Source organism: Arvicola amphibius, unplaced genomic scaffold (assembly GCF_903992535.2).
Source record: "Arvicola amphibius unplaced genomic scaffold, mArvAmp1.2, whole genome shotgun sequence".
NCBI classification, from domain to species: Eukaryota; Metazoa; Chordata; class Mammalia; order Rodentia; family Cricetidae; genus Arvicola; species Arvicola amphibius.
In genome coordinates, this window is record NW_024582315.1 from 1 (window position 1) to 51601 (window position 51601).

Below are 51601 nucleotides of genomic sequence, written 5' to 3' on the forward strand. Positions count from 1 at the left end.
GGAGCATTAGTTTGTCATGCCACAGCAGCAAGAGCTTATCTCCTCCATTTTCCTGCAAAGGATCAAGGGCAGAAGAGAGAGGAAATCCTAGCAGAGACCCAAAGCACATTCCGAGCTAATGGAAGGAGCACAATAGATCAGATCTTCACTTTGAGGTAACTGGCAGAAAGATATGAAGAATTTGGAAAAGACTTAATGTTGGTTACATTGACTTCAGGAAGGCATTCAATAGCATTTGGAGGGAAGGACTTTGGGAAATAATGAGGTTCTAGAGGTACCCAAGAAAATCACAAGAATACTAGTGCGTTCATAAGGTATCAAAATATGACAGCTAAAATTGTACGTATGAAGTTCTATCTTCATACCTTTTAAAGGATAAAGGATTATTATATAAGACAAACTATGAAAATCAGTTCTTACATGCAGTGTGATAGTTAGTCTTTAGTGGCTTTATCATATAGTGATAGCCCCAACATTCTGTCCCTGATGTCTGGCAAAAAGAGTGTGGGACCGTGTTTAGAGGTGTAGAGGTTGGAAATGTTAATATGTGTCCTAAGGGCATACATTTCAAGGGCAGGCCTCAGCATCAATTCTACTGCTGCTCTCTCCTTTAGCCATATCATTGATTGACAACCATTCCATGACTGCAACCACACCAAGAATCTTGGTGAAACTAAAACAAAAAGTCATGAATGCGTAGTTCAGTGGCACAAAATATTAATCGCTGATGTGCAGTTTCTAGGTCATTTCCATTCTATGTAAACTGTATCAGAGAGACAATAGGAAGCACAGTTATTTTCAACTAATATAGATTTTGAAAAGAGATACACTATGACGGAAATGACTGGAACCTGTATGACATAAAAATAATACCATAATAACACCTCCACAGACAAGGATAAGAGGACACACTCAGTGACATACATGACATACATGTTATGCAGACCCCTTAATCTATATTTCCATTTTCTCATCTGTGGTACAGAAATGACAGCGTTGAAATAATGTTTGATATAATTGTTGTTGGTTCAAATGATCTAGGAGATTATATCATTAAAAGGAGTGTTCAGAAAGAGAGAGCTAACTGGGAATGGTATGGGCTTTGATACTTCAAAGCTGATCCCAGCTGAACACCTCCTGCGACAAGGCTACACCTCCTAATTCCTTCCCAACTACAGACTTTGTATTCAAATACATGAGCCTGTGGGGACCACTATCAAGTCAAACCACCACACAGGACCACTGGGGTTAGCCCTGAAGTCTTGGAGCTAATCCTGCTTTCTGTTTATGCTCTGCTTCCTGACTATAGATACAATGTGAATAGCTACCGCTTACTTTTTTTGCCATGCTTACTTTTATCCCAGTATAAGTAGCTGTGTCCTTTCAAACTGTGAACTCATTTAAACCCTTCCATAACTACTTCTTCTCAGCCATTGTTCATAGCCATGAGAAATGTAACACATAACCAGAAAAGATGGAGAAACTGAATCTTATGATAATATACCTTTAAATACATATTTGCTTGCTTCCAGATTTAAGTTAAATTCTGTAGAAGGATGTGCTGAGGATGCTTGCAATTTCCTAGAGTTGAAAGAGGAAAAGAAAAGGCCTCCCAAAGCTGATAAGGAAGCTCATGTCATGGCTAACAGACTTCGAAAAGTTAAAAAATCTTTGGGAGAACAACAAAAGATAGGGTAAGTATTTCACTAATCAAATACCACATTAAGGTTGTAGAACCCAAATGTCCTAGTAGGAACATTCATTGAAGCTGTTCTATAATGAAGTTCAAATTCCTGCTTGGATTGGTTTCTGTTTTTTAAATTTCAGAAGGATAATTGTTTGAAGATAGGTGACTTGCATCACATATTCCTTACTTGCATAGATCAGTTTAATTTATGTTTGTTCAAAGCGGGTCTAGATTCTAGTAGTCTGGGTGTATTATAGAAATTGATATGATCATCCCACATTGTCCATGCAACTCTGCCTCCACTCGTGGCCCATTACCACCGTGTGAGCCATAGAGTGAGTTTTAGATTGGATTACCACACCATTTTCACCCTTGGAATTTCATTGCTTTCACTGTGTAGTTAAACGTGTCCTTCCTCGGGTCCTCTCCACTTTCAGTGACGATGTTGTTTGCAAACTCCTATTTTCATATTTCCTCCTTATGATCACAGAGGTCTGTATTGGACTTAAGACTCTCCAGGTTCACTACTCTCCAACTTAGCTACCTGTGCTGAATAAACTTTTAAAATTGGTTAAAATTCCCCATGTTTGGTTTCTTTTTTCCTGTCATCTATCTGATGGGTCTAACTTTTGCTGCGGACTGTTCAATCAATTTTGGCTTATGTTTTTACTATTTTACATGTGTTTCCTGCCACTTACCTTTTAGGATATTTAGGATATTCTGTTCACTTCATTATTCTTATATTTATTCTTTCTTTTCTATGGACACAGCTATCTGCCTCTTCAGTACCTCACCGTTATTGTTTGCATCATCTGATCTCATAAATTTGTATCTGTTCTTTGAATCTTGTACTCATTCCTGACTTGAACTTATACTTTTTTAATATTCTATTTTCTTTAGTAGGAGATAGATTATTCTGTATTTTAAAAATATATACATTGACCATTGGGAAACAATGGGGGGAAAACTCTACAGACAAAAATGTCACATTCATAATAGCTTCATCTTGAGGGATCGTAGGCCCCAGGGGCTGATAAACAAATACAATGGGAGAGAGGACTGAGTTATGATAATATAAATGCATGAAGCAAGTGCTTCTGAGATTCCTGTACAGATTAGCTGCAAATACTGATTTCTTGTAATATTATTCTTGTAAAGAGGCGAAAAGAGCCAAAAGCCTTCCAGAAGATTGGATCAAAAACATCATGAGTGAAGCTGAACGTGATTACCTCCTGAGGAGTCTGGAGAAGAATATGGAGATTCCGCAGGACTGCACATATGCTGATCAGAAAGCAATAGATGATGAGGTCAGCACCCAGAAGAGACCAGTGCTCTCAGAGTGTAGGCTTCTACCGTGTAGGCAGTGTTGGCCATACTGCAGGCAATGCTAGCTACCATAAGGGAGGTCTCTATGAGCTAGAGATGTAGCAGACAGGAACTTTTGCTGCATACAACATTCAAGGGCCTTCCAATCTACCCTTAGGATAGGATTAGAATTTGTAGACTAATTTTGTCTCATCAAATCACCTAAGTGTCCTGTTTTTGCATGGTGTCTTCTATAAAATCTGTATAAAGTCAGAATTTTAACCTATACAGACTAATATATTCAAATTTTTATCATTTCTTAAAATTAGGGCCCATCTATATTCCAGCTAAAAAAATTTACCAAAGTCATTGGGATATCTATAATTGGTTTAGCCCATTATCGTTAAACTATTACTATTTATAGACAACATATTAACAATGCAAACCAGTTTCAATACAAGCAATAACATCACAACACACCACCCACACACATTCACATATCCATTTGCATATTTTCATTGTGTCATGAATCTTATTTTGCCAGCTTCATAAACTGTCTAGTATGTACATCATTATTTTAACTGATCCTTGATATTCCTTTTTATAGATAACTGTACAATCAAAATTGCTAGGAAATATCCTTTTATGTTTCGAGACTTAAACTTGTCTCTTCTCTCCAAATGTTGATATTTTTATATATTATAACACTGGGCACAACTGGATTTCCTCCTTGCTACTTAGAGACCCTTAGGTAATCACTCTGTATTCTCCAGGACCCTTGAATGCACCCGTCTTTGCAATCAATCGCTTGTCATGTACACTGACTTTACATTCATATCTTAACTACACAAATAAGATATTTCTGAACATAGGAAGACAAGGGCACTTGCATTCTATCATGTAGTGGTATGTATTACACATCCAACCAGACACAATGGTGGATAAAGGCATTACTTTACCCTAGAGTATAAAAGTTTTGCTCTACTTTCTGGGAAGAACTTTAGAAAAGTTTTCACCGTCACTTGATCTTGTTCCAGTGGGACTGGGCCACAGTCTTGTATTTCCCTTGGGGTTATCTACTACACTGGTAGAGTATTCTATTCCAGAGCTGAAGTGAAAATGCCAAGAATTGAGAAAAAATTTTCTTGTAGTGACTGTTGTTGCCATAAAACGTGCTTTTGGTTGTTGTTATTGCTAATGATGATGGTTGATGATGTGTGGATGTAGAGCAAAAGGCCAAACAGTGATATCATTTGGCCAAATTATTATGTAATACATATATTATTTTCATTGAACACATTTGAATGAACATTAGATAAGTAATACTTTAAATCTCTTGTTTTGCAGTCATTGCAGATGGTGTTTAGTCGGGTGAAAAACCAAAGAAAAGGTGACACACTGAAGCAATTGGCAAGAAGGGGCATTGGCTTTCATCACAGCTCTATGAGCGCCAAAGAAAAGCAGTTAGTGGAAATCCTTTTTAGGAAAGGATTCATTAGGGTGGGTCAATTTTTCTTTGTAAAATTTGAAAATGTAAATAGATGAAGCAGAATGTTCATGAAATGAAGAAATATAGCCACCCTTTACTCCCTTCCCTCATATACCTATGTTATTTGGGCTGTAGACTTTATTTACTGACTGTGGTACCTTTGTATATGCTCTATGTCATTTAACTTGGGAAGGAGGTTTGACTGGTGCCACTCACTGCATATATTTGCCCACAAAAACAAAGCATCTCTATGTTGACCTCGGTGCATAACTTACTCTTATGTTTTTATATGTAGGGTTTGTTGATGTGGTTTTGCTACAAACATTCTCTACATGAATTTAAAGAGTATTTATATTTTAGTTTGGTGAAGATATTTTTTTAATGTGGCAGTTGAAATCATAGCACAGATATCTGCTTCCACAGGGCTTCAAATTATCTCAACAGAGCTTATAAATATGTTGTACTGAAGGTCATTTCTACTGTTACTGATGGGAGACAAGAGGACGATTGTCATAAATGACTTTTGGGGCACATTCTTACTGTGTTTTCTTTAGTACAATCCTGGTTAGGCTCATTGCAATAATTCAGGCAAGTATACAGAGGACCCTTAGATTGCTGCCAAGTAAATATGAATCTTGAGCAATATTTAAAAACTGACTCTGACTACTAAAAGTTATCAACCTTACATTTTGTAAGGCATAGGCAAAAAGAAAGAGTAGACAGAATGAAGAGAAAGAAAAAAGGGAAAGAGATATGGTTAAAATAGTATCTGACAGCAATGTCTTATTCACTAATAAAGTGAGAATAACTCAACTGATATAGAATAGCTACTGTAATGGCTTCATCAGAGAAGACATTTTAGGAAGGTATTTGTTCTTTTTGTTTTCTAAATGTAAAGCTCCTACACTCTCAATGCTTGTGCTTGTGAAAAAGATTTGAATAAAAATAATTTAATATAATTTAGTAAGTATCATTTTTCATTTTGACAGAGGCATAAGCCTCAGTTACAAAACAATTAGAAAACATAACTTCACTACCCTCAAACCATCTTCACAAATCAGAAGCACAAGCAGCATTGATCTAAAGAGTCAGTGAAGAAGGGATTTTCTTAAGGCTGCCACATGAAAAAAATAATACAGAGACATATTCGTAATTATGAAAGCTAAGCCTACAGATTAGGGTTATACCAAGTAGCTCTGATAACAAATCAACCCATTTATATTAATCTATGTTCTGTTGCATGATGCTGTTACCTTGCTTCCATCTTGCACCTCCCATTTTCTCTTCTTATCTGGCTGGCAACTTCTCCTTTCTTTTTCCCAACATCTTCTCTGTCCCTAGAAGTCCTGTCTAATTAGTTATTGGCCATTTAGCTCTTTATTAAACCAATCTGAAGGTGCCTTGGCAAAGACACATCTTCTGAGAGTACAAAAAGACAATTCCACAACAAGATAGGACAAGTCAAGACATACTAGCTACAACAGGAAAAAAAATGAACTAGAAGTTAGATTATGAAAATAAACTTTACATTCTGTTTATGATTAGTGATCATGCAAATTCATGACAGAAAGATAAAATGTATTTTGTTCTTATGCCATTTCTCAATGAACTTTAGTAAATCAAATAGTTACCAGGAAGTAGGCTTGTAAAAATTTTACTGCCTTCTCACATAGAAATTCCTATCCTAATATTTTATTTATGATGTTTAATGTAATACTTATTCCATGTCAGATGTGTTACTTGGTTCTTGAGATACAACAGTGAATGATTCTTAGACTTTAGTATTTTAATAGTATACAAAATAACAGTGATATTGTGGGACATTAAAGGAATAACACAAAGAACAGAGAGATTGATGGTGATGAGAGAATATAATTATTTTAGATACGACCTCTAAGTTCCTCTGTGACATTTGTACTATACAATTAAGATTAAAGTATATATTTCTTGTAAAGAAACAGGTATAACAGATTCCATTAGAGAATGTGCTGTCTATGTTTGCAAAGTAAGAAGAAACATTATGTGTCTCGTTCCCTTAGTTTGTCCACTGCAGTTTTATTGGGATTTAAATACAGTTCTTAGCAATTTCATGGAAATACTTGTATTCAACCAAAATGCCAGTGTGTGAAATCACTGTTTTATTCCATTTTAGGTGGTGACAGCTACAGGAACACTCGCTTTAGGAGTCAACATGCCTTGTAAATCTGTGGTTTTTGCTCAAACTCAGTCTATCTGGATGCTTTAAATTTCAGACAGGTAAATAAATATACATTAACTTAATATAATATATTCATACTATGTAGCCATGAAATAGTAAAAAAAAATTACGTTAACTACTAAATTACTAATAAATTCTCCAGTTCATGGCAGAAGACTGTAGGCGCCTGTCTGGTATTGAGTAAGCATGGGACTATGAGATTATTTTGACCACTGCTAATCATGTGTATGGTCTTTGATAAGGCATTCAAACTCCTCTCTTGTCTGCAGAATCTGGGTGATTATTACTTCATTTTATGCACACAAGCTAAATAAAGCAATTTACAGGAAAGGATCCATATCACAGATTACTGGGAAACATTTACGTTCTAATTTACTGAGCAACTGAGCATGGGTTTCTATTCTGGAGCCATTTTTAATACTTTTCTTGACTCTAGACACACAGTCTGTTTCCAGACCAATGTCTGTACTCTCCTGTGGTATTATTTGGTTGTTTCCCTACAATCTGTGAATGAAGTATTTCCATGTTCTGCCCAGCTCCAGAGACTGACCTAACTGACCTAACCAGCTAATGAGAAAAGCACAGATGCACAGACACACAGAAAAGCTGGGAGCATGTGGCTTTGACTCCCAACGGAGAAACTATATCACTAGGAAGCTCAGTGTGTTTCTTATATAAAGTTGAACATAAAAGTGGGGTTATTGAATTTCTTTCTCATGTTCTCTCTCCTTCTGCTCCTCATCAGGACCTTGGGAGCTCAGTCCGGTGCTGCAATGTGGGGCTCTGTCATTTTCTTCATCTACCGCCAGGTGGAGGTTCTATGGTGATATGCAAGAAATTCATCAGTATGGCTATAGGAACTGGCCTTTTCAGGCTCCCTCTCCTCAGCTGCCAACATGAGAAAGAAATTCAGGACTGTGAGGGAACCTCCACCTGGCGATAGATGAAGAAAATGACTGAGCCCCGCATTGGAGCACTGGACTGAGCTCCCAAGGTCCTGATGAGGAGCAGAAGGAGAGAGAACATGAGAAAGAAAGTCAGGAACGTGAGGGGTGCGTTCACTCATGGAGACAGTGGGACAGAACTAATGGGAGATCACCAACTCCAGTTGGAATGGGACTGATGGATCATGCGACCAAACCCGTCTCTCTGAATGTGGCCAACAGTGGGGGCTGACTGAGAAGCAAAGGACAATGGCTCTGGGCTCTGATTGTTCTTCATGGACGGGCTCTGTGGGAGCCTTCTCAGCTTGGTCGATCACCTTCCTGGACCTGGGGGGAGTTGGGAGGACCTTGGTCTTAACATAGAGTAGGGAACCCTGATGGCTCCTTGGCCTGGAGAGGGAGGGAGGGGAGGTATGAGTGGAGGGGAGGGGAGGGAAGGGGGAGGAGGAGGGGAGGATATGGAAATTTTTAAATATAAAAAAAAAAAACATGAAAAAAAAGTTCAAAGAAAACCAAAAAAAAAAGTTTTCCCCCTCAAATAAATAACCTTTTTTATTATCCTTAAAAAAAAGTGGGGTTATTTCATACAGTTGAACAAGGAGACAGGTTGGCTAATTTTAGGGGCAGACCCTGAGGGGAGAAGTCTTTAGGCAAAAATATGTGGGAGGAGAAAGCTGCAATGGACAGTTTCTGCATACACTATATTACCATCGAAATGTGGATAAGAAGAATGATTTTTAATCCCTGTGGGGAAAGAAAGGAGATTTTGACATTCCCATGGGTCTGAGGCACTAGGTCCTTGACAAACCCATTCCTATGTCAATGATGTATGTCAGTGATATACATTCATATAGAACTTCATTCATTTCACCCAGGGTTTCCTCAGTTCCCCAAACAGTTGCCTTTCACCACAAAGTCTTGACCTTGTATATTAAAGCATTTTCCTTGCTTTTGATTCTCTTTGTTCCATTATGTTCTGCAGACAGCAGAGTTTGTCTTTATAGAGTTACCTTCTCAGAAATGTTTGGTCAATATTTCTGCTGGCAGCATCAAATGTAGCTATATACAGTAAAATTCCAATCATAGTGAACATGTATAATTAATATTAATAATACATTATCATATAGTGTCATTATATATGTTATATCATATGCTATGTAATGTTATATACATAATATATATAATCATAGAATATTTAATCTCATAAATTATTGTCAGGAAGTGGTAATTATATATTATAAAACACATTGTATATTTATAGCATTAGATATATAATTTTATAGATAGATTAATTTCTGTACAACATTATACAAATACTTAGTATGATTAATGATACATGGGAATGACAGATACATTATTTAAAATAGCTCTACTTTAGATATGATGAACTTTTTAGATTTGAAATTGAAGGCTATTCATTTTAGTTAACTACTAGGCATAGTATACGTGCCCCAAAACAATATAAAAGGAATAGTTCTTTACATTCTTTTAGGAAAAACACTCAGATGGTTCTCACAGCATGATTCTGCTCTGTTTCCAGATGTCTGGTCGGGCTGGAAGACGAGGGCAAGACCTGTTGGGTGATGTCTACTTCTTTGATATTCCACTGCCCAAGACAGAAAAACTCATAAAATCCAAAGTGCCTGAGCTGAGAGGCCAGTTTCCTCTCAGTATCTCACTCATTCTGAGACTCATGCTGCTGGCCTCCAAGGCAGATGACCCAGAGGATGGCAAGGCAAAGGTGCTGTGTCCCCCAGCCTGGGCCTCTACCAATGGTCTGGCTGGCCTGTGCTCTACTGTGCTGTTATCAGGCTTAGCATGCTTCTCCATGTTCTCTAGAGAGCGGTGGAGAACTCTAGGGAAAACGCTAAGGAGAACAATGATGAGCTGTGCTTGTTTTCATTGTCAGACAGAATTGGTGACTGGGTGGGCACTAAGGTGTTCCCATGGTCACTGTCTTCTAGCATAATAGACAGTATTGTCTTGTACCGAGAGTGCCAGCTATTATCTGTTTATACCATTCAGAAACAAAAAGAATTTATTTTTATAAATGTAAAGTAACAGTTTACTTTTTATAAGACAAAGTGTAAGTTAATTATAAATGTTTAGAAAATGTAGAAAGTTGGAAAACAAGCACACCTAAACCAAAAAAAAAGTTCTCATGCCTAGTTCTACCAAAATGATCACATTATTATTAATATTTCTTTTGAACTTTCAAGACAGGGTTTCTCTGTGGTTTTCACTGTAGTTTCTGGTGCCTGTCCTGGAATTAGCTCTTGTAGACCAGGCTGGCCTCGAACTCACAGAGAGTCACCTGCCCCTGCCTCCTGAGTGCTGGGATTAAAGGTGTGTGCCACCACCGCCCGGCCACATTATTATTTTGTTTTTGTTTTTCAGACATTTTTTTCAAGGTATGATTGCACACTTTATAAGGTTGTAAGCAAGTGGACATCAAAACACACCCATTACATTGTCTTGATGTTTTAGGGTCTGATAAAAGGTGTATGAGACCGTGAATTTGAAACTCACAATTAAATGATTTAATTTCTATTTTTGTGACAACACACTGTTAGACGAACTTGTGTTCATTTTCTGTTGGCCATAACAGAATGCCACAGGTGGGGTGAATTATCAAGAAGAGAGGTTTGTTTTGGCTCATGATGACAGAGGTTCAATGCTGCAGGGTGACATTTAGTGAAAGACTTTCTTAAAGTGTCCCAATGACAGGACATCGTTTGGTAAACAGGAAATGTCCCGGCCTATCTGACGTTTCCTTTTCCTTCCTCGTGTATAATCACAGAGGATTCTACTCTTAAGACTTACTCTGCTTCTAATCACTTCCCTAAGTCCCAGCCCTCAATAAGATCACCAGCATGGAGATTAGATTTCAGCATGTTCTTGGGACCACATTCGGACTACAGCAGGACCTATTCTACTATGTGCAATATTCTACTAATATATATTTTATTTCTGGAAGTATCTGTGGAGGCTTCCCTAGAGAATAATTAGCCTGCAGGACAGCAATGTACTCAAATGAAGGTGGCCTTGTTCATGCTGGGGTCCTTGATAGAAGGAGAGTGGAAGTCTATTTGTGCAGACTTTCTGTGAGGTGAGCCGCTTCAGTACAATGGAGCCAGGCAAGTTATGGATTGGAAACTACTTTTAAAATTATGTGTCCCAAATAAATTGCTCCTCATTTAAGTTGCTCTTCTCAGGTCATAGCAGTGAAAATACTAATATATCATGCTAGTATGCCTTTAGTTATAAGCTCTGTACCTCCAGCACAGAGTGAACCACTATTAGTTCCTTTCCCCCCACATCCCCTCACCACTTTGCTGTTTTCCAAATGCTGCCTCCTCTGATTCCTATATGCAAGGAAAAGGGGTGTCAGTAAAGGATCCTTTTGGTTTCCTTCATAACCCACTGTAAAGGAGATGGGGAGTTCACCCCTTTTATTTTCCCCCCTGTCCTACCATTAAGCATATAGGACTTAAATGCAGTAGCAGCTAGAAATATGGCTCTGATGTTAAGAACACGTAAGGTTGTTGCAGAGGACCCGAGTTCAGTTCCCAGTGCTCATACTGGGTGTTTCACACCACCCTGTAACTCCAAGAGGTCTGATGGCCTCTTCTGAATTCCATGAGTACTTGCATATACTGCCCCCATGTATACACATAATAAAAAACAAAATAATTCTTTCTTTTTTGTTGTTATTTTTTAAAGGACATCAGATATTTTTCTTGCATTCTGTATTCTCTTCAACCTAAGTGTAGACAGGTTGTCATTTGAGTGGTGCTAAGAAAGTTTGCTTTTATTGTGAGTTCATAGATATTTTAGACAAAAGTTGAATACTGCACATCACATAAAAGAGTGTTGTTTGGCACTGGAGATGAAGGAACAATTTCACCCCTTTGGCTTCAGCCAAATTCCTTCTAATAATTTTGCAGTAATGCCATAAATACTGAATAGTATATCTAAACCCCTTCTCATGCAACTCATATGTTGCATGCTCTGAAACTTACAATATGTTTTCTGCTCAGACTGTTTGGAGACATTTATTTTTTTGGTTTGGTTTTCTGTGCTTATCTTATTCACTTTTATGCTAATGTGATAAGACCATGACCAAGAGAACTTGGTCATGGCAGGAGCAGGGCAGCTGGAAGGGAGGCAGGGCACTGGAGTAGTGGGTGAGGCTTCCCAGCTTGAGACAGTACCACAATGTAGGGACAGAGAGCTAACAGGGAATGGCATTGGTTTTTGAAGCCCCAAAGCCTACACTTGATAATCCGTCCCTAACAGTTTCATAAACCAGTTAGCAAGAATCCAAACACATGAACCTATAAGGCCATGTCATTCAAACTTCCACAGTGCTCTTTAGTGTGCTAAAGGACATACATGCTCTGTTAGGTGATGTGCTATATGATGAAGGAAAATGTGTTGTATTAAATCTAATTGAAGTTTGTGTATTGTTGCTGTGTTCTGTAATACTTTTTGTATCCTATACAGTGGGTGATCAAGAGCACCAAAAAGAACATTTTTAAGCATACCCCTTTTTCCTTGTGTGCTGTAGTAGAGACAGCCTTTGGAAAAGAATAAAGTAGTAAAGGAGGGAACCCACAGTGACACACTTTGCTTTAGGGGTATAGATCTTGTAATCCACATTATATATGCATAGGATATGTGACATATATATGTATGCGTGTGCTATATTAATTTATCTGGTGTTGTCTCTTGCAAAGACATTTCACTTAATGTAACTAAATCAAAATGCTTTTCTTTGCAGGCGCTGTCAGTGCTGAGGCACTCATTGTTATCCTTCAAACGTCCCCGAGTCACAGACATGTTAAAGCTTTACTTCTTATATTCTTTGCAGTTCCTGGTGAAAGAGGTAGGAATCAACTTCTCTCTCTCTCTCTCTCTCTCTCTCTCTCTCTCTCTCTCTCTCTCTCTCTCTCTCTCTCTCTCTCTCTCTCTCTCTTTTTCCTCTGCCTATATGTAATAAATTTCCTACTATATAGATAGAATTTTTAAGTAGAAGACTTGATTTTTTTAACATTTAAAAAATATTTATTTTTATTTTTTAAGAAAGAAAATAAACTATCTTTTTCCATTTTACATACTAGTCCCAGGTCCCACTCCTTCCCCTCCTCCCATTCCCTCCACCTCCCATTCCACTCCAGCCCCCATCCACTCCTCAGAGAGTGTAAGGCACATTGCTTGAGAAAGGTCCAAGGCCCTCCCTATTATATCTAGGCTGAACAAGGTATCCATCCAAAGAGAATGGGTTTCTAAAAATCCAGTACAAGCAGGAGGTAAAATTTTTAAGTCTTCTACTTAAAATTCTATCTATATAGTAGGAAATTTATTACATATAGGCAGAGGAAAAAGAGAGAGAGAGAGAGAGAGAGAGAGAGAGAGAGATAGAGAGAGAGAGAGAGGGAGGGAGGGAGGGAGGAGTGAGGAGGGAGGGAGGGAGGGAGAGAGAGAGAGAGAGAGAGAGAGAGAGAGAGAGAGAGAGAGAGAGAGAGAGAGAGAGAGAGAGAGAAAGTTGATTCCTACCTCTTTCACCAGGAACTGCAGTGGCCCTGCAGTCTTCCCCAGTCATACAATTGTTACCCATATTCAGTGGTTCAGTGGGACTAGTTTGGTCCTATGCAGGTTCCTTCCCTGTCCACCTGGAGTTGATGGTCTTGACCCCTTTGTTCGTATTCTCACTCCTCCCACTTTTCAACTGGACTTTGGGAGCTTAGCCCAGTGCTCTGCTGCAGGTCTCTGCTTCTGTTTCCACCAGTTGCTGGATGGAGGCTCAATGATGACATTTAAGATAGTCATCAATCTGACTACAGGGCAAGTTCAGTTCGGGCACCCTCTCCTCTATTGCTTAGGGTCTTATCTGGGGTCATTCTTGTAGATTCCCAGGAATTTCTCTAGTGCCAGTTTTTTTTTTTTTTTTTGCCTCATAATGACTCCCTCAATCAAAATATCTCTTTCCTTGCTCTCATGTCTGTCCTGCCTCCATCTCTAATATCCTGTTCCCCCAAGATTTCCTCTCCTCATCTTCCCCTTCTGCTCTCCCTTCTCCCCCAACTCATGCTCCCAACTTTGTCAGGAGATCTTGTCTATTGCTCCTTTCCAGGTGGATTTATATATGTTTTCCTTAGGGTTCACCTGGTTATTTAGTTTCTCTGTGGTCATGGACCACAGGTTTTTTATGCTTTACTTTACAGCTAGTATACACTTATGAGTGAGTACATAGCATGTTCATCTTTCTGGGCTTGGATTACCTCACTCAGGTTGGTTTTATCTAGTTCCATCTATTTGCATGCAAATTTCAAAATGACATATTTTTTTACCACTGAGTAGTACTCCATTGTATAAATGTACAATATTTTCTTTATCCATTCTTCAGTTGAGAGCCATCTAGGTTGTTTCCAATTTTGGCTAATACAAATAATGCTGTGATGAAAATAGCTGAACAAATGTCCTCGTAGTATGATTGAGCATCCTTTGGGTATATGACCAAGAGTGGTATTGCTAAGTCCTATTGGTAGGTTGATTCCCAATTTTCTAAGAAACTGGCATACTTATGTCCAGAATGGTTGTACAAGTTTGTAAAACATTTTATTTACATACATGTATGTGTGAATAGATGTAATATATGTGTAGGTGCCCGTAGAGACAAGAAGATGGCATGAGGGTGCATGAAACTGGAGTTGTAGCTGACTGTGAGGCACTCACTCAGTGTGGATTCTGGAAAACTGAGCTCAGGTTGTCTGGACGAGCAGCAAGTGTTGCTGACTGCTGAGCCATCTCTCCAGCCCTAGATTTTTGTTTAATCATATTGCATTATTGTATACCTTAGAGGACAATACCCAATAAGTACTGCTACTTGTAATTCATGTAATTATTAAAGTTGGGCTAGTTAGTAGTTATAGTCCTATTGGCATGTAGTATTTTAAACTGATAATTGATAATCCACTTGTTACTAATTCTGTGAGTTGAGTCAAACTAACAAATTATTTCTGTTCTCTAGGGTTATATAGATCAAGAAGGTAACCCTACAGGGTTTGCTGGCCTTGTGTCACATTTACATTACCATGAACCGTCTAATCTTGTTTTTGTCAGTTTTCTTGTAAGAGGTCTTTTCCATAATCTTTGTCAGCCAACTCATGAAGGTAAGTTTGAGGGTTATGTTGTCTGTGTGTGTGTATGTGTGTTTGTCATCAACATTATATCAAATCATACAGTATACAAATAATATATAAGTATATGGTTATATATCAAATAATATTTGATATATGTTATATATGTATAAAACTATATATGTGTGTGTATAAATTCTTCCCATGGTGGGAAAAACCTGATAGATTTATAGAAAACTAGAATTTCAGGAATATATTTATTTACTTATCACTTGAGAGAGCATCAGTTAAGCATAAAAACATATATATATATATATGTATAATCTTATTATTTTTATTTTAAGTAAAAAGGAGAATGATAATTATATAGGTAAATTATAGGTTTTCAATTAAGATAAAGTGAAATCAGTTGTAATAGATGTCCTATTCTGTGACAATGATTTTAAACTATTCACTACTGCAAGTTGTGACTTGAAAACTGTGTTTCCTCCAGGATTCTCAGCATACTGCATAATATACAATATTTATAAACCCTTTCCTTATAATTAACTATATGACCAACTTTGAAGAACAACACAGGAAGATGTTAAAGTATGAAACTCAAAATTCCACCCTCAGATAATAACTAGTATTATCTGTGAATATTGTCTGTAATACTATTTTCTTTGAATATAATTGTACATTGTACATCAACAACTGATATTTCATGGATTATGTGTCTGAGGTCAATTATACATATAAAATTTGCTGATATTAGGGAAAATTGTATTAAAAAGTCCCATACAGCTTTTATGGAAAAACTTTGAGTTCAACATTTCAAAATAAATTCTTCCCACAATATCTCTGATGTAAATATTGCCTTCTCATAATATTTGTGATTAATGTTGTGATATTTTCCGGTGCATGGTGGCTTCAATGCCTCCTGCTTTTTTTTCTGTCACTAGCTGATGGAAATACCAGAGACCTCTCTGTCCCCAGAAATCTCACATCCTGCCTAGCTAATTGCTGTTCAGCTTTTTATTACACCAATTATAGCAAATATATCTTTAAACAATGTACAAATATCTCACAACAGAAATGTGTCATTTGGGGTGAGTTTTGAGGTTTCAGAAGCATATCAAGTACAGAGTCTCCCCCCCTTCGCTGCCTGTGGATTCAGATGTAGAACTCTCAGCTACTTCTCCAGTATCATGTCTCTTTGTGTGCCTTTCAAAATGATAATGTGCTAAACCTCTGAAACTGTAATCAAGTGCCAACTAAATGCTTTTTAAAATAAAAGTTATCATGATCATAATGTCTTGTCACAGCAATAGAACACTAACCAAGACAGAATTTGGTACCAGAAGCTCGGTATTGCTGTGACAGGCTTGCTACACTGCTTGTGGACAGAAGGTGGACTTTGGATTAGGAAAGCAGTTAAAGATTTTAAGTGAGGCTTGGTGGGTCATACTAGTAGGAGCACAGAAGACAGTAGCACTGAGAGTGATAGAGATTATAATGGTTCAGCTTAAGAGATTTCAGAAGAGAAAAATATTAGTACGTGGCCTAGAGACTCTTGTGATGTTTTGGTGAATTTTCTACTCTTATCCAAAGATATGCCAGATGCTAAATTGAAGAGTTCTGGATTAATGACCCTGGCAGAGATTTCTAGGCAGCCTAGTACTGACTGTGTCCTGTGATTGTTAGTAATCATTCTTATTCAGATCACTGACAAAAAGGAGCAAGCGGGACAAAGAGAAGTTCAAAATGTACACAGTTTCAGGAGAAAAGGAACATGAGGAAGACTAATGGAGCTAATCCTGCACTCAAGGAGATTAAAAGTTTAAATAAAAGTCTGACATTAAATGGGATAAAGGGAGTGGTGACCTTAGAACAAGACTCCACCCGTCTAAGCTCCCAACTTGTAAAAAGGAGTAAAGAAAACCTTAAGCAGTGAAAGAAATCATGAACAGCAGAAAGCTGATGCAGATGTAATTAAAAGACAGGACCAAGTTCTAGCTCCAGCAAGCAGTAGAACTTGGCAAATTTAGCCACATAGTTCTAGAACTTTAGAGACAGAACTGTGAAAGTGAAGCCTGGATTGTGTTACAGACTTCAATATATGGGGATGCCAGAACAGTGGGATACCTGTCAAGGAGAGCTGCAGACCAGGTGTGGAAATAGAGCAAGAGAGAGAAGTGTGTTACAGTAGCAAAAACTAAAAGGAGTTGGAGATCTGAAGAGTATCTTGACATCAGACATAGAGATGCAAAATGTGGAGTTTTCCCAACTGGTTTTCAGTCTTGTTTTGATCCAACAGTCTCTCAATAAGTTCACATTCCTCCCTCCTGGGATTATAGTGTTTATCCTGTGCCTTTGTATTGTAATTTAAAGCATGTAACAAAAAGGAGCAAGCCATTGGAAACATATGACCTGCCTTTATAGTTTGAATTTATAGGGAGTTATAGTAAAGAGATTGCCCTAGTTTCATAAAGGACATTGAACTTTGGAAATTTAGTGTTGAGACTGTGATCAAGTATGGGGAGTTTTGAACTTAGACAAAATGCATTTTACATTATAATATGACTACAGACCTGGGGGGGGGCAAGAAGTGGTCTGTGATGGTTTGAGTGGACATAGACTGCATAGACTCTTAGATTTGCATACTTGATCAGCAGGAAGTGGCACTGTCTGAAAGCATAGGAAATGTGGTCATTTACAGGAACTGAGTCACTATGGAGTGGGCATTGAGGTTTCAAAAACCCCTGCAAAGTCCAGAAAATCACTAATAAATTGAATCATAAGAAATATATTGGCACAGGGAATAAGAAAAAAGAAAGGAGAATGTTCCAAATAGAGGTGAGAGGAATTATGGTTCTTCATTTTCCATTTCCATATTACCTACTCAGGTTCTCCTGATTATCAAGGAAGGACTTTTAAATTACAAGAAATTATTGAACACATGATAGGGATACTATCATTTTGATCTATTGATCTTTTCATCTTTTTTTAGCTTAATGCTTGATGTAAATCCAATAAGAAATCAGGCATATTTATACAGTAAAATAAATGAAAAAAGTGATCAAAAAAGAAAGGTTCAAAAACACTTGTATCAGAGAATGTATTTAAAATTCATTTCCTGAACTTTGAAAATTATTTAAAACATTGCATATTTTGATTAAATTTTGAATAAATTTAGAAGTCAGTGTGAAGTTCTCTTTACTATAACAGTGGTAAGGATTTTAAATTATTACTGAGGAACTATAGGAATTTTACTTACCTGTATTCATAAGAGTAAGGGGAAAGACATTCCAGTGATGCACAGGTAGTGATGCTGCAGATGGATCTGATGCAGCTCCTCACTAATTTGGTAGCTGGCAGTTACAGTAGCAGGATCTCTGTGGTGGTTTACATAGGACTATTTCCCACAGCCTCATATGTTTGAATGAGTGGCCATTTGGAAATGGCACTACTTGAGGGGGGATATGGCCTTCTTGGAGTAGATGTGGCCCAATTGGATGAACTGGGGGTTTATTGGGGAATGGGCTTTGGGGTTTTGAAAGCTCAAGCAAGCCCAGTGGCTCTCACTTTCTTCTTGCTGCTTCATGATTCAGATGCAGAACTTTCAGCTGCTTCTCTAGAACCATGTATGCCTGTGTGCCAACAAGCTCCCTGCCATGATGATAATGCACAAAACACCTGAAACTGTAAACAAGCCCCCCAATTACATGCTTTCTTTGTAAGAGTTGCCATGGTCATTGTGTCTCCTTACAGCCATAGAACATTGACAAAAACAGAGACATTATCATAAATTTGGTCAAAGTAAGCAAGGTCCAGTAGTAGGAAGGATAAAGATGATAATGAAGGTAAATGCAGGAACAAAAAAGCTCAAGAGAGAAGCATCTGCAGATGAAGTTATTTATTAAAGTTGTTATGAAATGAACATAGCATTTATTTTATGAATGAAAAAATTTGATGTAACCATTTTTCAAATATATGACATGGAACTTTTGTTTTTTACAGGTTCAAAACATTTTTCTGAAGATGTAATGGAAAAGCTGGTTTTAGTATTGGCAAATCTCTTTGGAAGAAAATATATTCCAGCCAAGTTCCAAGATGCTAATATAAAGTTTTATCAATCAAAAGTAAAATCTTCTGATAAAATTAATTAATAATAGTACATAAATTCTGCCATAATTAATTCAGCAGCAATAGGATTTAATGAATCTAGAGTAGTTAATGCATTTTATATACTAATTTGTTCCTTTTGGAAATAGTGTGATGTTTTTCAATAACTCAAAAGTCCCTCTGTGAATGTGTTCAATGGTTATATACATTGTGGATAAATAGGAAGGAAGTACATTCATGATTTTAATTGATTCCATTCAAATGCAGTATTAATGAAAGGGGCTGGGAAGTTAACTTGATACAGTGCTTGCCATGCACTCATGAGGATCTGAGTGTGCATTCCTAGCACCTATGTGAAGAGATGGACATTGTGATATGTCTTGTAATCCCAAAACTGCAAAGTCAGAGAAATGTGGATCCCTGGAGCTGCCTGGGGCGGGATAGCCTAATGGAGAACTCTCAGTATGGTGAAAGACCTTGCTTCAAAATATAAGGTGGAGCACCCGCACAGATATTCATGTTCACACACACATGAAATGCAGATAATTATACATTTAAGCCCCAAAGTCACCCTCATTGTTAAATTGTGTCTGGAGATGTGACTATGTCACAGTGTCATCTCTGAGAAAGCATTACAGAGTTGTCTGGGAAACCATCCCTTGACTTCTGGAGTCTAAATCTTAGAAACAGCTCTCCAATTTTAATATTTTCATCTTGCTTGGTCATTTTTGAAAATGTGCATTTGTCTATTTAATTAAACAGTTGCATTTATTTCCATGAGGTTGTTCATAGCACTCCTTCTGCTCTTCTTGGTGCTTTGCGTTGATTTTCTTAGCGCCATCCATGTAACTTCCTGCTGTAGCAGTGATGGCATGGATGAGAAACGTGCAGTTCCTGTCTTCGCAGTTCTTCAGGTCTAGTCTAGAAGTCTTAAGTGAAGATGATTTGTGGGGGCATACTTTATATGTTGTAGTTTACAAACACAAACCTACAAAAAATTAGAGATACAGAGCTTTCATGTGTACAGGTTAAAAACTGATCAACAGTGTTAGCCCAACGAAGACAGTGAGAGTTTCAAAACCTCTTAACCAGGTGCAGTTGATTCTGAGCCTGAAAAGATGCTCTATATTCTTTGCTCTACAAATGCGTCCCTAGATCCTTTGAAATTACTCATGAGTCCAGTAGCTGTTGAGTACGTGCTTCTGTTCTACAAGAGCTGTTTTCATCAGGGAGCATCAGAGCAAGTGTTATGAGTAGAGCATTTGCTCTTTCAAGTGCAAGTAAGAACAAAAAATTTAACCTCATTTCAATCAAAAAAAAAAAAAAAGAAAAAGTAGCTTTATTGCAAACAATAAAGTTATACTGTGTGGTCTTTTACCTTCATTGCTTGAAATTCTCAGGTTTTAAAGAAGGTGATCTCTGCTCTCTGAAAAACCTTTGGCATTTAGGTGTTCCTTGATGACCTCCCTGAGGACTTCAGTGAGGCCCTGCTTGAGTACAACACTCAAGTGACAGAGGACTTTACTACTTTTCTGCGAATTGTGTCTCGATTCGCTGATATGAAACAGGAATATCAACTCCCCTTCTCAAAAATTGGTAAGTGTGTTTCAGTTCCCTGTGGCTCAGTTTAGTAATAATCCTGCCCAAGGACATGTAATATGGATGCTAGGGATGCAGGCCGTTGGCAGTGCTCCAAGTCTCCAACTCTACCGTTTTTTGTCTCAGAAGGCTGGCACTTCAGAAAAGTCAGCTTGCCTTAGAATAATTGTTTTTTTCTGCTATGAAAAAAAATGTTAAACAAAAGAAAGTTGGGAAGGTTGGGACTGACAGTTAAAAGGGTAGTGGAGAATGAAACTAAAACCAATTTGAATCATTTTTAAATGGTTTTGATTTTTAAACTGACTTTGGGTCAGTCCTAGAAAATGGAGCAAGGATGTCTCTGAGACAAGAGAAACCAGAGGAATTCTTTCTTTTATTATTTTTATTTTTAAAACAATCTTGTTTTACATACTAAGACCAGTTCCCTCTCCCTCTCCTGCTCTCCCTACCTTCTGCCTCCCCCATCCACTCCTCAGAGAGGGTGAGGCCTCCCATAGGGTGTCAACAAAGTCTGTCACATCACTTGAGGCAGGACCAAAGCCCTCCACCCTGTATCTGGGCTGATCAAGGTGTCCCACCATAGGGAATGGGCTCCAATGAGCCAGTTTATGCAGTAGGAAATAAACACTGGTCCTTCTGTCCCTCACAAACTGTCCAAACCACAGCTGTCACCTGCTTCAGAGGGTCTAGTTCAGTCTTGTCCAGGTTCCACAGCTGTTAGTCCAGAGTGAATGAACTCCCGCTTGCTCAGGTCTCCTGTTTCTGTGGGTATTCCCATCATGGTCTAAAAACAAAAACTAAAGGAAGAAGAACAACAAAAGAGATCTATTTCAATCTGTTCTGGTCAGAATTCACAGGTAAGGAACATGAAGACTCACCACTTGTGTCTCACCTGATGAGCTGCAGGGAAGGAAGGAAGGCAGTTTCACCATTTGTTTGTCTGTCTGGAAACTTTGATGTGGATTTGCTTCATCCAGGAGTTTCAGATAATGTAAGTAAAGAGTGATGTTCAGGCCGGGCGGTGCTAGCGCACGCCTTTAATCCCAGCACTCGGGAGGCAGAGGCAGGTGGATCTCTGTGAGTTCGAGACCAGCCTGGTCTACAAGAGCTAGTTCCAGGACAGGCTCCAAAGCCACAGGGAAACCCTGTCTCAAAAAACCAAAAAAAAAAAAAAAAAAAAAAGAGTGATGTTCATTAATCAATCTCTCGGGACGTTTGCTCCAGTCTAAGTGGTGTAGTAAAACAGACTGCTGTCGAGGCTGTGGAACGCTAGCATACAGATGATAAAACATTGTACTTTCCATTTTAAGAAAAATATTTTTATTTATTAATTTTCCGAGCCTGATCACAGATAACAGTTTTCCCTCCCTCCCTTCTCTCCTCCTAGTTTTCCTTCCAACGTTCCCTCTTAACCTACCAGCCATATACTCTTTCTTTCCAAAAAATTGTGGGCCTCCCATATATATCAGTTAGTCAGGCATATCAAGAAAAAATAATTTTACAAAAAAAATTTTTAGGAGTTTTTATTTATTTATTTTGCATGGATGATTGCAAAAAACTGGTTGGATATGTAAGAGATTGGTAGTTACATATGTTGAATAAACACTTCATTTTTAAGCATTATAGTTTCCTTTCCCAAGATGGATGTGATGGCTCATGCCCATCACATAACTGGGGATGCTCAGCATAACTGGGGATGCCGAGAAAGGAGGACTGCTACATTTTGGACTATTACATAGTGAGTTTCAGGCAGGGCTATAGTGCCTTTCTGTTTCAAGATGGGAAGGGAATGGAGGAAGAAGAGGAGGAAGGAGAAGACAATAGCAAAATAATTCTGCTTTCCATTTATTATACAATTAACACAATTTATGAAATATAACAATCACCTTTACTTCCTTTTTACATGTAATATTTCGATGAAAATTCAGATGGGTGTTTACACAATAAGAATTAGCTAGAAAGGTATGAGTCTTGTTGCTGCAGTATCAGCATCTATTAGAAGGTGCATGCATGAACTCATTCCCTCTCACCTTCATCAGCATCAATTAGAAGAGACATTGGTGAATGCAGGAGCTCGTTCTCACTCATCCTCACTGCCCATGGAGTTGTAGAAAGCAGTTTTGCTTCAGTTTCCTTCATTTTGAAACAGCTGGCATAGGGATTTATACTTATTTTACTTGACCATAGCCTGCCTTTCCTTGACCAAATCCACTTTGTATAAATTGTTTTACTAGAATAAGTTGCCATCTTTAGAAATATCACTTACTTGTAGTATTTGCTAATTTAGTGCTACATTCTAGTGTCTCTGGGTGGCTCAGGAAGAGAGGAATACACATAGTAGAAACCCATGAACTGAGGACGCATGCCTCTCCTTTATTTCATTTCCTTGTGCTCCACTAAAGTTACCCAAATTTCCAAATTCTTCTGAAAATAATTCATTTTCCAAATGACTATTTTTATGCTTGTGTTTTATCATATAAAAGAGAAGGAATAGTTAATTGTGCTCCCCTAAAAGTATCTTTCCTTGTGTTTAGTTTAATATCTGTAAGATTCATCTATGTTTTTATAGTTATTACTAACTATCTCTTACAACTTAAATTAATCCATAATTCTTAGATCTTAGTAATGTGGTTTGGTTATTTTTCTCAGTACAACATTCTCATCTTGTTTCACCTGCTTCTGGATGACAACTGCTCCTCTGCCATTTGTCTTTCCAGAATTCTTTTAGTCTGGCTGCCCCGCCTATACTTCTTGCCTGGATACTGGGCAATCAGCATTTTATTAAACCAGTACTAGTAACAAACCTTCATAGTGTACAGCATTTCTTCCTTTTTCTTTTCAAAACAAGACCCAGAATCTCATATCTTTTGTTTAGCTTTTTTCCTGAACATTGCCCGTAGAAACTCGTAACCAACACACTAAATAAGGACAAACATTCATTATAACATGAGGGCCGGCTTGTTGAGGCTTCTGTTCCACCCAGTACCCCACAGCTGGCAAGTCCCAAAGAAAATCACACAGAGGTCTCTATAAGTTATAAAACTGATTGGCCCATTAGCTCAGGCCTTGTATTAGCTCTTATAACTTATGTTACCCCATTATTCTTATCTATGTTAGCCACATGAATCTATCTTTTTCAACAGGGCAGGTCACATCCTACTTCTTTGGTGGTCTGGGCAGGAATAGGAGGAATGGACTTCCTCCTTCCCAGAATTCTCCTGTTCTCAATAACCCATCTCTACTTCCTGTCTGGTTGACCTGCGTATACTTCCTGCCTGGCCAATCAGTATTTATTCAAGACATGATTAGCAGAATACAGGCAATTTTCCCACACCAATTCATAATCCATTTTTTGGGGGGGATGTGGGCATAGTTTTATAGGCTACTTCCTGCTGGTTATCTTACAGGGACCCAAAGAAAATTTAGGATTTTCAAATTTTGTCAAGTCTTGGCTGGAGTAGTCTGTGTGACTAAAACATCTCAGCCAGCATCCTCTGTTCTGGATGCAGAACTCAGAAGAAACTGTAACAGAGGTGCTCTAAAATGATGGATATTTGTTCCCATTGGCGATGTTTCAGGGGTTTCTTCAATCGAACCTTATTTTTCTTAACCAATATTAAATCCACATCCTCTTGTTTCCTGTGATAACAAAAGCAAAACTTCTTCTCCAAACTAACATATCTTTTGACTTGAATTTTGAAGTCAAGGCATTTTCAAAGTGTATAGGTTGGATTAATCCAGCAGCATTAATAAGCAAATGTCTTTTAGCAGCTATTGCTCCATCCTCAGCAAACAATTCAATAACAACAATATCTTTTCTGTTTTTCCATGACGTTTTTCTTGTTCTACTTCTTTAATTTTTAATTTTTAAGTTTTTTTTTTTACTTTTTTGAGACAGTATCTGTGAGCGTGTTTGGCTGTCCTGGAACTCACTCTGTAGATCAGGCTGGCCTCGAACTCACAGAAATCCACCTGTCTCTTGCCTCCCAAGTCCTGGGATTAAAGGCATGTGCCACCAAACCCAACTATCTATTTCTTTTATTATATCTATTATTTTTAAAGGACTTTCTTTATCTTCTTTTCTCTTTTCTTTCTTTTTTCTATATTTATTTATAAATACAATGTAAACCATTAGAGGTTTTTTTGTTCTGCCTGAATCTTTTTCTGACCACACGAGTCTTTAATCAGCTAAGAGGCATAACTAGATTTAAAGTAGTGACTTTGGCAGGTAGATCTGCCCCACTCTGTGTCTTTCTGAATCTAGCTTAATGATAGAGGTACTTACTGGCAGGAGTCACGTTTTTTTGCCATAATCTGTGTAGTTCCTAAGTCTATGCCACCACCAAGAAGCATGCTACGCACTGTTCATGAACACCATTTAAGTATTTTGTGGCAGGCCCCTTAAAAGAGCTGGAAGGTTTTTGCTGCTAACTCTGAGTCAGGAAACCTTTTAAAAAATATTTATTTATTTATTTATTTGTTTATTTATTTATTTATATTTAATTAAAAATTTCCACCTACTCCCCTCCTCACATTTCTTTCCCCTTCCCCCTCCCTCTCCAGTCCAAAGAACAGTCAGGGTTCACTGCCCTGTGGGAAGTCCAAGGTCCTTCCCCCTCCCTCCAGGTCTAGGAAGGTGAGCATCCAAACAGACTAGGTTCCCACAAGCCAGTACACACAGTAGGATCAAAACCCAGTGCCATTGTCCTTGGCTTCTCAGTCAGCCCTCCTTGTCAGCCACATTCAGAGAGTCTGGTTTGATCACATGCTCCATCAGTCACAGTCCAGCTGGCCTTGGTGAGGTCCCATTAGATCAGCCCCACCATCTCAGTGGGTGGGTGCACTCTGGGTGCACTCCTCGTGGTCCTGACTTCCTTGCTCATGTTCTCCCTCCTTCTACTCCTCATTTGGACCTTGGGATCTCAGTCCAGTGCTCCAATGTGGGTCTCTATCTCTAGCTTCATCCATCGCCAGATGAAGGTTCTATGGTGATATATAAGATATTCATCAGTATGGCTATAGGATAGGGCCATTTCAGGCTCCCTCTCCTCAGCTGCCAAAGGTTCTAGCTGGGGACATCTCCATGGACACCTGGGAAAACCTCTAAAGTCGAGTCTCTTGTCAACCCTAAAATGGCTTCCTTAATTAAGATATATATTCCCTGTTCCCATATCCACCCTTCCTCCATCCCAACCGTCCCATTCCCCCAAGCTCTCCCCATCAGTCCCTTCTCACTTTTTTCTTCCCATCTCCCTTTACCCCCTCCCCACCCTCACCACCAAGTTTCCAATTTTTGCCTGGCAATCTTGTCTCCTTTCAATATCCAGGAGAATAACTATATATTTTTCTTTGGATTCACCTTCTTATTTGACTTCTCTAGGATCATGAATTATAGGCTCAATGTCCTTTATTTATGGCTAGAATCTACTTATGAGTGAGTACATACCATATTCATCTTTTTGGGTCTGGGTTACCTCACTCAGGATAGTGTTTTCTATTTCCATCTATTTGCATGCAAAATTCAAGATGTCATTGTTTTTTTTACCCCTGAGTAGTACTGTAATGCGTACATACTCCATGCTTTCTTTATTCATTCTTCCATTGAGGGGCACCTAGGTTGTTTCCAGGTTCTGGCTATTACAAATAATGCTGCTATGAACATAGTTGAGCAAATGCTTTTGTAGTATGATTGGGCATCTCTTGGGTAAACTCCCAAGAGTGGTATTGCTGGATCCTGGGGTAGGTTGATTCCAAATTTCCTGAGAAACCGCCACACTGATTTCCAAAGTAGTTGCACAAGTTTGCATTCCCATCAGCAATGGATGAGTGTTCCCCTTACTCCACATCCTCTCCAGCAAAGGCTATCATTAGTGTTTTTGATTTTAGCCATTCTGACAGGTCTAAGATGGTATCTCAAAGTTGTTTTGATTTGCATTTCCCTGATCGCTAAGGAGGTTGAGCATAACCTTAAGTGTCTTTTGACCATTTGAACTTCTTCAATTGAGAATTCTCTGTTCAGATCAGTACCCCATTTTTAATTGGGTTAATTAGCATTTTAAAGTCTAGTTTCTTGAGTTCTCTATATATTTTGGAGATCAGACCTTTGTCTGTTACGGGATTGGTGAAGATCTTTTCCCAATCAGTAGGTTGCCTTTTTGTCTTAATGACAATGTCCTTTGCTTTACAAAAGCTTCTCAGTTTTAGGAGGTCCCATTTATTCAATGTTGCCCTTATTGTCTGTGCTACTGGGGTTATACATAGGAAGTGGTCTCCTGTGCCCATGTGTTGCAGTGTACTTCCCACTTTCTCTTTTATCAGTTTTAGTGTGTTCAGATAGATATTGAGGTCTTTAATCCATTTGGACTTGAGTTTTGTGCATGGTGATAGATATGGACCTATTTTCATTCTTCTATAGGTTGACATCCAGTTCTGCCAGCACCTTTTGTTGAAGATGCTTTCTTTCTTCCATTGTATACTTTTAGCTCCTTTGTAGGAAATCAGGTGTTCATAGGTTTGTGGGTTAAAATCCGGGTCTTCTATTTGATTGCATTGGTCAACATCTCTGTTTTTGTGCCAATACCAAGCTGTTTTCATTTCTGTAGCTCTGTAATAGAGTTTGAAGTCAGGGATGATAATGCCTCTGGAAGTACTGTAACATGAGGGGGTCCAGGCCTGCTTGTTGGTTGGTTTCTGTCCTGCCTGGTACCCCACAGCCAGCATGCCCCAAAGAAATAACACAGAGATCTCTATAAGTTACAAAGCTGATTGCCCCATTAGCTCTAACCTCTCATTGGCTAACTTTGACAACTTAATTAACCCATTTTTCTTATCTATGTTAGCTATGTGGCTCAGGACCTTTTATTTCTCATTTATTTTTATTAAAAACTTACATTTTCTCCCCTCCTCCTCCCCCTTCCCTCCCCTCCCTTCCACCCATAACCCCACTCCTCCCCTCTCCAAGACAAAGAGCCATCAGGGTTCCCTTCACTATGTTAAGTCTAAGGTCCTCCAGCTCCCCCTAAGACCAGGAAGGTGAGCAACCAAACTGACAAGGCTCACAGTGAGCCCATCCATGCTGTAGAGTTCATGCTCATTGCCGTTGTCCTTGGTTTCTCAGTCCTCCTCCACCGTCAGCCACATTCAGAGAGTCCAGTTTGGTCCTCTGTTCTATCAGTCCCATTCCAACTGGACTTGGTGGTCTCCCGTTAGATCTGTCCCACCGTCTCAATGGGTAAACGCACTCCTCACGGTCCTGACCTCCTTGCTCATGATCTCCCTCCTTTTGCTCCTCATCAGGACCTTGGGAGCTCAGTCCGATGCTCCTATGTGGGGCTCTGTCATTTTCTCCATCCAATGGCAGGTGAAGGTTCTATGGTGATATGCAAGATATTCATGAGTATGGCAATAGGATCTGGACATTTCTGGGACCCTCTCCTCAGCTGCCCAAGGACCTAGCTGGGGGCGTCTTCCTGGACACCTGGGAACCCCTCTAGAGTCAAGACTCTGCCAACCCTAGAATGGCTCCCTTAACTAAGATATATAATTCCTTGATCCCATATCCACCCTTCCTATATCCCAACCATCCTATTCCCCCAAGCTCTTCCCATCCTCCACTTCACACTTTTATCTCCCCATCCCCCATCCCCCCATCCCACCCCACCCCCATGTTCCCATTTTTTTCCCATTGCCCCATTAGCTCTAACCTCTCATTGGCTAACTCTCACATCTTAATTAACCCATTTTTCCTGATCTATGTTAGCCATGTGGCTCAGTACCTTTTTTCAGTGGTTGTAGATCACATTCTGCTGCTTCAGTGATCGGGGCAGGAGTGAGAGGAATCAACTTCCTCCTTCCCAGAGTTCTCCTGTTCTCATTACATCATTTCTACTTCCTGTCTGGTTTTCCCACCTTTACCTCCTCCCTGGCCAATCAGCGTTTATTTAAAACACAATTGACAGAATACAGACAATACTCCCGCACCAAAGTACCTTTGTTATATAGGATGGTTTTGGCTATCCTAGGTTTTTTGTTTTTCCTTATAAAGCTGATTATTGTTCTCTCAAGTTCTGTGAAAAATTTTGTTGGGATTTTGATGAAGATTGCATTGAATCTATAGATTGCTTTTGGTAGAATTGCCATTTTTATGTTGATCCTCCCAATCCAAGAGCAAGAGAGACCCTTCCATTTTCTGGTATCCTCTTCAATTTCTCTCCTCAAAGACTTAAAGTTCTTGTCAAATAGATCTTTCACTTCCTTGTTTACAGTTACCCCAAGATATTTTATGCTATTTGTGGCTATATGAAAGGTGATGCTTCTCTGATTTCCCTCTCTGCTTCTTTATCGTTTGTGTATTGGAGGCCAGCTGATTTTGTGGAGTTGATCTTGTATCCTGTCGCATTACTAAAGGTGTTTATCAGCTATAGGAGTTCTTTGGTGGAGTTTTGGGGTCACTTATGTACACTATCATATCATCTGCAAATAATAAAAGGTTGACTTCGTCCTTTCCAATTTGAATCCCCGTGATCTCCTTAGGTTCTCTTATTGCTATTGCTAGAACTTCAAGCACTATATTGAAGATGTATGGAGAGAGTGGACATCCTTGTCTTGTTTCTGATTTTAGTGGGATGGCTTTGAGTTTCTCTCAATTTAATTTAATGTTAGCTGTCGGCTTGCTGTATATTGCTTTTATTATATTTAGGAATGAACCTTGTATTCCTAATCTCTCTAAGACCTTTATCATAAAGGGGTGTTGAATTTTGTCAAGTGCTTTTTCAGCATCCAATGAAATGATCATATGTTTTTTTCCCTTCAATTTATTTATATGATGGATTATATTGATAGGTTTTCATATGTTGAACCAGCCCTGCCTCTCTGGGATGAAGCCTACTTGATCATAATGTATAATTTTTTGGATGTGTTCTTGAGTTCGGTTTGCCAGTATTTTATTGAGAATTTTTGCATCGATGTTCATGAGTGAGATTGGTCTGTAATTCTCTTTCTTGGTTAAGTCTTTGTGTGGTTTTGGAATCAGGGTGACTATAACTTCATAAAAGGAGTTTGGCAATGACTCTTCTCTTTCTATTTTGTGAAACACATTAAGGAGTATTGGTATTAGCTCTTCTTGGAAGTTCTGGTAGAATTCTGCATTGAAACCATCTGGTCTAGGGCTTTCTTTGGTAGGGAGGTTTCTGATGACAGCTTCTAATTCCTTGTGGCTTACAGGTCTATTTAAACTGTTAATCCTGGTCTTGATTTAATTTTGGTATATGGTACTTGTCTAAAAAATTGTCCATTTCTTTCACATTTTTCAATTTTGTGGCATACAGGCTTTTGTAGTAAGATCTAATGATTCTCTGAATTTCCTCTGTGTCTGTGGTTATGTCCCCCTTTTCATTTCTGATCTTATTAATTTGTGTGTTCTCCCTCTGCCATTTGATTAGTTTGGATAGGGGCTTGTCAATCTTGTTGATTTTCTCCAGGAACCAGCTTTTTGTTTCATTGATTCTTTGGATTGTTTTCTATGTTTCTATTTTGTTGATTTCTGCCCTCAGTTTGATTATTTCCGGTCTTCTACTCCTCCTGGGTGAATCTGCTTCCTTTTTTCTTGAGCTTTCAGCTGTGCTGTTAAGTCTCTAATGTGTGCTTTCTCCATTTTCTTTATGTGGGCACTTAGTGCTATGAACGTTCCTCTTAGCACTGCCTTCATATTGTCCATAGGTTCGGGTATGATATGTCTTTATTTTCATTGAATTCGAAGGAGTCTTTAATTTTTTTCTTTATTTCTTCCATGACCCAGGGGTTGTTCAGTAGTTGGCTGTTCAATTTCAATGAGTTTGTAGGCTTTCTAGGGTTAGAATTGTTGTTGACTTCTAACTTTATTCCATGGTGATCCAATAGTACACAGGAAATTGCTACAATTTCTTTGTATCTACGGATGTTTGCTTTGTTACCAATTATGTGATCAATTTTTGAGAAGGTTTCATGTGATGCTGAGAAGAAGGTATATTCTTTTCTGTTTAGATGGAATGTTCTATAGATGTCTGCTAAGTCCATTTGGTACATTACATCTGATCATTCTCTTATTTCTCTGTTACGTTTCTGTCTGGTTGACCTGTCCATTGGTGAGAGCGGAGTGTTAAAATCTTCTACTATTAGAGTGTGAGGCTTGATGTATGCTTTGAGTTCTAGTAATGTTTCTTTTACATATGTGGGTACTTTTATATTAGGGGCATAGATATTCAGGATAGAGACTTCCTCCTGATGAATTGTTCCTGTTATGAGTATAAAGTGTCCATCTCCATGTCTTCTGATTGATTTTTGTTTGAAATCAATCTTGTTAAATATTAGTATTGCCACACTTGCTTGTTTCTTTGGTCTATTTGATTGGAAAACCTTTTCCCAACCCTTTACTCTGAGGTAGTGTCTGTCTTTGAGTTTGAGGTGTGTTTCTTGTAGACAGCAGAATGTTGGATCCTGATTTCATATCCATTCTTTTAACCTGTGCCTTTTTATAGGTGAATTGAATCCATTTATATTAAGTGATATTAATGACCAGTGGTTTTTTACTCTGGTTATTTATTTATTTAATTTTTTTGGTGGTAGAGTTTGTCTGTTCCCTTTCTTTGAGTTGTGCTGTTGGAGGGTTGTCAGATGCTTGTGTTATTATCGGTGTTGTTGGCTTCCTTGGTTTGTGATTTTCCTTCTAGTATTTTCTGTAAGGCTGGGTTTGTGGCAATGTGTTGTTTAAATCTGCTTTTGTCCTGGAATATCTTGTTTCCCAATTGATACTGAATGCTAGCTTTGCTGGGTATAGTAGTCTGGGCTTGCATCCATGTTCTCTTAGTGTCTGCAGCACATCTATCCAAGACCTTCTGGCTTTCATGGTTTCCATTGAGAAATCAGGTGTAATTCTGATAGGTTTCCCTTTATATGTTACTTGACTTTTTTCCTTTGCAGCTCTTAATATCTGTTCTTTATTCTGTATGTTTTGTGTTTTGATTATTATATGGCATGGGGATGCTTTCTTTTGATCCAGTCTACTTGGTGTTCTGTAAGCTCCTTGACCTTCATAGGAATATTCTTCTTTAGGTTGGGAAAGTTTTCTTCTATAAATTTGTTGAATATATTTTTTGGGCCTTTGAGCTGTAATTCTTCTGCTTCTTCTACCCCTATTATTCTTAGGTTTGGTCTTTTCACTGTGTCCCAGATTTCCTGAATGTTTTGTGTTAAAAACTTGTTGGATTTGTTTTGTTCTTTAATCAGTGAGTTCATTTCCTCTATAGTATCTTCAGTGTCTGAGATTCTTTCTTCTATATCTTTTATTCTGCTGGTAATCCTTGTCTCTGTTCTTTACCCAGAATTTCCATATCCAGCCTTCCCTCGGTTTGTGTTTTCTTCATTACCTCCATTTCATTTTTCAAGTCTTGAACTGTTTCCCTACCTGATTGATTGCCTTTTCTTGTTTTTCTTGGGTATCTTTGAGAGATTTATTCATTTACTCCTCCTTTTTGTTTGTCATCTCCATTTCTTTATGGCAGTTTTTCACCTCCTGTTTAAGGTCCTCTATTATTTTCATAAAGTTCCGTTTAAAGTCGATTTCTTCCATTTCTTCTGAAGTAGGGTGTTCAATTCTTCTTGTTTCAGGATCCCTGGATTCTGGTGATGTCATGTTGCCTTTCAGGTTGTTGGAGGAATTCTTGCATTGGTGCCTGCCCATCTCTTTCTTCAAATGGAGCCAGGAGAGTCTTGGTGTCTTGATCCAGTCTTTACTGTGACTGACTGTCTGGGTGAATCTCCTCAGTGCAGGAGCAGGAACTATTCCTGTCTGGATGGAACTCCTCAGCACTGAAGCAGGGATGCCTGGTAGCCCCCTCTGGGTGGATAGCCTGAGTGCAGGAGCAGGATTCAGTTCCTGAGCCAAGGAACTTGCAGACAATAGGGCAGGCTTGTGGGAGGCAGGGTTGTGTGTAACAAAGAAACCCCTGCAGCAGGAACTGGGGGAAGAGGGGCTGTGCTCTCTTCTGGGACAGGCTGCCCTGGGATAGCACACACTCACCCGTCAGGATTGAACTCCTCAGCACTAAAACAGGGATGTCTGGTAGCCCAAGGACACTGTGGACAAAAGAGCAATGGTGGGGGCAGGGCAGGGACGAGTAGAACACAGAAGACCCTTCTGCACAAGCTGAAGGTGCTCGCACTCACTTGAGGGGACCTCCAGTACTGCCTGGCAGGCAGACACTCACCCCTCTGGGTGGATAGCCTTAGTGCAGGAGCCAGGAAGCCTTTTGTTAAGGAGCCCAGTCTCTGTTTGTTGCCATTAAACAGAACCTACAGGAGTATGGATGGTTACCTAGAAGCTACACTTCATTCTGTTCTTATCTGTCTAGAATCCTTTTCTTTTAAAGCAATCTCAAGCTTTATGTGGACATTCTTATCAAACTTTTGGGTGCCATTTATAGACAGAAGTTTCTGCCCTACCTGGCTCCATGGTAATCCAATCCCAAATAAACACATCCAGGCATATATTAATTATAAACTGTTTGCCCTATTGTCTAGTCTTACTATTAACTAGCTCTTACAAGTTAAATTAACCCAGAATTTTTATCTATGTTTGGTCACATGGTTTGGCATGTTTTCTACAGCATTCTCATCTTGCTTCCTCTTATTCTGGATAACAACTGTGTCTCTGACTTTCCTTTACCCAGAATTCTCTTAATCTGGTTTTCCCACCTATACTTCCTGCATGGCTACTGGCCATTCAGCATTTTAGTAAACCATTATGAGAGACAAATTTTTACAGTATACAAAAGTATTATCCTATAACATATTTTGACATGAAGTTCTAATTTGTTTTCTACATACCATAATACTTCATAATATAAAACTATACATTGTTCTGCCTTCTGTCTGTATTTTGTCTGTTTTTAATTCTCTGTTGCTACAAACAGTTGGCATTAATATCTGGTAATGTGTATTACTTTCTCTTAAATATAACTTTCTGGGTCATTAGAAAATAGAAATATTAAAATGTTCATGTCTACTACACATGACTCCCAAACCCTTTTTAGTGTTGTAGAATAATTGTTAAAGATGTGTTGCATTTCTTTATGCTGTAGAACATTTGTTTACTAATGGAACTATGGATTGCATTCTTTTGTGTTGCATTTGTTTAACTCTGTTAAGCTGTTACTTTGCCTGTGTAAAACACTGAATGAACTAATAAAGAGCTGACCAGCAAATAATGCAGGAAATGGATAGGTGGGGCTTCCAGGCAGAGAGAATAAATAGGAGGAGAAATCTGGGAAGAGATATGAAGGAACAGGATAAGGAGTAGGATAAGGAGCAGGACTTCAGAGGCCAGCCACCCAGATATACAGCAAGCCATGGAATAAGAAGTAAAGAAAGGTATACAGAAATAAGAGAAAGATAAAAATCCAGAGGCAAAAGATAGATGGGGTAATATAAGTTAAGAAAAGCTGCTAAAAATAAGTAAAGCTAAGGCTAGACTTTCATAATTAAGAATAAGTCTCTGTGTGATTTATTTGGGAGCTGAGTTTCAGGCCCCCAAAGACCAAAGAGTAAAAAGTAAACAAAACAAACAATTATACTCTAGACTGTAGTCGGGCCTGTTTACAGTGTCACTAGCCCTATATCAGAACTCCTGTTGGTCACATGAGGCAGAGATTTTGCAAAACAAACAGAGGCAGAAAACCACATATTTGCTTTCTTCTCTTTTTTATTGTTTTTGTTCTATCCACTCTACTTTTTTTAAATCTGAATGTTGATTCTGAAAATCATTATACTTGTTCCGTTTAATATTCTCTTTGGACTTGCAGGCCTCCTGCCCTGTGAAACCCCATGTGCAAAGTTATTCTCTGAATTGTTAAGGAGACCTAAAAATTTTCACTTATCTTTTCTTTCCTAGTCAGTGTTGCTCTATTCCAGGCAAGGTGAACTTGCCATTGACATGCTCTGGGGACAATGCTCTTCGCAGGTGGAGTTAATCCATACCCTAGGATGCTCTGCCTCAGTGTGTGCAGAAGGCTGCTGCTCTTCTGCCGACAGAGTGTTCTTGAAGAGCATTGATGAAGATGAAATTACTACAAGTTCTAAGTTAAAAGCCTTCTCTCCTTGTGAATAACCATTCAAAAATTCTATTTCTTAAGGTCGTTCTAAACACAATTGGTATCAATCACACCCAAGCCCCTGTACTGTGGCCACACGGATTTGATACTACAGGAAGAAAATTGCCACTTGATGCATATGCACTTGACTTCTATAAGCATGGATCCCTTAGGGGATTAGAACAAGACAATAGGTATGTTCCTTCCATATAATTCCAAGAAACGGTTAACCCTTCCAAGTATGTTAGATTTTCACTTCCAGATTGATGGCAAAGATAATAACATACTATACTATTTTTTCCAGTTTGTCAGCAAAACTTTGGCATTTATACCAACTGACAACCTAAATATATACTTAAAATATATCTTTGTAAATATTCAAATATAATATATCTTTATATTATAGTTCTGCATAAGCATAATTTGGTATTTTAATGACAAGTAGCAATCTGGTATTTCTTAAGGCCTGAGAGAATATAAAGTATCTAATTTTCATATCTGGTTCTGAGACAGTTATTTTAGTTTGTTGCCAGAGAAGCCATTCTATAAGAATAAGAAGAACCAAGCATTATTTAGGTCACTCTGCACACAATTACTGTGTTTTGGCCAAAAAAGTTGGACAGTCAAAGAAGAAAACTGCCATGTAACACATATGATCTTACCTGCTGTAAGCAAGGATCCCTTGTGAGGTTTGTTCAGGTAAAGAGGTATCTTCTCTCTTGATAACTTCAAGAAATAATTAGTTATGCCAAGTATATTAGATATTTATGTCCAGAGAAATATTGGCCCAAGTGCTAAACACTTACATCTAGAGGCAAATACACTAAGTAATTAAATATATTATACAAAATATATAATAATTAAATATATAAATTCAATATATATAAATATATGTGTGTGACATAAAAATTTGAACAATACTTATTAAGTTAAGGTATAAAAAGTTCTGATAGTCCTCAGAAACCTAGAACACTCTTGTCTATTCAACCTGATTTATTATCGTCAAGAAAGTAGTTGTTGTGTTAGCACATAATAATTTTTAAACTTATTCATTGATAATCTCATAATTGTATAAAACAATATAGTTATACTTCATTCACATCTTTTATCTCTTCCCAATTGTACCCCTTAAGCCTAGCAAATCATCCTCCCATTTTGAGTCTTGGAATTTTGTTTTCATTCATTTTGTGACCCATTGAGTCATATGAGGGCTGCCTGCATTAGTGTGAGGGACAGGGTCCCACCAGTGACTATGATCCTGAAGAAAACAATTTGCCCTTCTTTAGCTCACAGACCCTATGAGCCTAGCTACCGCTCATCCACACCTGATGTTAGTGGTCCCTCTCTTGCACAGACCCTGTGCAGGAGACCTCAGCTCCTGAGAGTCATGAGTCATACCATGCCCAGAAGCTGGAATTTCACAGCACTCCCCTCACTTCCAGCTCTTAGTTTTTCTTGTCTCCTCTTCTGTGATGCCCTGCCTTGGTGAGGTGACATAGATGCTCCAAATAGGTATTAGTGCTCAGCAGTCATTTATCCTCAGCACTTGGACCAATTGTGAGCCACCCATTAAAAAAAAAAAACACAAAAACCAAGAAACACCCCCCCAAATCCAAAACAAACAAGTAAACAAACAAACATAGAAACAGCTTGTGTTAAGGCTAAGACAGCTATAGTTTTTGGGTGTAATCAATTATAGTAAATAATTTCACATCAATAATATCAGTTTTTCTGTTTTTAGGATACATCAAGGGGATGCTTACCAGTTATTGAAAGATTTTAACCTTACCATTAAATCTATAAGGTATGTTACATATGTCGTATTTTTCAGAAATTAATTTCAATTTTAAAATGTTGAGGGTTTTTTTTTCATGATCTAGGTATGGAAAATTATCATGGAGCCTGTCACACACCATTCATTTCCACATCTTAGAGGGCTTATGAATCCCCATCTACAACCTCTTGGTTATGTTCTGTAATATAATTATTTACATAGTACTTTGGAGATTAAGGTCCATCCAGAGAGAGTCTCAGACTCAGGCACTAACACTAACAAGAAACTAATCCAGAGCATCACTGATAACACATTCTGATGTTCCTAGTGGTCTCAATTGCAAAATCTTGTTAAACACACAATGTTTCTGATGTAACATCAGTTCTCCAGGTTATATCATCTGCTTCCTCTTGAATATCTTGCTACAACCTATATTTTTCTATGGGGTTTGTCTGACTGTCAGTACATAGTCACTTCCTCTTTTGATATGCAACAAAGCCCAGTTAATCACAAGTGATATTAAACTTTATATGAACACCCCATCCTTAGGCTCCATTGACCATGTGATGTCACCTAGTTAAATGATCATCATCCCAGTCCCTCAGGTCTAAGTGTATTTCAACACTTAACAGGGGTTCTTTATCTTGTCATGGGTATATTCAAAGCGATCATAAATATAACATTATTACATCCTTAATAAGCAATTATTTGTTTTACTTCCTTGATATGAGCTGAATTTGGCTTATATGAATTATTTATATTCACAGTGTGAAATTCAGGCATACAAGAGCAGAGGGAATAGCTTTGTTCATCTATAGCAGTGGTTCTCAACCTTCCTAATGCTGTGATCCTGTATTATAATTTCTCATGTTGTGGTGACCCCAACCACACAATTATTTCATCGCTACTTCATAAGTGTAATTTTGCTGCTATTATGAGTCATAATGTAAATATTTGATTTGCAGAATATCTGATAGATGACCTCCAAGTTCAGATCCCTGATCTATAGCATCTCTAGGTGAGATGGCACATAGTGATCCAAAGATAATCTTAAGAGCAACTCAGTAGCCTCCAGAGATAGTAGAGTTAAATCCAAAGTCAGGCTGAAAAAGAAAAAAAAAAACATTAATTAATTCATTCACCTAACCAATGTGGCTGCATCATTTGTTTGAGATACTTTGAAACATTTGAGGTACAAGGATTTTTCACTTCTGCTCTTATAGTTCTTGTATTAGCTACTTTTCTGTTGCTGTGGTAAGACACTGTGAACAAGACAACTTATAGAAAGAAGAAAGACTCAGTTTAGTTTATGGTACCTGACAAATTTGAGTCTTTTTCAGGAGGATAATTCAGGGTTACCTTTTAGAACTATGGCTGCATATTTTGAGCATCATGGACACAGAACAGTGAATATGAGTGTGGCATAGATCTACAGTCTTTCTATGTGGTTGACATGTCAGATTGTCTCAAAGTGTGCAACAGTGAGGGTGGTCAGAAATGAATGAAGGTCTGAATTAAGGAAACAGAAGTAATGATTCAGGACATTAATTCCACAAATACTTGTAATTGAAACATTGATACTGAAGTTCATATACTGGGTAAAGATGACCAAGGTTTAAATTGTTAATGAATCTCTTTCTTTCTTTTCTCTCTTACACATAGACAGACACACACATAAACACAGTAGATTGTGAAAGTGACATTTGTGGAGAAGTTAAAAAATAGAATTTGTATATTGTGGATATCAGAGGATATCATTCATGTGGATATCAGAAGACATCATCACAATGATTAGTCTGTAACTCAAGAGAAGTAAATTAATGTTGTAGATAGAGATTTCAGTTTGTTAATGAGTAAAGACCCAGGGAAGATGGATCTCTAGTAGGGGCAAAATATTAAACAATGAAAGGCAAATAAGATGTCAGATTGGGCTTTATTTCCGCCAAGGATCTCTATGAACTGTTCATTCTCTGTTTCTTCTTTCTTTTTTCACGCCTTTGTACCAGTTTCTTAATGCTGATGTAACAAGATGTCACTTAATGGTATAAATCTATTTAAATGCATCATCTTATTGTTCTGGGGGTCAAAAACTGGGTTTTGGGACACTCTGGTGGAAAACCTTGGCTCTTTCCCAACTTTAGGGCTTGTCTGCATCATTTTAGGGGTTCCCTGCTCACTATTTCCTATGTCTTTGAGGTCAGGAATGTTCAGCAGAGAGAGCTGAGACTGTGTTCCAAGTGTCCACATTCCACCCCTCTGACATCAGTTCTCACTTTCCTCACACCATGAGCACATTGGAGAAGTCCATTGGCTCCACCTAGAGGACCCCAAATAACCCTCTGCTTTCAATATTAACTAATACCTGTGGCCTCTTCTGTGTGGTAATTCCGCATTGACATGGAGCCTAACATGGTTACAGGTTTCTGGGGATTTAGGTGAGCACATCTGGATTAGATGAGGACCATTATTCTACTGGCCACGTCCCACTTTTATTTTTTTCTCACCTACCTAGAAAAAGAAATGAAGCTTTTCTTCCCTATTGTGGATTACAATATTTTATGGACACAGTACAGAAAAAAAAATAAAAACCAACCAGAAAATAACAAGAACAAAAACAAAAACAGAAACTCCAACAAAGTATGTCCATAAGATATACAGTGAAAAGAAAAGCAATTTTTGTTCTACTAATTAAGGGAGCAAGGATCCAAGGACATAGAATGTGGTAGCCTCTTAATTATCCTTTGTAATAAATACAGTACAGAACACAATCACTTTTTTGTTTTTATATACTTTTGTTTTTATATACATTAATTTGTTAATGAATTTGTTTTTTATCAGTATTCCTTGTACTTTGCTAATACTATTTCATCACTTTACAGGATAGCTTTTTAAATAATACTCATGACCCTTAGTAGACTAATAGTGTATGTATGTGTATATATATATATATATATATATATATATATATATTCTTCTATTTGCAGTGTCTCCTTACGTGAACTGTGTGAAAATGAAGATGACAACGTTGTTTTAGCATTTGAACAATTGTCTGAGTCCTTTAATGAGAAGTTTAAAAAAGTGTGAAAAGAAAAACTATGTAAATCACCTAAAATATCACCATATAAGCTTTGGAAGTTACATATATTTTTATTCTCATTGATGATCAAATAATCATACACAATGAAATGGAATGAGCAAGAGACTTGCTGTGCTTGGCTTTGAGCATTTTTGGTTGTACCACTTGGTGTGCCTAAGTCTTGGCTTCTTTAAATGATTGACTAAAAATGCTTATGTCTCCAAATTATTGTGGATTGAATGAGAAAATGCAGGATTTTGCATATATATGTATGAAGATTATTTTTGTACTCTGTGAGACCCAAACAAATATTGTATTTAAATACTTTCATTGTTACTGCATTAATATTGCAGTATTCTAAAATGTAATATATTCTTCCTAATAAACATAAAAAGATTATACTGCTTAGAGAGTTACCTATTGAAATAGTAAATCTTATTAAATAAGCTGCTTGTAAAATTATTTTTATTCATTTTTGTGAAGCTTTAAAAGAAACATATTCCCAATGTTTTGCTTCATTTTAATTGTATATACATGATTGTTGAAATAATGACCTCATTGGTTTTATTTGTGTGAAATATATTCATCTAGTAATTAACTTACATGGTATCATTCATTCTGTAGAATTATTTATATGGGATCATTCTTAATTGAGGCCTTCGCCTCAATTCTCAACTGTAGAATCTATCTGAAACCCTCAAATTGAACTTACAACACTGAATCCTCAAAACAAAGGATGAGTCTTTTCTGTTACTCGGGCATCTCACTGAACGATGCTCTTTTTGGTGTCACCATCAGTAGATTGTAGTGATTTAAAAAAATGGTTATGGTTCATTTATTCCTGAAGAAAAATAAAACTCTAATTATTGAAAATGAAGTAGCATTGCATGAGCAATGTTAGGAATCTCTGCCTTGGTGGTGGTGGTGTGGGATGCAGTCTAAACTTTCATCTAAACTAAACTAAACAGTTTAATTCTTTAAACGTTACAGCAGTACTGTAACCGAGAAACATTTAGGATCCTGCCTAGCACCTCCTAATTGCTACTCAGTGGATTGTTACAAAATGTGAAATTTATTGTCATGTTAGTTTTAACGTAATGCTTGTATTTAGGAGTCCAGATGGGAATAGAAGATGTCCCCCACCCCTATATGCAAAATCTAACCTGGCTTCTAGAGTTTTAGAGGAGTGAGCTCATTTTTGCTATCTGGGTCTTCTTAAAAGTGCAGGATTATATGTAACATCTTTGAAGTGTGTCCCCTGAGAGTGGGAGTGGACTGCGTCTTTAGTCTTTAGCTAAATGTAAAGACTAAACAGGAACAATTTCTCAAGCTGAGTTTAGGAGAAATATATCATCAAAAGGTGGAGCTCAGAAGACATACAAAAACTATGCTCTGGTAAGATATTTTTTCTAGAATCCTTTAGAACAAGGTATAGCTTATGATGATTCCCTGGACCCCAGAATAGAGAAAAACTGGGCAATGAGAGCAATGGACCATGATACTTATCCCTTAAAAGTTGGCAGGCTTCACACATGGAAAAATGTCCCAGACCTAAGTGAGTTCTATGTTGGAGAAAGTGAGTTCAAGGTAGACATGCTTTACCCTGTCTCCTGGGTCTCTTGCATGGAGTTCAAACCAACCACTTTCCACAGAAGCAGAGTATAGGTCTGCATTGTTCTAGGCAAATAAAGTTTGGGTGTGACTCTAAAAGCAACAAGACATAAAGTTGACAAGATCGAGCTTTATATAACTTTAAATTTCTGTATAGTAAACAACCAACAGAAGCAAGAGAACACCTGTAAACTATTTATTTGAAAAAGGGGTAAGTGAAAAATATACAAGGTACTAAAAAATCCTCAAACAGAAAAAAACCTCTAATGATCACAGAAAATGAACAAATCAATAGACATTTTTCAAATATGAACAGATATAAGAAAAATTACTAAACTCCAGTAATAAGTTAGGAAATAAAAATTAGAATTACATTGAAATATACCATCCCAGTTAGTTATGCCAAAAATGACAGAAACAAGATATAATATTATAGACATCTCATAGAAAAAGGAACTTGTACATTTTTGGTTGGAATGTTAATTTATGCAGCTATTTTGAAAAACAACATGGATGTTTCTCAATACATACATACATACATACATACATACATACATACATACATACATATCTTTTCCAGATTTAACTGCTGGAAAGTTAGAGACATCTGTACTTATAGGATACTTGTAGCATTCCTAACAATAAGCCAAATGTATAGTACAGTTAAGTGTTGGGTAAATGAGTGGTTACAGAAGTGTGTGTGTATGTGTGTGTGTGTGTGTGTGTGTGTGTGTGTAATAGAGTGCTATCCATTGACCAAAATATGAAATTATGTCATCAGCAGAAATATGACTAAACTGGAGGACAGTGTGTAAAATCAAATAAGACACACACAGAAAGACAATGCACACAGAAGGAGGAAGAGTTATGGAAATAAAGTAACAGTAAAATGGTGGATATTAGAGGTTTGGGAAGAGTCTAGAGACTTGAGTAGAAAAAGGATGGGACAAGTAGACGGGAGCAGGTGTTTGGAGAAATACCTTCTCATGCCCTATAACACAGTGAAATGATTGAGGGATGCCAATAAATTACACATTTCAAAATAACAAGTGGGATGCTAATGCTGTCTACTGCAAAGAGATGATAAATATTTGATGATGGATGTACCAGTTGCCCCAATCTGACTGTGATACATTTGCAGTGAAATGTCACAGTGTATTCCTTGTATATATTCATGTGTCCATTAAAGAAATAAAAAATACACTCAAAATATTAGTGTCTTTTCTTTTTCTGAAAGTATATTTATTTTGCTGAGTGGTGGTGGCGCACGCCTTTAATCCCAGCACTCGGGAGGCAGAGGCAAGTGGATCTCTATGAGTTTGAGGCCAGCCTGGTCTACAAAAGCTAGTTCCAGGACAGGCTCCAAAGTTACAGAAAAACCCTGTCACAGAAAAAAAGCAAGCAAGAAAGAAATATTACTTTATGTGTATGATTATCTGCCTGACAGTTTATATGTTTGTCACATATATGTCTAGTGCCTGCAATGGCTAGGAAAGGGTGAACCCATGTGACTAGAATTACAGTTTTGAACCACCATGAATGTTTTGGGACCCACATTCAGCTTGTCTGGTAGGGTAGCAAGTAATTTTAAACACTGAGCCATGACTCTAGCCCCATTCAATGGCATTTCTTCATGTTAAGGACACTTTAAAAAATCTACAAAGTTCTACTCACATTATCCACAAAAACTAAAATAATGAGCACTAAATTTGATGAAGGGAGAAATAAATCTCTATGTGGATATCCAGTTTCCAAGAACCATTTGTTGATGATGCTATCTTGTCTTTAGTGTATGTTATTGGCAGCTTGATTGAATGAGATAGCTATAGCATACATATGTGTAGTCATGTTTGGGTCTTTGATTCCATTTCATTGGCTTTTATGTCTATTTTTGGGTTGGCACCATATTTGCTTTTATTACTATGGCTCTAAAATGTCTGGAAGCCTAGAATGTTTGTCTCTCCAACATTGTTCTTTTTGTTAAGGGATGTTTTAAGTATTTGGGGTCCTTTATGGTTCCATGTGAATTTTTTGTATTACTGTAAAGAATGAGATTAATATTTTCACAGGAATTACATTAGATCTGCAAAATGCTTTTGGTAGAATGGTCATTTCTGTAGCATCAATTCTAAAAATCAATAAGCATGGAACATCTTTTCATATTCAAGTGTTCTCTCAAAATTCCTTCAAAAATTTAAAATTTTTATTGTGGAAATATTTCACCTATTTGGTTAGGTTTATTACTAGACATTTCTTTTTTTAGACTATTTTGAATGGAAAGGTATCCATGATTTCTTTCTCTGTATGTTTGATGTATGTATATAGAAAATCTATCTGTGTATAGGTATAAAAACTACAGGAAGAAAAATATAGGCAATACTATATAGAATATGGGTGTACAAAAGGACTTTCTGAACAGGACCCCATTTTCCCAGGAACTGAGGTCAACAATCCAAAAGTGGGACTTCATGAACCTAAAACTCTTCTGCACAGCTAAAGAACACAATCAGTTGAGTGAAGAGGAGGGCAAGTTGATTGCAAACTGGTCTAGCCACCCCAGAAATCAGTTTGAGGAACCCCGAAGCTACAAATAAATCTTCACTAGCTGAGCTAGTTTTACCTGAGCTAGTTTTACCACTTCTCAGTATATGCCAAAGGACTCCACAGTCATTGCTTAGCCATCTTCATTGCTGCACTATTTGCAATGGTCAGAAATGAAAACAGCCTAAATTACTTTCAACTGATACACAGACAATGAAAACATATTTGTGCTTATTATGAAATACTATCCATATTCATAAAAATTAAAATTATATAATTGTAGATAAATAAATGAAATTAGAAAGGATCATATTGAGTGAGATAACCCAGGCCCAGAAAGACAAATATCATCTATTGTTCCTACCTTCAAATTTTTATATGCAAGTGTGGACCTCAACTTTGCCAAAGAAATATCTTTGCAACAGAGACTCTTACAAAAAAATCACAACATATCAAAATGCAGGAATTAGTGATTGTATGGTACATAGCCCCAACCCATCTACAACCCATCTCCTGCATCTGAGACTCTGAGATCTCTGAGATCCTTACAGAAGATGAACAGAAAACATTGTAAGATCCAGACAATCCGGAAGTTTGCTGTGCAACTGTGTCTCCTTGCAATGTCAAAAGATACATACATGAAGTCCCATCAGAATGCTTGCCTGAAAAGATCTGAACAGGAAGGACACTAGTGAACATGTTAACATAAAAGGGAAAAATCTCATGAAACCATAGCCCTAGAAAAAGTCAGTAGGTAACTAATTAATGTTGAGAACAGTAGAAATAAACTTCTCTTGGGAAGATCTTCCCAGCTGACCATTCAATGCCAAGTGATTAGCCTTCATCTCATATATCTGCAAGTAACATTGTATAGACTGAGTAGATTGTATTCATGTTTCTCTCTCTCTCTCTCTCTCTCTCTCTCTCTCTCTCTCTCTCTCTCTCTCTCTCTCACACACACACACACACACACACACACACACACACAACAACAACAACAACAGCAATTAAAGGAAAAGAGTCCATGAGTTGAGAGACAGCCTGGTGATCATATGTGCCGTTGTACATGTGCCCATCTACCCTTCCTCCAAAAATTAAAGAATGAACTTTTTAGAAGTATTTTATTTATCTTACTGGAGTGGCTTTAGCACAATCAAGGTAAACAAAGTGATGCACATGAACCTTTACTTTCCCATCCAAATCTCTGTACAACTAATTAATCCAATAAATATACCTCTTGATACACTTTACTTTTGGGTATTTTCATTCAAAGGCTGTTTTAGGGCATTACCTCAGCTTTACTGGGTTTGTTCAAGAGTCCAGGAAGTTACCCTTAGAGTGGGCATATGCTGAGGGTGGTCACATGCTGAGGGTGGTCACACACTTCAGTTTTATAGATTTCAGACTGATCCTAAAGACAGTCCTGAGCAGACTTTCCTGTGGTAGGAACTGGTCCATGACTAAAGAAAATCTACTCCAATGCGATGCTTCTTATTCCACCACACACAATTTAATTAATTACCAATTGAGGGAGGGGTGCAAATCCAGGATTACATATTTTCAATAGTGTTGGAGGAAGGAGCCACTTGTTTGTTTCCCAGGCACTTGAAACCAAATCTCTCCATGTTTCAGAAAGATCAGCTGCAATTCTTCTAATTGTGGTATGTAAGATTTGTGGACTGTTCGTTTTCCCAAAACAATTTATGTTTTTGTCTAAAGATTTTCTGAGCCCTATTCAAGGTGAAACTTATTAAAAATAATGCTGTTGTTATAGTCAGTTCAATATGTCTTATTTAAAACTTGTGTAACTTTAATGTTCATTTGTGAACACAATAACATGATAAAATGAATCTTCTCTTCTGCTTTAGGAATTCTTACCCTAACATTGATATATTAATTGATGGTTTCTGGACAATGCCAATTGCTGTGGGACAATTCTCTGTACTTTGTCACTTATATTTTAAATAAACTCTGATTGGTCAGTAGCCAGACAGGAAGTATAGGTGGGACTAACAGGTAGGAAGTAGAGGTAGGGCAACAAAAATTCTAGAAGGAGGAAAGTTTCAGTCTACAGTCATGTCCCAAATGCAGAGGATGCAAGATGTGACTGCCTTGCCAAAGAAGGTACTAAGCCACATCTCTAACACAAACAAGAATTATGGACAAAGCCGGGCGGTGGTGGCGCATGCCTTTAATCCCAGCACTCGGGAGGCAGAGGCAGGCGGATCTCTGTGAGTTCGAGGCCAGCCTGGTCTACAAGAGCTAGGTCCAGGACAGGCTCTAAAAAAGCTGCAGAGAAACCCTGTCTTGAAAAACCAAAAAAAAAAAAAAAAAAAAAAAGAATTATGGACAAATACAAGTTATTAGTGTTAATAAAAAGCTTGACATACTAGGCCAATTAGTTTATAATTAATGTAGACCTCTATGTGATTTCTTTAGGGCTTAACGATTGTGGGAATTGGACAGGACAGAAAAACTAAGTCAACAGCATAGTACCCAACATGGGGCTGACCAAATCCTCTTAAAAGCTTGAGAGAGCTTGGGAAGTTACTTTAGATTTAAAAAAATAGAGTTAAGCATGGCTTCTTGATAGCAGCACTTTCTTGGATGGGCTCTGCTTGCTAGAGGAAGGTGCTCTCATTTATTAGAGGCTTCCTGACTCAGCTTTAGTTAGAAACTTTGAAGCTTTTTAAGATTCCCAGCCACAAAACACTTAAATGGTATTGATAAAAGCTAACCGTATACCTTATGGTGGTATCAGGGACCTTAAAACACCATAGAATTGTGACAATAAACATGGCTCTGGCCAGTACCTCTGCAATGAGGCTAAAATCTCAAAAAGTTAAGAAATGATGCATCTGTCAAAGCCAAGGCTTTAATCCTAGCCATATCGCTTAGCAAATTAAAGACTTATGTGGTCAAAAAAAAAAAAAAAAAAGAAAAAGAAAAAGAACTACAGTAAAGACAGTTTCAGGCAAAAAAATCCTCTAAACAATTTACAATCTATTTAAAAATATATGTAGCTTTCAAAAAATAAAGTTCTTAAAATAAAAAATGAGAGTAGTTGAGTGAGGTGGCACACACCTTTAATTCCAAAACTTGGGAGGCAGAGGCAGGCAAATCCATGAGTTCAAGGACAGCCTGGTCTACAGAATGAGTTCTAGGAAAAAGATACACAAAAAATCCTGCCTCAAAAACCTAAAAATAAAAAATAAAAAATAGACTTTAAAATAGAGCTATGTAAAGATAAAAATACACAGAGACTTTAAATACTGTGGGAAGTCCAAGGCCCTCCCCATTCCATCCAGGCCTAGGAAGGTGTGCATCCAAATAGACTAGAGACTCAAAAAGCCAGTACATACAGTAGAAACAAATCCCAGTGCCATTATCGATGGCATCTCAGTTCGCCCCCATTAGCAGCCACATTCAGAGAGTATGGTTGGATCACACACTTGTTTAGTCCTCATCCAGCTGGATTTGGTGAGCTCCCATTAGATCAGGCACATTGACTCAGTGGGTGGACCTCAAGGACCTGACTTCCTTGCTCAACTTCTCCATCCTCCTGCTCTTCAACTGGACCTTGGGAGCTCAGTCCAAAGCTCTGATGAGGGTCTCTGTCTCCATCTCCATCCATTGCTGAATGAAGATTGTATGGTGATATTCAAGATTATCATTAGTGTGATAATGGTGCAAGGCCAGTTCAGGCACCCTCTTCTCTGCTGTCCAAGGACCTAGCTGGGGACATCCTCATGGATACCTGGGATCCCCTCTAGAGCCAAGTCTCTTGCCAACCCTAAAATGGCTCCCTTAATGTAGATATCTTCTTCCCAGCTCCTATATCCACGCTTCCTTCATTTCCACCGTCCCACTACCCCAAGCTCTCCCCACCCTTTCCCTCCTCTCTCCCCCTCTCCCCTTCCCCCATTCCCACCCCCACCCCTACTCTCAACCCCATGCTCCCAACTATTGCCAGGCAATCTTGTTTGCTTCCAATTTCCAGGAGGATCTATATATGTTTTTCTTTGGGTTAACCTTGTTATTTGGCTTCTCTAGGCTTGTGAACTATAGGCTCAATGTCCTTTGTTAATGGCTAGAGTCCACTAATGAGTGAGTGTATATCATAATCATCTTTTGGGGTCTAGGTTATCTCACTCAGAATAGTGTTTTCTTATTTCTATCCATTTGCATGCAAAATTCAAGATGCCATTATTTTTTTTTACCACTGAGTAGTAATATAATGTGTATATATTCGATACTTTCTTTCTTTATTCTTCCATTGAGGGGCACCTAGGTTGTTTCCAGGTTCTGGCTATTACAAATAATGCTGCTATGAACATAGCTGAACAAATGCTTTTGTAGGATAATTGGGCATCTCTTGGGTATATCCCCAAGAGTGGTATTTCTGGATCCTGAGGTAGGTTGATTCTCAGTTTCCTCAGAAGCTGCCACACTGATTTCCAAAGTGGTTGCACAATTTTGGATTCCCACCAGCAATAGATGAGTGTTTCCCTTACTCCACATCCTCTCCAGCATAGGCTATCATTAGTGTTTTTGATTTTAGCCATTCTGACAGGTATAAGATGGTATCTCAAAGTTGTTTTGATTTGCATTTCCCTGATCGCTAAGGAAGTTGAACATGACTTTAAGTGTCTTTTTGCCATTTGAACTTCTTCTCTTGAGAATTCTCTGTTCAGTTAAGTATTCCATTTTTTGATTGGGTTAATTAGAATTTTAATGTCTATTTTCTTAAGTTCTTTATATATTTTAGAGATCAGATCTTTGTCTGAGGCAGGGTTGGTGAAGATCTCCCATTCAGTAGGCTGCCTTTTTGTCTTAATGATAGTGTCCTTTGCTTTACAGAAGTTTCTCAGTTTCAGGAGGTCCCATTTATTCATTCTTACTCTCACTGTCTGTGCTACTGGGGTTATACATAGGAAGTGGTCTCCTGAGCCCATGTGTTGAAGTCTACTTCCCATTTTCTCTTCTATAAGGTTCAGTGTGGCTGGATTTATATTGAGGTCTTTAATTCATTTGGACTTGTGTTTTGTGCATGGTGATAGATATGGATCTATTTTCATTCGTCTACAGGTTGACATCCAGCTGTGCCAGCACCATTTGTTGAAGATGCTTTTTTTCTTCCTTTGTATAATTTCAGCTCCTTTGTCAAAAATCAGGTTTTCATAGATTTTTGGGCTAATATGTGGGTCTTCAATTCAAATCCATTGGTCGATGTCTCTGTTTTGATGCCAATACCCAGCTGTTTTCATTACTGTAGCTCTAATAGAGTTTGAAGTCAGGGATGGTAATTCCTCCGGAAGTTCCTTTATTGTATAGGATTGTTTTGGCTATCCTGGGTCTTTTGTTTTTCCATTTTAAGTTGATTATTTTTCTCTCAAGGTCTGTGAAGAATTTTGTTGGGATTTTGATGGGGATTGCGTAGGCTTCATCCCAGAGATGCAGGACTGGTTCAACATACAAAATCTATCAATGTAATCTGTCATATAAATAAACTGAAAGAAAAAAAAACATCTGATCATTTCATTAGATGCTGAAAATGCATTTGACAAAATTCAACACCCCTTTATGATAAAGGTCTTGGAGAGGTTAGGGATACAAGGATCCTATCTAAATATAATAAAAAGCAATATACAGCAAACCAACAGCTAATATCAATTAAATGGAAAGAAACTCAAAGCCATTCCACTAAAATCAGGAACAAGACAAGGCTGTCCACTCTCACCATATCTTTTCAACATAGTGCTTGAAGTTCTAGTAATAAGACAACCTAAGGAGATCAAAGGGATTCAAATTGGAAAGGAATAAAGCAAACTTTTATTATTTGCAGATGATATGCAGATGATATGATAGTGTACATCACTGACCCCAAAAACTCTACCAAAGAACTCCTACATCTGATAAATACCTTCAGTGATGTGTCAAGATAAAAGATCTACTCAAAAAACAGTAGCTCTCCTATATACAAAGGATAGAGAAGCAGAGAGGAAAATCAGAGAAACTTCACCTTTCATGATAGCCACAAATAGCATAACATATCTTGGGGTAAAACTAACCAAGGAAGTAAAAGATCTGCTTGAAAAGAACTTTAAGGTTTTGAAGAACGAAATTGAAGAGAACACCAGAAAATGGAAGGGTCTCCCATGCTCTTCGATGGGTAGAATCAACATAGTAAAAATGGCAATTCTACGAAATGCAATCTATAAATTCAATGTGTCTGAACTCTTAAAGTCAAACATCTTTTCAGATATGTAGCTTTCTAGATCCCAACATCAAGATGTTTAAATTAAAGCTTTTATTTATGGTCCAGAAAGAACAAAATGTGTATTTAAGTCAAACGTGAAGAGAAGGCTTATTATCATGAAACAGGGTTTCCCAAATCTCTCTTTGTAATATGTTTGTATTGTCATTAGGTCTATTTCAGTTCTGGCAATTAGAATCCAGATGACAGCTTTATTATGGAAGCTGAAGTCCTAACAGGTGAAGAAATGTGGGGAGAGAAACCAGAACTTTAAAGGTCTGCCCAACATCTAAGACTTTCTTTTCCATAGCAGTTTGCTTGCAGGTCTACTTGCCTCCAAAACCACAGCTGGGAGATGTCTGAGGCCTACCTGCTGGGATGGTTCAAATGTCTTTAAACGGAATAGTGGAGATATCTGGTGGTCAGTCAGCATAATCTAGCTTTTATTTCAGAATATTTTGAGTATCTATAAAAAATTACAACAAAAAAGAATTTATTTGAAGTGATTAAAACAAATTATCTGAGCATGTTTTCATTTTTAAATTGTTGGTCATTTGATGTGTCTTTATGACAAACAAAGTATCTGGGGAATAAAAACAGATTGCTGACAATTGTTTGCTATTCCAGATCCTCATATAAGAATTTTGGATTACTTATATGTAATCAACTTTTACTGCAAACTATTTGTCAATATATGAACATTATTTTCTGCCGACAATTGTTTGCTATTCCAGATCCTCATATAAGAATTTTGGATTACTTATATGTAATCAACTTTTACTGCAAACTATTTGTCAATATATGAACATTATTTTCTGCCTAGAACATTTAGCCTTATAATATAATTTATAAGTAATTAGAATGAATTTCACCTAATCAGGGCATAGCTGGAATCAGAATAAATCATTATCTACCCAGGGTTACTCACAGGGGAATTTTACTCTGACATCACTGTCATGGTTCATTGGAGATGAATAGGTATAGGTAATTTTTAAGACTGTGAAAGCTGTGAGATTTAGTTATTGGGAAAAATTTAGTTGCAGAGTGTGATTCTTTAGCAGTTCCATTAAATGAGGCATACTGTATAGACATAATTCTCTATTGCTGGGTGACATTTCGTCTTTTATCCTAGTTACTTGTATGTCACTCAATTGGTTAAGGAGCTGTAAAGAGCCTGTTTCTAGTTACCCAGCCAGAGCTGTGGGTAGCTCTTGTTGCATAGGATCATCTGCATCATGGTTTTATGCTCCCCAGTCTTCTGCTGGCAAGCTTCCCACAGGACCTGCAACATCACACAGTTAGGAAGGAGTCAGAACCATCCCCATTCGCTCTATCAAAAGCTCTGTTAGTCAGGGGGACAGCCTGACTTAGTTACCATTGCATTTTGAGCAGCCATCCGGTATCTGCATATCCTTCCTCTCTGTTTCCCTGGGAAATAAGCAAGGGTTTCCTTTTAGATGGTCTCAATTTACAGAACATAGAGTGAAGCATTTATCTAATTATTCTTTATTAATAAAATATCGGGAGTCAGATAAGAAGCTGAATAATCAGAGAAGCAAGAGAGAAACCACCAGGAATCTATTATCTCTTAGCTCCTCAATCCAAAAGGTCCAAGACCCTCTCTAAGCCCCGCCCAACTACTTCCTGTCTCTCTATCTGTCCTCAGTCTTCTAAAACCTCTATAATCAAATTCTGGACAGCTAGCTCTGCCTTCTGTTTCAAAAACAAA

At 37.8% G+C, this 51601-nt stretch overlaps 2 protein-coding genes across 2 annotated transcripts; both read left to right on the forward strand.

Annotated features, from left to right (window-relative positions):
• The first annotated feature begins 2890 nt into the window (after nt 1-2890).
• Nucleotides 2891-6726, forward strand: LOC119805808 (probable ATP-dependent RNA helicase DDX60). Its single transcript, XM_038317611.2, has 3 exons — nt 2891-2994; nt 4340-4492; nt 6634-6726. The coding sequence occupies exons 1-3, from the start codon at nt 2893-2895 to the stop codon at nt 6724-6726; spliced, it is 348 nt and encodes a 115-aa protein (XP_038173539.2). The 5' UTR covers nt 2891-2892.
• Nucleotides 6727-9183: 2457 nt separating this feature from the next.
• LOC119805809 (probable ATP-dependent RNA helicase DDX60) lies at nt 9184-40341 on the forward strand. The gene is made up of 9 exons (XM_038317612.1): nt 9184-9384; nt 12427-12531; nt 14677-14818; nt 18788-18909; nt 20341-20488; nt 21340-21482; nt 34657-34808; nt 36356-36418; nt 39373-40341. Exons 1-9 carry the CDS (start codon nt 9184-9186, stop codon nt 39470-39472), a joined length of 1176 nt encoding a protein of 391 aa, XP_038173540.1. The 3' UTR covers nt 39473-40341.
• Nucleotides 40342-51601: the final 11260 nt, after the last annotated feature.

What these genes read in the sequence shown, in the direction of transcription:
- LOC119805808 (XM_038317611.2), top strand. Translation starts at nt 2,893, where the DNA reads ATGAGTGAAGCTGAACGTGATTACCTCCTGAGGAGTCTGGAGAAGAAT. An exon ending in AGAAAGCAATAGATGATGAG is followed by an intron (nt 2,995 to 4,339) that starts GTCAGCACCCAG and finishes CTTGTTTTGCAG; the next exon opens with TCATTGCAGATGGTGTTTAG. An exon ending in TTAGGAAAGGATTCATTAGG is followed by an intron (nt 4,493 to 6,633) that starts GTGGGTCAATTT and finishes ATTCCATTTTAG; the next exon opens with GTGGTGACAGCTACAGGAAC.
- LOC119805809 (XM_038317612.1), top strand. Translation starts at nt 9,184, where the DNA reads ATGTCTGGTCGGGCTGGAAGACGAGGGCAAGACCTGTTGGGTGATGTC. An exon ending in TGCAGTTCCTGGTGAAAGAG is followed by an intron (nt 12,532 to 14,676) that starts GTAGGAATCAAC and finishes TCTGTTCTCTAG; the next exon opens with GGTTATATAGATCAAGAAGG. An exon ending in TTGTCAGCCAACTCATGAAG is followed by an intron (nt 14,819 to 18,787) that starts GTAAGTTTGAGG and finishes TGTTTTTTACAG; the next exon opens with GTTCAAAACATTTTTCTGAA.